Genomic DNA, 72,089 nt, shown 5'->3' with positions numbered 1-72,089 from the left:
GCATACCACGGTTTTTGGCTTGTTCAAACAAATGACAAGAGAAGGTATTGAACCAAACTTGGTTACGTTTACGGTTCTTCTAAATGCATGTTGTTTCGCGGGTCTAATTGATGAAGGCCAAACTTACTTTGAGACTATGTCTACAAGCTATGGCATTGTTCCAACTTTACAACATCACGCATGCATGGTCAATCTATTGGGCCGTGTTGGGCATTTTGACGAAGCGATGGCCCTTATCAAGAAAATGCCATCTTTTGATCATCTTCCCACATGGTACGCATTGTTGGGTTCTTGTAGAGCATCGGGAAATATAAGGCTGGGTAGATTTGCCTTTGAAAATGCAATAAAGTTGGATGAGAGATCAGCGGGGGCATATGTATGTATAAGTGATATTTATGCTGCCATGATGTGATATATTAATACGAAGAGTGCCCTATTGCTAACGATATGTGGAAAAATGCTTGTCGAGCTCTCTAAGCCTACACTGACTAAGCTAACTCTCAAGAGGAACTATACTTAAAGTATCCAACCTCCATCGTGATAATTATACTTAATGACACTATAACTAAAGTACACCCTTAATCAACTTGAACACCATACAAAATTGCGAAACACATGCATGAAAATCTGCGGTTAGTTGCCAACTCATAATAGTGATTTGTACAAAATTAAGTGGAGCACTTTCTACTAAACCATGAGGAGAGAGAAAGAAAGGACTCAAGGTTCAGAGAATTATGAGGAACCTTAAAAGGAACAAAATAAATATCTTTATAGTTTTCAACAATGTTTTAACCTGTTCCACAATAAAGTAGCCATAAGGCCATATATTCTAGGAGATTGGTGCATTGGCAAGGATGCATGTTGGAGTCTTTGAATGTTGGAGTGAGGGGGTTAGTTGGATGTCTCGCATGAGTTTGGTCCCCTTGAAAGATTTAAAGTTTAGTCACCTTGCATGAGTGGTCATATTGACAAAAGCATGGATGCTCAAATGGTGGTTCCTTTGCCAAGAGTTGGAGCAATGTGAATATGTTAACATTAAGTGCCCCCTTGTGTGTAACATGATTCATGAAGACATCGACACCAACGTAGGCATTGAGCTCAATGGAATACCAAAGGAAAACGGAGATGGAACAAAGTTGCCCTCAAAGCTTTAGGCCAAATGGCCACCCTAATGTGAAAGAGACCAAATCTCTTTATAAAAAGCTATAAAAGTCACTTTTGGTTATTTTTGGAACTATTCTTCTGTCTTGAGTTTTCTCTCCCCTTATAATGTAAGGTAGAACTCACTCCTCTTTTTTCTTAAGTGAGTACATTGATTCAGGTTAAGCGCTAATTTGCTACACCCTAATCGCTCCTCTTCTATTTGTGTTGTATGCTTTTATTATAGAGTTGGGTTTGGCATTAATACATGTATTGGTTACCTTTAAATGTATGCTTAACTTTCAAACTCTTCCTATGATTTGTCTAGTTTCTTAATTAAGAGTTGACGTGAGAGTGTGTGAGTGATAGTTCGTGAGGTTAGGGTTGTGAAAATAGAGGCTCAAGAGTGATTGACAACCACTCTTGCTTGGTTCACTATCAATACGGATACAACGGTGCGCATCCATCACCTATCGGTGTGGAGGGAAAACTTCACTAATCGATAAACTTGCTTCCAGGTTGACAAAGTCCACCAAACTGAATAAGGTGAGACACACCCTTTTAGCTATTTACTACAATGCCAATATTGGGAAAAGGATACAAGATCATGCTTGTTTAGATGATGGATGGATGGGTTGTAAACCATTGACTAAACTATTTACTTGTGTGAATATTGTCGAAGAATTAAAGGTGTCGTAGGGGTTGCGCACCATGGATTCATGAGGGGATATATCTCAACATGGATTATCTAGAGGGTTGGGTATAGGATTAGGTTGGGATTCAATTGAACTAAGATTCATTTGTAGAAAAAATACAATCAATTGAGAAGGGGAAAATCATATTGGTTAAAATGTTGTAGGATCAAGACCACAACTTGGTCGTGTAGTTAAAGGATAGGTTGGTCATTCACTGAGTCCTCCCCAATTTGTCTTCAATAGCATGATTGAGGTAGAAGAGTTCGAAGAAGTCCTCAAAAAATTTGGCAGCGTCAAACTATTTTTGAATTGTGGTCATCCATAGTTTGGTGGGGACAACATGTAATGACATCTATTGATGGAGCACCTAATGCACTTGAATGCTCATGACTTTAAAAAACCATAAAAAACCACACAAATTAGCTTGAGGTTTTTAGCTATATCTTTTAACATCAATTACTCTTATAAACACTCATCCATCAATAACTTCTATAAACACTAGACTAGGGAACTTATTCAAGAAGATTTTGTGTCAAAGGAAATTCTCAATCCATAAAATAAGAGTTCACTCTTGATTCTAAAATATTGAAGGCAAGTACTAAATGAAACCTAGATATACTAAGCTGAATTTGTACATTGTTAACTCAATCCAATGAAATGGAATCAATGTTAGGAATTGTATCTATATATCTTGGAATTTCCAACCAATGGCTCTGGTTTTGGCTGAACTTTTTTTTTTTTCCAAAAAATTGGCTGAACTTATTAATTTAACATCGTGAAACTTTCAAACTAGTGTTGCATATTGGGCTACTTAATCTATTTAAACAAGAACTAATCAAAGAAGTGGAAACAATATTATCATAGACACTTGTTTGGTTCACTTCACATCTTGGTCTATGTGGACAATTCATCTCAATGTGTCGTAGACCACGATAATATAAATATAAATGCTTTGCTCCATATTGTTGCTTTTAAGAATTGGATAACGGTCCTTGATTAGATGTTTCCTCCATCTCCATTGGAGTGGGGTTATTGGTTAAAACTAGATTTGGTGTTTGTGCAAGCCTTGAAGTTGGTGCTACTAGAGGTTAACATGACCAAAATTTAGCCCCAAATGACTATCTAGATTTAACATTGATTTGGGAACAATTTGTGCCTTTATTATGGTGCATCTAATAACATGTTTGTTTGTATTGAGAAAGGGGTAGAGAAGATCAGGTTGGCCTTTATGGCTCATGAAACCTTGTTTGGGAACAAAAAAATTGAACTACAATTGGAACTTCACAGTTGGGCATCACATGCCATTATCAATGATAAGGGTTATGTTCAATGACACTACCTACACCTTTCATGATTGTCATTGTGGAATTTCATTGTTGTGACATTGTACATTGTATTCACTATAGTACACTATGTGATAACCATGCATGGTAGCCAACTTGTGGCAACTATACATCATAGCCAAGTGGCAAGGATGTGGTGTCATGATGTGGTGTGTTCACTAGAGGAAAAATGTCAAAAACCAAGTTTATGAAAGATTAAAGGTTGGTTGATGGGATGAAGCTAAAACCAACAAAAATATATAATTCAATTGGCAAGAGCTTACTCTTGGAATGACAAGGTCATGGGTTCAATTTGTTGCGAATCGACGCTCCGATTCACCTTCACCGTTCGGCCACAACCGAGAAATCACGAATCAAATGCAGTAGAAAATAGGAAACACAGAGAAAGACATGATAACACAGGGATTAACGTGGAAAACCCTAAACGGGAAAAACCACGGGAGTACAAGACTCCAAACCAACACTATACAGAGAAGTATACAATGGCGAGCTGCAAGGCGACGACCTTGAGCTCGCTGTCCTCGCCACAGGCGGCGGTAATACACAGAGGCAACGACCTCCTCGTTTCTCTCTCCCTCTCTCTCTCTCTCTCGGCTGCTCTCACTTCGCTCCCTCTAAGTGAAAACAGAAAATGAGCAGCCACATAAAACTGTTTGCCCTAAGTCATATTTATACACATATGACTTTCCGGCTATTTACAAATATAGCCACAAGGGCCCTTGGCAAACATATTCACAAATATGTCCCCGCATCCGGATCTCTCTCCGGGTACATACATCATCCGGCTCCGTAGCCGGATCTTCAACATCATCCGGCTCCGTAGCCGAGTACTCTTCATCCGGCTTCATGCCGGGTCTTCAACATCCGGCTCCGTAGCCGGGTCTTACATCATCCGGCTCCGTAGCCGGGTACTCTTCATCCTCCTATTCCGTAACCGCAACCGGGCTTGCCGTCATTCATCTCCGGACATCCCATCCGGAGGGACCGTAAATCCCAACAAACTCCCCCTTCACTTCGGCATGGGATGTCTCTCCAATCCGATCCTCTTCCGGCATGCTTCCAGCTTGTCGGGTGTAAGTACCTTAGTCAGCATATCCGACCCGTTCTCGTCCGTGTGGATCTTCGTCAGCACGAACTCCTTGTCTTCTATCCTTTCCCGGATCCAGTGATATCTTCGCTGGATGTGTTTCGTCCGGGAATGGTAGGCCGCGTTCTTCGCAAGGTGGATGGCACTCTGACTGTCGCAGTAGAGTCGGTATTCCTCCTGCCGGACACCGAGCTCTCTAATGAAGTCCTTCATCCATATTATTTCCTTGCCGGCTTCAACAGCCGCCATGTACTCCGCCTCCGTGGTTGACAGTGCAACCGTCTTCTGCAGCCTCGACTGCCATGAAACAGCTCCCCCTGCATACGTCATCACATACCCTGATGTGGACCGGCTGGTATCTGCATCAGCCGACATATCCGAATCGGTAAATCCATCGAGTTCGGGCTTACCGGAGCCGAATCGGAGGCACATGTTTGCCGTGCCCTTCAGGTATCGGAGTATCCATTTGACCGCGTTCCAATGCTCTTTGCCGGGATTGCTCATGTACCGGCTCACCACTCCGACTGCATATCCTATGTCCGGTCGGGTACACACCATCGCGTACATCAAGCTCCCGACGGCAGAGGCATATGGTACTTTCATCATGTCCTCCTTCTCAGCCTTTGTCTTGGGGCTTTGCTTGCTGGACAGCTTGCAGTTTGCCGGGAGTGTTGACCCCACCGGTCTTGCTTCCGACATGTTGAACCGGTGAAGCACCTTTGTCACGTACTTCTCTTGTGACAACCACAACTGCTTCTTCTTCCGGTCCCGAATGATGTGCATCCCTAGTATTTGCCTCGCCGGACCCAGGTCCTTCATTGAGAAGGTTCGGTGAAGTGCTTTCTTTAGCATCCGTATCTTGCCCTGGTCCCGTCCCACGATCAACATGTCGTCCACGTATAGGAGGAGTATTAGAAAGTCTCCTCCTTCGAACTTCTTCACAAATACGCAGTGATCAGTCTGCGTTTTGTGGTACCCTTCGTCTGTCATGAAGGAGTCGAACTTCCGGTACCATTGCCGGGGAGCCTGCTTCAGACCGTAGAGGCTCTTCTTCAACCGGCATACCAGGTGCTCCTTTCCTTTCTTCTCGAATCCTTCCGGTTGCTGCATGTAGATCTCTTCTTCGAGGTCACCGTGAAGGAATGCCGTCTTCACGTCCATCTGTTCTACCTCGAGGTCCATGCTTGCCGCTATGCTCAGCACCGTCCGGATGGAGGTCATCTTCACTACCGGGGCAAATATCTCGTCGAAGTCGACGCCCTTCTTCTGCTGAAACCCCTTCACCACGATCCTGGCTTTGTATCTCGGGGGGTTTCCAGCATCTCCCGGTTTCAGCTTGAACACCCACTTGTTTCGAAGTGCCCGCTTTCCTTTCGGCAACTCCACAAGTTCATATGTGTGGTTCTCATGCAGGGAATCCATCTCCTCCTGCATGGCACTTAACCACCTGCGGCTATGTGTGTCAAGCTCTGCTTCTTCAAAATTCTCCGGCTCCCCCTCGTCGGTTAGCAGCACGTGCTCTGGTTCCGGAAATCTCCGGGGGGCCCTTCTCTCTCTTAGAGGATATCTCCGTTCCGGAGCTTCGGTAACCGGTTCTTCCGATTCTTCTTCATCCGAATCCATTTCGGGATCGGGGCCGGTTCCGGTATCATTTTCATCTTCTTCGGCCGGTTCTGTTTCTTCACCGTCTTCGGCCGGATCCTCGAGTGCTAACCGGTCTCTTGCCGGTCGGGACTGCTCCTTGTAGAGTTGATCCTCACCGGTCGACTTGGAGCTCTTCATCTTCTTCTCTGACTCCCAGTCGGCGAGTGTCTTGTCCTCCATGAAGATGATATCTCGACTCCTGAATATCTTCTTGTCGACCGGGTCCCATACTCGGTAGCCGAACTCGTCGTTGCCGTAACCGAGGAATATGCATGGCCGGGTCTTTGGATCTAGCTTTCCTCTCCGGTCCTTTGCCACATGCACATATGCGAGACACCCGAACACCTTCAGATGCCGGTAGGATACTTCCCTACCGGTCCACACTCTCTGCGGCGTGTCTCCATCCAAAGGTACTGAGGGTGATCTGTTTATCACGTATGTCGCCGTCGACATTGCCTCAGCCCAAAACCCCTTGGGTAATTTCGCATGCGCCAGCATACTCCGGACCCTCTCCATTATGGTCCGGTTCATCCTCTCGGCCAGCCCGTTCAGTTCCGGCGTCTTCGGCACGGTAAACTCGAGCCGGATTCCCATCGAACGGCAATACTCCTCAAATTGCCCTCGGTATTCTCCTCCGTTATCCGCTCGTATCGCTTTCAGTTTCTTGCCGGATTCTCTTTCCACTCTCGCGTGGAGTTCTTTGAAGACGGACAATACTTGGTCCTTTGTCTTCAACGGTGCCGTCCACAGCTTCCGGCTGTGGTCATCAATGAATGTCACGAAGTACTGGGCTCCACCATGTGACTTCGTTTCTACTTGACACACGTCAGTGTGCACCAGCTCCAATGGTGCGCTACGTCTCGTCGGTGGCCTTGAGTGGAAGGAGGTCCGGTTTTGCTTACCGGCCAGACAGTCGGTGCACTTCTCCAGGTGCACATGCTTCACTGGAATAAGGTTGTCTTCTGCAAGCCTCTTCATCCCCTTGTCACTCATGTGGCACAGTCTCTTGTGCCATAGCTCACCGGCAGTGTCAGCTGCTACATTCAGCTCCTCCGGACATAGCCGGGAATTCATCAGGTACAGTGTGTTGACCTTCCGGGCCCGAGCTACTATCAAGCTCCCCTTGCTGAACTTCATGACACCGTTCCGGATGCTACCCGTGTAGCCTTCATCGTCTAGCCTCCCGGCCGAAATCAGGTTCAATCGAACCTCCGGAACGTGTCGAACATCCTTCAGCAGCATCTTGCATCCGGTTGATGTCATCAGCCACACGTCTCCTATGCCGGCAATCCGGCATGTACCTTCATTTCCCATCCGGACACAGCCGTGCTCACCGGCTATGTAGGATGAGAAGTATTTCTTCTCCGGGGTCAGGTGGAACGACGCTCCGGAATCGACCACCCAGGTCATCTCTTCACCGGCAAGGTTCAGCTCCCTCTCTTCGGTAATGAGCATTATCTCTTCTTCACTTGCCGCGAGTGCCGTCGTTCCTTTCCGGTCCTGCCCTCGCCGATCCGGACCTCTCCGGTCCGTGGCTCCCTGGTATGCACCGTTTCTCTCCGGTGACTTCTTCGAATCGGTGTCGTCGGCTCCGTTATCCTTTCGGTAATGCCGACAATTCTTCCGGAAGTGCCCCGGCTTCCCACAGTGGAAGCATGTGGGTCTTCCTCTTGACTGCGACCGGGTCCCCGACTTCTCCCGTCTTTGCGGACTCCGGTTCCATTGTCTTCCCCGTTCCGATTCGGTAAGCAGCGCCTTCGAGTCGGAGGCCGGTTCTTTATCTCTCCGACGCGCTTCTTCGTTCAAAATACTTGTCTTTACCGTTTGTAGAGACAAGTTATCTTCGGTGCAGGAGGTGCTGAGAGTCACCACCAAGTTCTCCCAGCTTTCCGGCAATGTACACATCAGAATGATGGCTTGCATTGCGTCCTCCAGCGGGAACTTGATTGCCGCAAGCTGGTTCACGAATCCCATGAACGTGCTTACGTGTTCCACCATGCTCTCGCCGTCCCGGTACTTGAGGTTCACTATCTTCCTCATCAGGGAGGTCCGGTTCAACGCATTCTTCCTCTCGTAGAGGCCCGACAGCTTCCGCCACATCTCGTATGCGTTGGTGTCGTTCGCCACGTGTTGTAGAACGCTCACGTCGACGTATTGCCGGATGGTTGCAACGGCTTTCCGGTTCAGAAGCCTCCATTCCGTCTCAAGTACCCCCTTCGGTATTTCCGACCTGTCAATCGGTTCGTACAGGTCCCGAACAATCAGAAGATCCTCCATCTTGATCTTCCAGTCGGCGTAGTTCTGCGCATTCAGCACCATCATCCCCGGCTGCCCGCTGCTGCCGCCTTCCATTTTCTGCACTGCCGTCGCTCTGATACCACTTTGTTGCGAATCGACGCTCCGATTCACCTTCACCGTTCGGCCACAACCGAGAAATCACGAATCAAATGCAGTAGAAAATAGGAAACACAGAGAAAGACATGATAACACAGGGATTAACGTGGAAAACCCTAAACGGGAAAAACCACGGGAGTACAAGACTCCAAACCAACACTATACAGAGAAGTATACAATGGCGAGCTGCAAGGCGACGACCTTGAGCTCGCTGTCCTCGCCACAGGCGGCGGTAATACACAGAGGCAACGACCTCCTCGTTTCTCTCTCCCTCTCTCTCTCTCTCTCGGCTGCTCTCACTTCGCTCCCTCTAAGTGAAAACAGAAAATGAGCAGCCACATAAAACTGTTTGCCCTAAGTCATATTTATACACATATGACTTTCCGGCTATTTACAAATATAGCCACAAGGGCCCTTGGCAAACATATTCACAAATATGTCCCCGCATCCGGATCTCTCTCCGGGTACATACATCATCCGGCTCCGTAGCCGGATCTTCAACATCATCCGGCTCCGTAGCCGAGTACTCTTCATCCGGCTTCATGCCGGGTCTTCAACATCCGGCTCCGTAGCCGGGTCTTACATCATCCGGCTCCGTAGCCGGGTACTCTTCATCCTCCTGTTCCGTAACCGCAACCGGGCTTGCCGTCATTCATCTCCGGACATCCCATCCGGAGGGACCGTAAATCCCAACACAATTTTGAAGAGATAAGTGGACTCCAATGGATGGATATGACAAAGTACATTTTGCTATGTGAATGGATGGCACATGACAAAGTACATTTTGCTCATTCTCGGCACCTTGGGAACATAAGGATAAGGTCATGTAAAATGGAAAATAAGTGGCAAGGATGCATTGTCATGATGTGGTGTGTTCATAGGAGGGAAACCGTCAACTCCAAGTTTATGAACGAGTAGCAATGAAGTATCCACTCAATTGGAAAACCAAGCTTGTGCCAAACCTTAGGACGGTGTAGAAGGATGGGCACATTGGGAAGATAAGGATAAGGTCATGTAAAATGGAAAATAAGTGGCAAGGATGCATTGTCATGATGTGGTGGTGTGTTCATTAGAGGGAAACCGTCAACTCTAAGTTTATGAAAGAGTAGCAATGAAGTATCCACTCAATGGGAAAACCAAGCTTGTGCCAAATTAGGAGGGTGTAGAAGGAAGTGATGCCATGATGTTGTGCGTTCATTGGAGGGAAACGATCAAACTCCAAGTTTATGAAAGAGTAGCACGGAAGTACCCACTCAATGGGAAAACCAAGCTTGTACCAAACCTTAAGAGGGTGTATATGAGCTTGATATGCCTGAAGTTGAATGCCGCCTCTAATTCAGAACCGTACATGAATTTGATTTTCATATGGCTCCCCATCGACTCGTTCGATCCTTCTTTTGTACCGTGAAATACAGAACTATATAAGATTTCCCTATCAATGAGATTCCGTTTGCTAGAAAGTGATTGCTTCTAAATCTATCTCTACCTTACCAATTCTTAATATTAGTTTCTTAATTGCACCAAACCTTTTTGGTTCGTCGTAAGATAAGTACAGTTTTTGTACATCGCACATAATCAATGGATAATGGAATGGATAATAGTGAGCGAATCAAGAGAAAGAATTTGGATATATTACTAAAAGTGCTAACTTGAATACTTTCAGGAAAAACCGGAAAAGACTTTACCTCCCACTGGTACAAAAGAAGAATGGTTACGAAGTTGTTATTGAAGAATTATCCAAGAGTCGTGAAATTAAGGGCTGGTAAGGTTTTCCGCGTTGTATCGAATTAAACCACATGCTCCACCGCTTGTGCAGGCTCCCGTCGATTCCTTTGAGTTTCAGTCTTGCGACCATACTCCCTAGGCAAAGTGTTTAACGCGTTAGCTGGGGGCCCGATCCGCGGACCAAGGACGAACACTCATCGTTTACGGCATGGACTACTAGGGTATCTAATCCTATTTGCTGAGGATGAAGCCTTACAAAAGTTTGAGTTGGTTGCAAAAGCCTAGAAATTTTCTTATGTCCACTCTAGTATCTCCAACAAGTTTATTTTTGGCTTTAATAAGTTGTTGGAAGGATCAAGATTTTACACCATGTACATGGTGGTTGCTTAGACAAGCTCATGAAAACTACTACTTTCAAATTGTAATTTTTATGTATAAACCATAACTTCGTTGATGTCAATAACAAGGGTTGTAGGTTTTGACATAATTATAAGGTAAGTAGATCAAACTATCATGATTACCACACATGATGATGTGGGGACGAGGAAACTATCGCAATTGCAAATGAGGATGAGAGAGAGAGAGAGAGTGTGTGTGTGTGTGTGTTATTAATGTCTCCTAGAGGCCATAATTTTCCTATGAGACAAATTATAATTGAATATATGGGTAATTCCATGCTATCCATACTAGAAAACAAATTCAAAGGTCTACATTTCTTAAAGTTCCATGATCATGATCTTAATGCATGTGTTGAAATGATTTTGGAATGTTTTATGAGAATGAACTGCATAATTAATATGCATGACGTGATTCTACTGTTGGGAATATGTCCCTCCAGTGGGTGGATGATCCGACAGTTCGGAGCGGAGTTGATGAGGGACTCGGCTGAGGCCGAAACCGGAATCGTGTAAATAGCCAACTCGGGAGACTATATTTGTAAATAGTCTAAGTGTGCGCCCCATGAGGGCTACGTATGTAAATAACCAGAAAGTTGCATAAGTACATATGCAACTAGGGCAAACTTTTAGTTATGTGATGAACAGAGTTAGAACTGTAGAAATAGAACGACTAAGAGAGAGAGAGAGAGAGAGAAGTGAGAGTCGCGCCATAGTTGTGTGTGTAACAACAAACGCGAAGAGCCCTGTGCGGCTGATACACTGGACAAAGTGTTGTATTCTTCTCTGTATTGTATATCCACTATACTATAGTGAAGAATCTATTCACCCGTGGTTTTTCCCCGTTTTAGGGTTTCCACGTAAATCTCTGTGTATAGTCGTTTATCTTGTCTTTCTCGCATTTTGGGTGTGATTCGTATTTCAGCTTCATCTAATTATTGTGATTAATTTCCGCAATGATTTCTCAACAAACTGGTATCAGAGCTTGAGGTGCACGCATGGAAGGAGGCGTGAGCGGATTCCCAGGTATGATAGTTCTAAACTCTCATAACTATGCAAACTGGAAGATAAAGATGGAAGACCTTCTCATAGTAAAAGACCTGTACGAGCCAGTCGATAGGGCAGAAATACCTAGGGGGGTATTGGAGTCGGACTGGAAGCTCCTAAACAGAAAGGCCGTGGCCACAATTTGACAATGTGTCGATGTAAGTGTCCTTCAGCATGTGGCGAACGACACGAATGCCCACGAGATGTGGCAGAAGCTATTGGGTCTTTATGAGAGGAAGAACGCGCTCAATAGAACCTTGCTAATGAGAAAGATCGTACGGCTGAAATCAGAGACGGTGAGAGCATCATCGAACACATCAACACATTCATGGGGTATGTAAATCAACTTGCTACGACCAAGTTTCCCCTGGATGATGCAATGCAGGCCATCCTACTGATGTGCACACTACCGGAAAGTTGGGAGAACCTGGTGGTTACTCTCAACACCTCCTGTCATGAAGAGAACTTGTCTTTACAGACGATGAAGACAAGCATCCTAAACAAGGAGGCAAGGAGGAAAGACAAAGGAGTCTTGTCCCAAACAGAGTCGAATCTAACTCAACACATGGACAGAGGAAGGGACCGGCGAAGAAGAAGTCCGTAGCGAACAAACAAATCCCACGCCAGATCGAAGTCCAGAGGTAAGCCTGTGTGCTTCTATTGCGGAAAACCCGGACACTTCCATAAGGACTGCCGACACATGAAGAAAGATAAGTCTATCAGAAATAATGTCGAACCCCGGATGAAAAGAACACTTCGGCCATTGCTACAAGCAATGAGGAACTTCTGTTCATCTGTGAACAGACAAGTGCAAATCTTGCAAGTGAAGAGTGCACTTCGGTGATCGACTCCGGCGCATCCTTTCACATTACTCCGTCGAGAGAGTACTTCTCGACTTACATAGTTGGGGATCATGGCTATGTAAAGATGGGTGATAGTGGAGAGTGCAAGATAACCGGAGTCGGAAGTGTGTGCTTAACGACGTCGACAGGGTGTCGACTAACGTTGAAGGATGTTCAACATATCCCTAATATTAGATTGAATCTGATATTGACTGGAAGGCTTGATGACGAAGGCTACAGTGGTAGCCAATTCGGGAGACTATATTTGTAAATAGTCTAAGTGTGCATCCCATGAGGGCTACGTACGTAAATAACCAGAAAGTTGCGTAAGTACATATGCAACTAGGGAAAACTTTTAGTTATGTGATGAACAGAGTTAGAACTGTAGAAACTGAATGACTAAGAGAGAGAGAGAGAGAAGTGAGAGCCGCGCCATAGTTGTGTGTGTAACAACAGACGCGAAGAGCCCTGTGCGGCTGATACACTGGACAAAGTGTTGTATTCTTCTCTGTATTGTATATCCACTATACTATAGTGAAGAATCTGTTCACTCGTGGTTTTTCCCCGTTTTAGGGTTTCCACGTAAATCTCTGTGTATAGTCGTTTATCTTGTCTTTCTCGCATTGTGGGTGTGATTCGTATTTCAGCTTCGTCTAATTATTGTGATTAATTTCCGCAATGATTTCTCAACATCTACATCATATTCAAGGTTGGTTGATGAAGTGAAATGAGGTTATGATGCAACTCAACAAGGCATTTGGGTTTCCTCATGTGGATCCATGATCTGGTGATGGTATAACCAATGTGCCTTATGTTCTGACACTCACAATCTACGCCATCTTCAGAATTTCCCCTCTTAGCCTATGTTGAATCCTTGTTACATTCATTGTCAATGAGTGTGTGGAGCTATGGATAAAAAACAAGTGTGTGATTTTTGTTGCATCTTGCATTATTGTGAAAATGCATGTATGTGTATGAAACTATGACATAACCATAGGGGTTCTGAACCAAGAGAGACATTTTTGTAAGAATATTAAATAACTTTAGTAGAACTAATGAGAAAATAAGGAAGAAAGGACATAAATCCACCCAACCACCCCCTAGCGAAAGTGAGATAGATCCAAGTTCCCCCTTGGAGTTCCATACCACCAAGAACAAACATGGATCATACCTTGGGTTTGAAGAAGAAGGGTGCAAACTTGTATAACTTTAGAGCTTTGCCACACTATTAGAGTCTCTATAAAAAATAATAAAGATCATCCCGTTCATATTAAGGTAGCAACATGCTTAAACCCTATGCCAAGTGATGAAACAATCTAAAGTTATCTCCATCATGGGGTTGAGATAATTCAATCATCACCCTTCGTTCCTTATGAATTAGTCCCCATCTAACCCTAAGGTCAGAGAATTATGGTTATGATCATGCTCGTACCATGTTTGGTGTCTGGTAGTTCACATTCATTCCTAGACTTCTTGACACATGTTCCCCTTTTGCTCCTAACTTTCTTTGCCATCTTTATTAGAGGATTCTCATATCATGGCTAGGAACTAATATGTAACTCTCTTCCCTACTATCCTCTTGTTTCATTGTGAGAAGCACATTCACAATTGGGCACTCTTTTCACTCCTAACTCCCTTCACCATTAAACTCTCATTTCATTATGAGTTCTCTTCATTTTTAGACTCTCATTTCATTGATAAGCACTCTCTTTAGTCCTAACTATCTTCACCACTAGAATCTCATTTCATTGTTCGTTGTGTTCATTACTAGTCACTGTCTTCATAAGTAGCACCAGTTTAGTCATACACTTCAACTAGTTGAACTAGTTCTTCATGATAGACATACATTTCTTATGATCATGTTCTAGGATTTTTTTACTACCCATGACTCGATCTTGTCTAGAAAATGTTGAGTTGGAATCTAGCCTTTTGATGTGTTTAGCTCAAACGATTAAGGAAGCCTAAATAAGGGGGAGAAATGCTTATAAGGAATGTAAGAATCTACATGAAAATGAAGAACCCCATTTAGTTAGCCCTATTTGATGGATATTCTCCCAAACAATTTGGTGAGTTGTAAATCAACTAACACCATTTTGACACTTGGCATGCATGAAATGAGCTACATAACAAATGTTTGCACTAGAATAATATATAGACGACAATGTGGAATGTGTATGTATCCTCCTGATGTGAATTTTCTTATTATTATTGTATTTAGCCTAAACTAATAATAACTTTATCGGACTAATAAAAGCTAGATCTTGTTAGTGACCTCTTGTCCCTCCACTTTACTACTTGGGGTGTGAAGTCTCTTTGTGATGAAGTGATACTTAAGTTGTTTAAATATGATTAGGTCATAGAGTAAGGTTAGAGCTTCCTAGTTAGTTGCTCAAGAGTGGTTGACATTGTCGCCAACAAAAGGGTAGTTTCATTAGGTATTTGGATGTGTTGCATCTAGAGGCTCATACTACATGTATTGCACCAAACTACAAAACCATATTTCTTCGTTGAATGGAGAAAACACACAAATTAATATCTATTAGATCTTATATTGTTGTTTGCGATCTGAACCATGCTTCCATACAACTTAACTCACCGTTGTTTACGATGGGGCATGCCCCAAAAGTAACGAGAGAAATCGACTGAAAACATTTTGCCCGGAACAAGTTTAGGAGTCTGAGTATCACACATTCACACAATGCTCTACCTTTGATCACATCTGACTATTGCTTTCCACACATCTTCGACCAAACCCAACTCCTTACACGAATTTCTCTCATAGCCACAAGCGTGCGCTCTTGATTTGAAACATTCATTAGCAAAGCTCTCGCACATCGAGAGCAGCTACTGACTTTCACATGTATTACACAAAGAAAATGCAAGTGGTTTTGGGTTGATAGGTCATATTTGACGTCCGAAGATGATAACACAATCTATGTCATCTATCTAAATGTCTGTTTGTCTATCTACTCTATCGATCAATCTATATGTTGTATGTTCGCAATCCAACCTATCCAATCTATCTATCAGTCAGTCTATCTAATCTAATCTATCTATCTGTCTAATCTATCTATCTATCTATCTAATCTAATCTATTGATCGATCAATATGTTGCATGTTTGCAATCCAAGCAATCCAATCTATCTATCTATCAATCAGTCTATCTAATCTAATATATCTTTCTGTCTAATCTATCTATCTAATCTAATATATCGATCGATCAATCTATATGTTGCATGTTTGCAATCCAAGCTATCCAATTTATCTATGTATCAGTCAGTCTATCTAATCTAATCTATCTATGTATAGTCAGTCTATCTAATCTAATCTAATCTAATCTAATCTATCTATCTATCTAATCTAACCTATCCATCTATCGATTACTCTATCAATCTATGGATCGATGTCGTGCATGCTCGTGCATGTGTGTATACATATTGTACACACATTCATTCACAAGGAAGCACTCTCTATATTATGTACATAATTGAACCAAAACAAAAGCTTTTATATCATTGACTAGTAAAACACCAAACACAAAAGCAAGAAGAAGAAGAAGAAGAAGAAGAAGAGACCACACACACACACACACACACAGAGCCCATCAAAGCAGAGTGAAAACACAGAAGAAGTAAAGAACGCTTTTGCTTTTGCTTTTGCTTCTTCCTTCTTCCTTCTTCTTCCTCCTCCTCCTCCTTCTGATCTCTCGAGAAGGACCAAATTTCCCAGCCTTGCGCCTTCTCCCCCTCTTTGTTCTTTTGTTTTGACGATTCTTATCGATACCCCCCATCCAATCGCCGCTTCCCTCCCTGGTGTACGGAAGATCGCAAACAGACAAACACACAGGTATGATCTCTTAGATCCGACTTTCCATCCTGTAGATGGTTTCTTTATCTGATGTTTGAAAATCCTCAATATGTATGTGTGCAACTGGATTTTCTTGGGCGTTGTTGACACATTTGTGAGTTGAATGAAAGTTCATAGTTTTCTCTCATGTTTTGTGCACCCGACCAATTAGTTTGTTCGATGAATAATAATAATCAGTATTGATGCCTCAGATGAGTGTTTCTTTGATGTTACGTTGTTCCTTAGATGATCCATGAACAAAATAAATTCACTATTTATGTCATTGATCTAAGTCCATTCCATATTTCGATGTGCCCAGATTATGAAATTGATGAACAAAAATTCTTACATTTTATACCTCAAGTCCATGGTTCTTTAATGTTTCTCAATATTTATGCATCAAATCGACGTTTCTTTGAGGTTTTGATGTGTCCAAGGTGGGCTTATTTGTCCATGCTTATCTCACAATAGCCCTTTTAAATACTTGGATTTGTTAGGTGGGTCTTTAGTTGTGGGTCCATTCCATATTTTGATGTGCCCAGATTATGAAATTGACCAACAAAAATTCTTAGATTTTATGCCTCAAGTCCATGGTTCTTTAATGTTTCTCAATATTTATGCATCAAATCGACGTTCCTTTGATGTTTTGATGTGTCCAAGGTGGGCTTATTTGTCCATGCTTATCTCACAATAGCCCTTTTAAATACTTGGATTTGTTAGGTGGGTCTTTAGTTGTGGGCTTATCTTGTTTATGATTGGATAAAGGGGAACCTATATATAATGGTACAATTCTATTTCCCTTTTATGAGTGTTAATATATTGTAGGGCTCTAGGATGTTCTAATAAAGGAATTGAATTTAACTTAGTTTAATTATCCAAATAGAAGGCTTGAGACTATTACTCCACCTAACCAATCCCCAACACAAAATGTGTAATGCATCTCATAATATTATTAAAATACATACTGCAGTAGAATTATGTACATAAATGTATCTCAGGAGCCACCTAGCAAACATCTTTGTGGAGAATCATTTACGTATAAGTAGACTGAAGGACAAACAAACTATGCATGCCCTGACACGATGGCAAAGGTATAAGCTCAGTATAGGGTTTCTGCATAGCCATAATGTTGATCAATGTGTTGAAAGGCTCAATCATGGTGGTCCAAGAGGCGTCTCTCATTGGGAAAGTGTGGTTGCATGATTGAAAATTAGTAAGCTCATAGCTAGAGCTATCCACATGTCCCCAATATTGCTAAAATCTAACTTTTTGTTTTGTTGTTTTATTAGTTGAGATTCTCAAGTTACTTGAAAACTTGGGTTTCATCTAGTTTTCTGTAGAATTCATTCTAAAGTACATTCATATTGGTTTCTTCAAATAACTGAGAAATGATTGATGATTGTAGTAACTCGTGATGGAGGATATCTGTGCTGTTTGTGCTGAACCTCTCGAATGGGTTGGGTATGGTCAGTGTGGACACCAGGATGTCTGCTCAAAATGTATAGCCAGACTTCGGTTTGTACTAGGTGACAAGCAATGCTGCATTTGTAAACAAGAGTGTCCGTCAGTGTTTGTTACCAAGGTAAGATGATGCTCTAAATAATTCTTTAATACTTACTGCAACTTCTGTAAATTTAATGGAAAACATGTGTATATTTTCAAAATATTACCAGAATAACCTCTATAGCATTAAATTTTGTACTACAGAAGAAGGGATGTTCTAGAACTTTCTGAAAAATTAGGGTTGTTTTGTTGAATATCCAAAATGGTAGTGGTGTTGTTCCCCCTATTTATGATTATTATTACATTTGAATTTCTTTCATTTCTTTCAGTTGGTGATTTTATGGTTTTATTCGTTCTTGAATATCTTGAATAGAAATTTTGATCTATTATCCTATGAATAGGCTCTGGGAGATTTCACAAAATCTGTTGAAAACTTTGAAGCCTTGGCCAAACGGAGAGACTTGTGGTATGAGAGCAATATTCAAGCTTACTGTGATGATGAAGAGCAGTACAACATGTTAAAGGCTATGTTTAGGCTGTCTTGTACCATATGTGATCAAGCAGAAAGTCTTGGTAAGGACTTTGTGAAGAAAGGGTATGTTTTCAAAAATTTGGACATGATGCGTCGGCACCTTTCCAATGTTCACAAGGTTCAGATGTGTGGGCTTTGCTTGGAAGGACGGAAGGTAGGCGTGCCTTTGACCATCTCTCATTAGCTTCTGGTGACTGAGGCTATCCTCTTTACCAAGTTTTTATGTGTTTCAATCTATCTCTGCTATATAGGTTTTCATTTGTGAGCAAAAGCTATATACAAAGAAGCAATTAGATCGCCATTTGATGAACGGAGATCTGGAAATTGATGGTGGGGGTTTTAATGGGCATCCACCCTGCAGTTTCTGTCGCACAAGATTCTATGGTGATAATGAACTGTATCACCATATGTCCACTGATCATTACACTTGCCATATTTGTCAACGGTAATACTTGTTTATCCCTTAGTAAGTAAAGTATGCTTTAGTAGTTTTGTCATTATTGATTTGTGGTGTATGTTATGCTTCAACAATTCTATTTTAATAGTTATACTTATAACTTATATCCTCTAAGATTTATATTACTCAATTTTATGTTTGGTTGTGCCAAATTTGTATGGAATCACTTTCCTAGATCGTGTGTTGTACTGAAATGTACATATTTTTCAAGTAAAATAAACCGAAATATAGGATGGAAGAAAAAACAGGAATTTGTCTTTATTAGATATGGCAGCTATTCAAAGCCTGCTATTGATGAGGGGGTTCAGGAATACTGTAAAAATCAACTCTGAATGTTGGATTCAATGTAAGGCAAGAAGGCCTATTGGTCGTATTCAACATTATCTCATTATTAACATGAGTATTAATTCTCGTAGAGCCCTGACACTCTTTCGCACTCTATCACGTAAGCTAGGTATTGAAGTTGCATTATGGGATCAAAATCCGTCAAATATAAAGGCATGTAAGATATGCAAGAAAGGGGTAGTAGTGGATGAGTATCACTTGCTTTTTACATGCTCCACGTATAGTGCGATTTGTGAAAGTTATGATGACATATTAAAAGGGGGTGATGACTTGAGTGTCACTCTAAAGAGAACACCTAGAAGGTTGAGCTCATATGTGTATGCCTTATTCACACATTTAGACTTTGTGCTTTGAAGTATAAATATCCCTTCTTAGGAAGGAGACACACATCAATAAAACTTGTGTATTGAGGTCCCATGGGTTAATATTGGCTTCTCTATAGACACTAAAGAAGATCTAATTTAATCTAACCATGCTGCAGGTTTGAACTTAACTTTCCAGACCTGGACAGGTTGAAAGTATGTTTGGAGGATTACTAAGAACACTTTCAAGGGTTTGTTAGAGGCGATGGCTAGTTCAATCGGAGTGAAGACAGGTTGAAAGTATGTTTGGAGGATTACTAAGAACACTTTCAAGGGTTTGTTAGAGGCGATGGCTAGTTCAATCGGAGTGAAGCAAGGATGCCCACTATCGCCCACTCTCTTCGGTCTCTATAGAGATGAGGTATCACATTACATAGAGAGATTCAGGGGTTGGGCTGCATATCCACGAGAAAGTTGGGCACCAGCCGTCTCCTGTAAGGATAACCTAGGCCTTGTAAATGTTACTCCTAGGTATGTGAAGGAGCGTGTGTATTCCACCTTTTCCTCTCCCAAGAAAAATTCCGGTTCTGATCTTGTTACCCATGCTTGAGTGGTGTTAAACACCATCACTTTAGTTTTATCTAGTTTATCGACAAACCTTTGTCTGTACAAAATAGATTTAAGGCATTTAGATGTCTTTGTAGTCCCTCCGGAGAGTCAGAAATCAGCACAATATCATCAGCATATAGTAATATTTGTATAGCTATACCTGCTAGGCATGGACAATGTGCACATTTGCAGTTCCAAGAGCCATGGACTAAGTTGTGGTTATTTGATACACTTGTCACACCAACTCCTCTATGGAGGTGAAACGTAGGGACCGAGTCTTAACAAGGCAAATCATTGGAAAGATTTTGAGAGATCTTTAGTGTCAATCATTGCTTGCATGATAAGGAGCAAAGCATCGGTGACCCATGATATAATCTGGGCAGAAATGGGAGTAGCCCCTATAATCACCGAGGCATTGTTCCGATCAGTGACCTTTATCCAACGTCTCCCTAAACGAAGGTACCCAAGGTTGGTACTTATGTCATCAAGACATTTGGCTGAAAATGGGGAAATTCATTGTTGGTATGCTGAAATGCAGCAATGGTTTAAGTCACATGGCATAAGCATAAATGCACTACCCCCGTTCCAATATAGCTTGAACTGTCTCCATCTAAATATGACCAAAGTGGAAAAGAGTGATCCGAACTGATATTATTGACTTTGAAAAGAGGATAACATGGATCAGCCCCAAAATATCACTTGGTATGAGGATGGACCCACTACAAGACTTACTTTTTACACACATTGGAGGATGGATTCATCATTAGGCCACCTTATATGGACATACATCTATCCTATGCATTGTACAGTGTGATAGGGCAGTTGTGGACTTCATCACATCAATTAGAGATTGAGGTAGGCAGATATACACGAATACCCCTAGAAGAAATAATTTGCCAATTGTGTCATCAAGGAGTGGAATCCAAAGAACACTATGTTTGTTATTATAGTATCTTTTGTGCTTTTATGAAATAAGAGGGAGATACCAATGCCTCTTTAAACAAGGCTTTGGCCCATTGCGCGTGGGATGTTTCTTGTTAGAACTCAAGAGACATAGGGAAAAGTTGTTGAATGACAATAGTACAACCATGCAAAGAACAATCACAACTTTCTTTAGCTCCATCATTCCTACTAATGCTACAAGTTAATCAAGGAATACATAATTGGGCTCCTGACCAGGACATAACAAAGGGGCTAACAATAGATCGGGCAATAGCAATTTGTCGTGCATGTAGGCCCCGACCCCACGGACCATGACCTCAACACCGTTATCATTGACAGATAAAGACCATTATCTCCCTTCATCGCAGGTGCTTCCCTCACTTCGGAGACCTCTCCATTCTGGATTGACCTATGCTAGAGATCTTTCGAAGACAAAAATTATAATACATATATAACTTGAGAATCTCCTATGTGTCGAAAACCAGATTCTTTAATCTCTTTTTAGCTTATTTATTTTTATATTTACTTAGTAATATTTATTTTATTTTGATTTGTTGTTCTCGAAGACGAGACAACACTTAAGATACAATCTCTTGTTTGGTCTTATAGGCCATTTGGCCTCTTAAAAGACTTTAATATATCTTTCTTTCTTTCTCTTAGCAATAGCAATTTGTCATGCACGTAGGCCCCGGTCCCATGGACCACGACCTCAACACCCTTGTAATTGACAGATAAAGGCCATTATCTCCTGCCATCGCAGGTGCGTCCCTCTCTTCGGAGACCTCTCCATTCTGGATCGACCTATGCTAGAGATCTTTTAAAGACAAAAGTTATAATATATATCTAACTTGAGAATCTCACATGTGCCGAAAACCAGATCCTTCCGTCTCTTTTTATCTTATTTACTTTTATATTTATTTTATTTTGATTTGTTGCTCTCAAAGACAGGAGGACACTTAAGATGTAATCTCTTGTTTGGTCTTATAGGCCATTTTGGCCCCTTTGAAGACATGAATATATCTTTTTTCCTTTTTTTCTTTCTTTCATAGGATTATATTATCACACTTCGCTATATACAGACTTGCACTAATGTACCCTTCACAATGAATGATTCCTTCCTCCTTGTTCTGTATTCATTCTATGCTGAAGATTCTAGAACCAGGGCGCCTGTACATTCCTCTTTTCATACATGTTGCTGTTCAAATCTTCATATTCTGAAAAGTTTCAGGCCTGGCTAAACTTGAAGATATGCCTGTTTATTGTAGATTCTGCTGTGCAAATGTTGTATTTTCTTGGTCTTGGTGATGCTTTTTATTCATAGATCTTGGCTTCAATTTTGTTCTGGCAGATTGCGTCCAGGGCAATTTGAATATTATCGCAGTTATGATGATTTAGAGGTTATATACACTATAAATACTTTTCTTTTCTACCCCTTTACTCTTTGACTGCTTGATTGAAATACTTGACATGACCGCAGGCCCATTTTCGACATGGACATGCACTGTGTGAGCATCCAGATTGCCTTGCCCAGAAATTTATCGTTTTCAATTCTGATGCTGAGTTGAAGGTAGGTATTAAGAAGACATGGATGATCATGGTGGGTGTGGATATTATTGTTAATAAATGATTTCTTTAATATTCTCCCCACCAATTTGCAGAGGCACAATGCTTTGGTTCACGGTGGGAACATGTCTCGTTCACAAAGGAATGCAGCTTTGCAAGTAAGGTTAAAAAGTTTCATACTTGGTTAAGTTTTTTTTAACATAGCATCAAAGCCATAAAATTGAGAACCCAAGTTTGATCCTTGCCATGGGCTCAGCTCTGTCCTATTGATTGTGATCAGTCCCCTCAGACGTTAAAAATATAATTCTACATCAGTGAGAAACACGCACTGTACACATGAAACATGCATATCAAGAGGTTGCATACGTGATGCGTGAATATAGATTCATTTAACTACTTTCTTTTATCATCAGATTCCTGTCAGTTTTCAGTACCGTAGCCAAAATCAGAGGGGAGGACGAGTATCCCGTCAACGTGAAGGCCATACCGTAGTTGGGCAGGAAGGGCCCCAAACAAGCATCATGTCATCATCAGAACAATCACTCCAAGAATCATCTTCATCATTACAAGTCAATAATACTGTTGACTTCCCCCATATTCAAAATAATGAGACAAATCTTGTATTGAACTCTGGAGAAACAAGTGGGGGAGAAGACGCTTCTGGTATGACGATAATGGAGCCATCTCGATATCGTGCAGCTGTGAGTCGTGCTGGTCCCTCGTCTTATTTTAGAGAATCAGCATTCCCACCACTTCCTGGATCAGAAAGTACACCTCAGAAAGCAAGTGGAAGTTCTGCATATTCGATGGTTTCTTTGATTGGGGGAAGAGGAGGAAGAAGACCACGTGGTCATCATATCAATTATGAGGTTTCAATGAACCCCACTCATGTTGGAGAAACTACAAGGAATAGAACCTCTCAATCGGTTGCATCATCAGATGAATGGCCTCAAGTTTCAGCACGGCCTCAAGTTTTGGTTCCACCACAAAGCGATATAGAGGTGGTGAGAGAGTCTAGTACATTGACGCAAACTTGGGTAGAATCTTCAGAATCTAGAGAAGCAGCTTCATCTACATCTCTGAGTGAAGTAGATAATGAGTCTTCTTCTTCCATTCCATTCAATATGGAGGAGCTACGAGTAGCTAACAAGGCGTTGATTGAAAAGATAAAAATTGATTTACATGGTGACGAAGAGAGTTTCCATAAATTCAAGATAATTTCTGGCCGTTTCAGAAGCGAGGACACAGATGCTGACCAATATCTTCACCATATAAGAGGTTTTGGGCTACTTCATATTGTCCCAGAGTTGGCAAGGTTATGTCCAGACGTTAAGAAGAAGAATGATTTGCTGAATGCACTCCAGAAGATTAAGGATAATAACCAAATGGAGAAGAATGTTTTGGATGCATTTCAGAGAGTTAAGGGCAATAATGATATGGAATATGGTTTGCATGAATCTTTCCCTAGTTTGATGGAAAGTGTTTCTAAAGCTGAAAGTAGCCAAAATGGAATCCGAAAGGGTGGTAAAATGAAGTCTCAGGGCAAAAGCTTGGAAGACGGGATGAAAAAAATAGTTATGGATGAGATGGGTGACCTTAGACTTAATATTAATCGTAGAAATGGAGACTTTAGAGAAGATCAGGAAGTGGAAGTGCTTTCTAAAGATGGATATAGAGATCAAAGAGGAACTTCTAGACCATCTATTTCTAGCAATTCTTTTGCTCAAAATGGGAGCAGCATTCAAGCAAATAAAGGGCCCAAAGTACTTGTCAAGGCAATGAAATCGTTGACTCAAGTTGAAGGGTCTTCTTCTTCAATTATGTTGAAGGAAGAGCAAGAGGAAACTCGTCATGAACCTTATATTCCATCTTCACATACAGGTGAAGGGTCTCCTTCTTCAACTTGGAAGGAAGAACAAGAGAATGATAAATCGATAAAGAAGAAGAAGAAGAAGCAAATGCCTGTGAAAATACGCCTTGGCGATGGATCAGTAGCTTTACACTTGGATTCTAAAAGAAAAACATGGGGTGGTGAACAATGACACCAGACAGATCCAATATTTTTGTTCTAATGTGTGCTTGGTTGTATCTAGAATACTATTTTCTATTTGAAGGCAATTCGTGCAATAACATACATGGAGAGAGATTTGAAATGGGTTTCAAACAACGCCTCTTGGTAAGAGCATTTGAGTGCTTATACTAAAGAAATTTCAACCGGAAAGTGAGATTGCTGAGCTCTTGGTTAAATTTGATTGCTTGTACTCAGAAAATTGAAGTGTAAGCAATATTTGATATCTCGGTTAAAATTCAATGTAAGTTATAAAACCTATATTCCATGGATATCACTGAAAAAGTAGATGATAATTTCATAGATATCATTTCATTGAGATCAATACTGGGTTTCAAATAAACCCTCTGGTAAGAGCATTTGAATCTTTGCACTTGAGAAATTTCAATTTGAAAGTGATATTACTAAGATCTTGGTTAAGATCTGATGTTTGCATTGGTATAATTTGCAATGGGTTTCAAAATAACCTCACATTGATTGTGAAGCCCACGCGACATAACTTTGAAGACAACGAAAATTATATATAAAGATGGAGAGGATATAATATAGGAAGTATTGAAGTCATTTTTTCGTTTTCATTGATTGGCAATGTAATTGAGTTGTTTGCTTGTTATCTCAAGGATACAAGTCATCTTTAAATTTCTGTTATGATTATTAAATATTTATGCTCCAAAGTTGACAAATTGAGTTAGAGTGCCCTATTTTTCGGGTTTTCCGTGATTGGCATTGTAAGTGAGCTGTTTGCTGTTATCTCAAGGATTTAAATCATCTCTAAATTTCTGTTATGATTATTAAATATCTATGCTCCAAAGTTGACACATTGAGTTAGAGTGCCCTATTTTTCGTACAATCAATGAAAGTGGGGGAGGTGTACATGTCATCTCGTCATACATAGTATATTTTCTATTTTAACTACATAAAACTCCGTTGTATACCATCTTGGTATGTCAAACATAACTTGACAATAATTGGAGTTTCATGATTGTAGGTCATACTAGCATTTGAGTTTCATATTTCTTCATTGAAATTTGTGCTATCCTATCCTAAGCCGTCAAATTCAATGAGAATACAATCTTGATGAATAAGCAACCTTACACATTGGGTGAAGCAAGTATACAACCTAGGTTGACATGCTACATACACCATAGTTGAATTTTGATGGATATACAACCTCAATCAATAATTTTATGGAATTGACAACACACTTTCATCAAGTTTTCTCCTCTTGGGAGGAATCCTGTGTTAAAGGGAATATTATGCTGATGAATTAAACTAACTACGCTTTCCTATATTGAGTCTATGCTACAAGGATGAATTCGAAAGTTAATATTCATGTTACCTTCATTGATAGCCAAAGGATTTGTGCAATGTAGTCCATGTGTTCATGTTGGTAACTACTACTTCCTTGAGAACCACCTCAAGGTAAGGCATGCGAAGAGTTGATGTCAACCACTATTGAGTATTAAACAATAAACTAACTATTTAAACAAACTCTAATCTTATACTATTTAATCACACTCACACTAATAAATGGGCACTTAATTATATGAGACTTTATCATAATCCAAGCACCCACTCAGGAGTGAAAAGATGAGAAATCACCAACACAGTTGGGAACTCCTTTCAGAGATGGAGGAATAAAAGAGCAAAATTAAGACATAGAGTGCGTATGCTTGATCAATTGTGATAGAATATGATAGCTTAGTCCTAAGACTTTGCTTGATCTCCTTGAGATCAACTTGTGTAAGGATCCCCTTTTATACACTCATGACCATGCATTGTCATTCTATACATCATACATTTGGCAATAATCTACAACTTTGTTATGCCAAACAGTGGATAGTCCTTCCATAAGACTATATATAAGAATTAACGATGCATCTTCTTTGAATCTAGGATTTCTTCAACCTTGTACTCATTTCAATTTATGAGAGTTCCAAAGGGGTGTTGTGTAGGTTATTGATGAGGAATCATGGGTGCATAGTATGACTTCATGAGCAACGTTGTGCCAATGTTGCATATGGGAAGGGAGAAAAGTGACTAAGAGTCAAGTTTTGCAAAAGCTCAATAATGAAAGTTAGCTCACTTGGTAAGAGTTAAACATTTTAATAGTAAGGTTGAACCCCGTTAGGGGCGATATATACACAAACATCCTATATAAAAAGATTATCTATCAAAAAAAATTATCTTATATAGAAGGATTATCTATTGTAAAATTTCGGCATTAATCTTAATTGTATCCATCTTCTTGGATTTGATGTAGGTGTGAAAAATATATTAACCATTTTATTAATTTCAATCACTTTCATATATTGTAAATTTCGGTGTTGATCGTGATTTGAACCTTCTTCTCGAATTTGATGTACCGTCATAATCCCTGGCAACGATGCCAAATAGATGGGTAGGATCCATGCACTTGACGAAAACACCTCTATAGATCAATGGAGTTTTGCCTCCTATCGATGTCATCTGCGGAGTCCGAACCGATGTATCCCCTCTTGGTGGCGAACTGGGCGAGGTAGTTGTCAAGTACCCTCAAGCCTCACACTCACTTAATGATTACACACGATTAACGTTTATACATATCTCTCTCACTCCCACACACTCACTCTCTTAGGCAAATAGAAACAAAGAATATGTTTATGAAACCCTCCTGCTAAGAGGTCTAGCACCAACAAGGAAGAGAGATTAGTGTTTTTCTACTAACACTATCGCTAATCTTTCTTAAGCTTATGATTAGAAGAAAGAGGAGAGGAAGCTTTTAAAGCTCTTAATCACAGAGATCTTACGAACGGAGGAACCCTTACAAAGACACCATTGTGTGGTTTATATAGGTTTTACATTGTGGGTGTGACCATTTCACACTTGACTGCCCGTTGGCTTGCCATTCCCTCTATTGGTTCTTGCTACTTCCTTTTCATGTGTCTTTTTGTTGCTCAGTATCCTCGTTGATGCGCGCTTCTTCCAATTGCTTAACTAATATGTGACATCGAGGATGTTCGGGTTTGCCTCATGCCATTGGTCAATAAGTCCTTATGTTTTGCTTAATTAATTAGTTGGACAATAACACATACAAAATGACCCAACAATGATTATTGCTTTGACTCCTTGATAACATAGCCTTTTTCCTATTCATCAATCAAAACTTTTCTAGCTTCTTTGAGTTTTCTTTAATCAAAGCTTATTAGTTTGAGAACATGATTCCTTCAACAAAACAATCATTGGCTCATTCATGGTATCACCCAATGGCAAGGATGCACCAACCAATTTGACACTTGATCATGGAATGACAATTCTATCCCAAAAGGTCAAGTGATGCTAAGGACCCAACAACCCTATTATTGAAGAACAAGTTTTCTTTTTAAGCCTCATCCAAAAAATGCTAGAGGATTGAAACACCCAACAACTTTTTCATAAAAATGAAAACGTCATTTCTAATGCTAATGATGAAAACACTCAAATAAATAGGGATTATACCATCATCCGTCCAGCAACACCTTATAAGTATGACTTCACCCAATGAAGATAGGTGATCACAAGAACCCAAGTCAATAAGCCTAAGCTATTAGTTGCAATCGAATGAGGTGATCCCATGCACATTGCAATGTTTTGTAAGGATGTTTTATAAAGAACACATGAATAAAGCTAAATGATTCCTAGGGCAAAAAACACTTTTTAAGCCAATTAGCCAAGAATTCAACGTCACCTTTTTGCATTATTTCACCACTATCCACAAACAAGTGGTCATATGGACCGAAGATTCTTCGTTTAGCCTTATTCCAAAAACTATATGATTAAAGGACCCAATGACAATTTCAATGAATGCCCAGTGAGAAAGCAAAGAGATCCAATAGATTTATTGTTATGGACTTCATCCCAACAAAGTTGCACGATCCTAGAAATCCAATGGCACTTTCTTATGGATGGCTACCTTGAACTCAAAAAATAAAGGTTCATTTGTCAAGAACAAGTGTTTTCTTCATTGTATCCTAACAAAGCTTGGTAATCCCAAGGACCGAGCTTGTTGTTGGGACTGAATATTCTTTGTTCAACCTTATCTCAAAAAAACTATGTGATCAGTGACCACAAGGACCCAACAAAAGATCCTTTAAGAATGAGTGTTCTCGCTTTTCCTTCTCTAAGAAAGGCATGTGATGATCCTAGGGTCCCAATCACACATTGTAAAGCTCGGTTAGATCCCCAACAACAATCGAAGAGCAAATGGACCCAAAGAATTTGAACAAAGATGGGTCGATTATCCAATGTCCCAAAGGGACCTAACAACGTTGTCGAATGTAAATTGATCATCATCCAACGACAAAGCTCGTAATGGCACATGATCTCATCTTAAATGAATGATCTTGTCGATTGGTCAGGCCCTCAAATCCAACAACGAAAAATTCTCCAAACATCGATCCTCAGAGATAACACTCGATGATCACATGGACCCAACAAAAGGGTCTTCATTGAGGCTTATTCGAACGATTAACTGGTTGGGCTGATGATTGATGTCGCAAAGGGACCCGACAATCTTACATTCACTGCAATTCGATCATCATCCATCAGGCAATTGTGATCTCATCGGGGAAGGGATGATCTTGCTGATCGATTGATCGATCAATGGGACTCACATATATCCATCGACAAAATAATTCTCTAGACATTGAAATCTGAAAAGCCATGTCCAATATGATTGATGATTGACTAGGACCCAACAAGTCTTGTTCCCAGGATTAAGTCAAACATTAGAATTTAGTAGAGTGATTGTGTGTGTATTGTATTATGTATATAATATATAATATATATGCTCTGTTTTACTCAGAGCTAAGCTAAGCTATGGCTATGGAGTCACCTGCAAAGCGTACAAAGATCGATGAAGAGCTCAGCAAAGTAGATGGAAATGGGTCTCCTCTGAAAAGATCCAATGGGCTCGAATCGGAAGAGAGAGAGACAGAAACAGGAACAGGAACAGAGAAAGGTCCAGATCTTAGGGTTATAAGTAGTGAAATAAGTCAAAGGGAAGAGAGAGAAAGAGGCATAGTTGAGATTGAAGCTGAGGCTGCAGAAGATAGAGGATTAAGACAAACTATGGAAGATGCTTGGGTGGTTCTCCCTCGTGATGATGCTTGTGGCCATGGAAAACTAAGGTAAGGAACCCTAATCCTAACCGAATCCTAAAACCATGAAACTGTATGAATTTTTTACTAAATTCCTATGAGCTTTTTATTTAAAAAATCCTACTACATTTCAGCTGTAAAACTGAAGTCAGAAACTTTACCCTAATCTTAGAACCTATTCATCTGTATAGAATTTATTCTAAATTCCTATGAGTTTGTGGTATAGTTTTAATATTCCATGCTACATTCCTTTTGGGGAAACTCAGGTAAGAAACTTAAACCTATCTTTAATCCGATAAGTTGGTATGCATTTAGCACTAATCTCATATGAATCATAGCATTTCCTAATATTTCCTAATATTCCAGACCACATTCCTACTGGAAAACAGAGATAAGAAACTTAACCATGATGGTAATGCTAACCCTATGAAGAAATGTTTAGCTGAAAGATGGTAAAATTTAGCCAGAGCTTTGATGCTTCGAACACCATACAAATAGTTCTTTGAGGTGGCATGGTTGTAATCCAGTTGATGAGATTCATTGTCTGAACCACTTCATCACCTATGAGATTCATTGCCTTTGATGTTGAAATAATTCTTTGAGGTGGCATGGTTCGGATCCGGTTGGTCCTACCATGTTGGGTTGTGCGGTCAATTCAGCTCTGATGATCATGTGTGGGTGGAGGCTTTTCTACATATCATCCATGTCTAATGGATGCTCTATGTTTCACAAACAGGAAATTTAAGAATCTAAATTTTCCTGTGTGTCTCCAATTAATAGCAAACATATATACAAAGCCATAAGGGCTCTCTTTGGAGATGCATAATGTAGTATCTAAAAGCCACTTCACTTTAGAGACTTTCTAGGAACACATACTATGGCTTCTTGTGTTGTAAAGTTATTTTGGGTTAATTTACAATTTGTTTCTAGAAACTTCTTTCTACCAGCAAGTTAGAAACACATAATCCGCAATTACTATGACTCGTTTGTGTAGACAATTTTATATGAATTTTCTTTGGTTTCATCAGGTGTGCTCACTTTGCAATTTATGATGGACATGGTGGTAGACAAGCTGCTGATTTTGCACGTGCCCATCTACATTCCAATATAGTTTCATCTGGATTACCTCGTGAGTTGGTAATCTCTTCAGGAAAGGTTTTGATCTTTAGCGTTTGTATATATTAAATGAGTTTTTCGTTAAAAAAGTGTTCTGTCTTGTATTAAACATTTGTTTGGCATGCACCAACGTTTACTGCAGGTAAATATCAAGGCAGCAAAAAAAGCTATTGTAGACGGTATTTGCTTCTTTTCATGAAAGGAAATATTATGCTTTACTTAAGTTGGAGACGGTTTCCATTGTAAGATTACACAATCATTAAAACGAGAATGTATGTTTTCTGCCTCTTTCCAGGGTTCAAGCGTACCGATGAAGCCCTTTTGCGAGAGAGTCTTTCAGGTAAACTTTTTTTTAACTGGAAAAAGAAACTAATTGCTTTGTAATATTGCTGCACATTATGCTGTTTAAAGTGGTTGAATTTGATAACTTTGGCCCAGATATTGTCATTTAAAAAAAATTGATTATACATATTTTCATTAGTGATTTTCTTTTTCCCTGCAAATAGGAACCAATCTAGGTTATTTATTCTGGTTGATGATGAATCTATAACTGCTCTTTTGGCTCAGCATTGCATTTACCTCCTCTGTATGTTCTTGTATGTCCTTTACGTTAATGAATTGTCTCTAAACAGGCCAATGGGATCAAAGAAATGTTATAATCATGGGAAATGTAGAAAATGGCATACTTCCAATGGTGTGTGCTTTTCGGTGGGGTCTCCTCAGAAGATATAACAATGACAGGTTTCATCATCGTCTGGTAGCTTGGCATGTATTTACATACTGATCCCACTATTTGGTCATTCCTAACCGGAGTGTCTTTGTCTCCATTTTAAATGGATTTGTTGCACAAGTGAAGAATTTGATACCATTCTTGAGAGTATAACTGTCTTTGATTTCTGGCAAACTAGGGGTTGTAGCATAATTGATGAAAGTAAAAATGAGTTCAATTTCTATGCACAACATGGTAATTATTGGCCTCTTTTAAGTCACATCTTGTTACCTGTGTGACAAATCCATTGTTTTTGGTTTTGTTTTTGCTTGATGGTTCGTGAAGAACCTGCAGTGGTCATGGGGCCATGTAGTTTTGAGTATAATCTTGTATTGAATAATACAATACCTTTTATTATGAGGAAAGGAAAAAGAGACTCTGTGTGCTGTGTAATTCAATACTTCTACAATAGAAAGAAGATGGAGATGTGTGTGTTTTAGGTGGATGGCAAGATGGAGCAACGGCTGTTTGTGTATGGATTCTTGGCAATACGGTAGGATTTTTAATTTTTCTAAATTCCTCTCCTTGGAGAAGCTTTTGTAGACATTCTCATTGATTTGACATGCTTGATTTTTCTTCATCAATATAAAGGTTTTCGTTGCCAACATTGGCGATGCAAAAGCTGTTTTAGGAAGAATCTCAAATCCCACTAGCACAAGTGATGCGAAACCTCAAGGTGATTTAGGAAGAGATGAGGCGAAAAATCAAGGTTTGCCTTTGAAAGGTGTGACTGTAACAAGGGAACATAAAGCTATTTTTCCATTGGAGAGAGCTCGGATAGAGAAGGTAGCCATTATGGTAGTTATTTAGCCATTATTGCTCTTATGTTTTTCTAAAATTGAAGGAAGCATCATGAGTTTTCAATTGCATGTTGATGTGAGGATGGATTAGGCGGGAGGATATGTCGGAGAAAATGGGCGTTTGCTCGGTCGACTAGAGGTGTCAAGAGCCTTTGGTGACCGCCAGTTCAAGAAGGTTTTTAAATTATTGTTATTGTATGTCACTACATTTCATTTTTATTTTGTCTTTTTTCGCTAACTAGGGGGGTGTGGGCCTGGGAATTATATAGAGAAGAATTTAGGAAATACCGAAAATGGTCCATATATTTTGGGTAGTTAAGTAATTGGCCATTTTATAATTATATTTTATTATTGATTGTTTTTTCTCACTCACTGGGGGGGAGTGAGCATGGGATTTGAACTCTTGGTCTATGGATTATATATAGTTCTCAAGGGCCTGAGCCACTAGGCCAACTTTCTCTCACACTTTGAAGTAAAGCTTGTTTATTTATTGATGTTTTAAACCAGAGATTCCCCTTGCGATGCATTGACTCTCTTTTTATTTTTACTCTTGTAGGTGGGGGTGAGTGCAGTGCCAGATGTGAGTAGCTTTGAGCTAACGGAAAAGGAGCGATTTATGATATTGGGTTGTGATGGACTTTGGGGGGTAACAAGAAGATCATAACTTTTTAAGCACTTCGAAATGGGTGTTTTTTTTTTTGTTTTGAGGCATAAATGTGCATTTCAACTAATGCGCTTTGGATGGATCTTCTTCTTGATTCTCACATGATATCCTCCTAGGTTTTCGGTCCAAGCGATGCTGTCGAGTTCATAGATTCACAATTAAAAGTGAGTAAAACAAACTCATCGATTATCTACATCTTCAATTTATGTTTGTTAATAAGGTGTGTCCATTTTGTGATTCTTGGTAGTTAAAAAGACTCATTACTTACGGATCTTAGGACAAGTACCAATGCAGTAGGCTCATGATCTCTATAGATCTCATTCTGGGACAGGTTTATGTGAGAACTAATCTGGTTTTTCCAGGAAGGAGTTTCAGTTGGGGTGGCTTGTCGTAGGCTCGTGAAAGAAGCAGTTCGAGAACGTAAATGCAAGGATAATTGCACAGCTGTGCTTATATTGTTTAAACATGTTTTAAGTGCTTGATTGTCTCCTGATATATGCCACGAGTTTTTTTTTTTAAAGTGGTTTCAAAAATCCAGGAGAATTGTATGCAAATTCTTATTGTAAAAACTTTTGCGGCGGAATATGAAAAACCGAGTTTAGGGATAGTTATGTTGTCATCAATTATTATGTTTAAACATGTCTTTAAGTGCCGCGCACACACCTATACACATCATTCTTGAGTGATTCGAAATTATTTGGGCAAAGTTTGTTTTGTATTTCACATCAAAAAGCTCCTTTTTGAGATTGATTTGTTAACCTAGGGATATAAAAGGCCAAGCAATGGAAATGAGTGCTTGAGGTTTGATTTCGGACTTTCTATGTGGATAAACAAATACATCATTAAGTTTACCTCGTGTTTAGGGTTTAGTGTGTTAGGTACCCATACCCATACATAGGAAATAAGGATACTAGAATTAGATCCTTCTTGGAGATGATACTATAAACATCTTGTTGTTCATATTTCAATAAATTTACGTAGTGTTAATTGTTTAGTTCAATAGCAATAGCATTACCCATACCCATGCATGTGTGTCATAAGCATTAGCTATAATGTACATTATCAAAGAAAGAGCTGTTTGTACACCTTAATCTTCTTTCCTATTGTGATATACTCGTTTATAATGAAGCCTATAAAATATAAGCAATGAAGTATCCTAAACTTAGGTTTTGGTTTCTTAAACAATAACCTTTTAATATGCATGTTAAGGCATATCACATTTTTAAGACTTTGAACTTAGTCATAGTATATGAGTACAATGCTCAGCTATTAATCTCACTTTCTAGATAAATTGTGTAACTCTAAATCCTAACTAAAGTAATCTTTCATTAGCTATTAATTCATCAACTTATCTTCACAGATCCTAATTTATTATCATATTAAACCCACATATTCATTAGTTTGCATATATTTTGAGTAAACATTTTTGTTCAAGCAAACAATTTGTTATCCTTATTATGTTCTCTGGTGAAGCGATACTTGGGTCTACACACTTTGTTATATCCATCAGCATAGGGTTCATTGGAAAAAATGCATGAGGTTTTGTCACAAAATGTCTTTAATGTTGGTGTTTCTACAAAACTTGAGTTTTCATCATAATGCCTCTTTCCATTGTTCTTCTGTATCAATTGTATGCATTCTAGGTTTTGTACGGGATAAGAGTTACATACACTTTTGTTTCATTGGTTCTTCAAGTAACATCTACGCTTATCATAATAAAAGATAAGGCAACAATAGCTCTAATTTTGGGATTCAACTTCCCTTTGCCAAACAAAGTATGCAATTGAATTCTTGGACTAAAGACTTACTTCACAAATTAGACCAAACTAATTTGAAAAATTGACAATTAAGTCATATCCAACTATACATCTTTCGTTTCCCAATTATCTCCATTTCAAACATTAACACCATTTTCTTTGCTTTTCCATTGGAGGCATTGCTCTTCTATGGAGGCCTTTCCGGATACGGTAGTGATATCACAACATTTGCATGTTCGGAAGAACAAGCGCACCAAAAGAGCATTGAAATTAGTACCAATGATTAATAGAACAAATCAATATGCTTCTTGGTCTTGGAGGGACTATCATACAAAGGAAGCCTTCATGACACATTTAGTCGTCCAATGCCGAAGGTCAAACGATCGAATATTCTCTAGAGACCAAGCATATACCATTAATGTGATCATATCAGCCACCACTCAGTTCCATTGCTTTCAAAATTATCCATTGCACAATATGGATTGAAGAGAGTTTATTGCTTGCATCGAAAAGCTTCAACTTGGTGTCTCAAGAAACATTAGAATCAAAGTAACTTGGTGTCTCAAGAAACCTTGAATAAAATTACATACGTCATAAATACATACATACATACATACAAACATACAAACATACATTAGAATTAACAAATTAGAATATGCACCATACATTACATCCAACTGACCCATACCATACTATCCAGTTGTCGTTAATATCCAACCATCTATAAACTCAGTGACATCTATGAACAAAGCCATAATCCTGTCTGTCACCATGTGAAATCAATCGTGGTTTCCCATCTCTGTGCTGCGACACTAAACCTACAGACAAGGCCATAACAACGTACGAAACAATTTGGGAAAGAACAAAAAAAAAATTTAGAATTGCTTTGTTACTGCATACAAAACATTTATATAAATGCTGAACGATTTTTTTTTTTCATTTTCATTTTCTTTTCAACAAAACTGTCGCAAAACACCTTCTGTTTTGCGACAAAATCCCGATATTTCTCAAGTCAATTTCTGAAATGAGAGTAAATTAACTCCTTTTGTATGCAGAGGCATACCTTTTCCCTAATGATCATGGCATTGTTTTGCGACAAAATTCCGATATTTCTCAAATCAATTTCTGAAATGAGAGAGTATATTAACTCCTTTTGTATGCAGGCATACCTTTTCCCTAATGATCATGGGATGACCAAGGTCATCATAACTCGAAGAAAGAAAGAAAACAAAGAAAAAAAATGCCGAAACCCCAAAAGAGTGAAAAAAAATCAACAGTTTTACGAATCACAATGACTCGAATGCTTGATGAACGACTTTAACTCGAGAAAGAAAGGGCTTTCACTTGGGTCTCTCGTCCCATCACTCACATCCTTGAACTCGATCATCAACTTATCCCACTTCTCTCTACATTGGTTTCCATCTTTTTGAATGCCTTTGGCACCCAGAATCTCAGATATTTCATCCCACAACGGACCTCTCCTCATTGGCATTGTGAACCTGCTATCCATCTCTACCCTCAACTTAATCAATTGCAACACTTCCGATCTCTTCCAATTCCTCGACCTTTTCTTAATTCCTTGCTCATCAAGTAAGGTATTATCACACGAATCCCCGATAGGAATCGGCTGCCCTCCATCGTCTCTCTCTTCACCAATCAGCCTTTGTATGAGCATAACCATGGCATTATTGAATACCTTCCTTTGCTCTAGCTCCTCGGTTCTCCACCTATCCTCTCTCTCTTGTCTTAGTTTCTCCTTGACCTCATCTCTCTTCTCCATTGTATTGAGAAGATCAGCAAAGAACTCTTGTTGCTTTGCGAGCAAAGTGTCCATAAGCTTGTGGATGGCTGGGATATCGGCCACAGATACATACTCTATGCTTGCCTTTTTGCTCCTTTGAATGTGATGTTGGTCACTCATGGTGTGCTCGGAATGAATATCTGTGAAGGCATTATGAATGTGAGGAGAATCTTCTTCTTGGAACCCAAACTCTCCACTAAGATCGAGATCTGATTCTTCAATTGGACCAGCCATTCCCTGTTTATCCTTGTTAGCCTCAAAGCTCGTCTCCCTTTCTCTTTCTCTCTTCTTAGATCTACCTGACAGTATAGAATGAATCTCATCATGGTAAATGAAGTCTTCTTTCTCTCTTGTACCCTCCCCTACTTCCTTATAGCCAGCACATAGCTTCTCCCACTTATCCTTGCATTGCTGGGCATCTCGAGAGAATCCATCGCATCGGAGAGCCTCCGCAATTTGGTCCCAGAGCTCTGATTTCCTTCCAGTGCGCGAGAACTTGGAGTCGATGCTGCTTCTGACACTGATGAGTTTTAGAGTTTCGGGCCGCGTCCAGTTCTTGGATCGTTTCCTCTGTCGTTCTTCAGGTGGTTTCCGAGAGTCTTCTTCATCACGAGAGCTCACCCCTTCATAATCGATACCAAGCTCAGACTCCGGCTCTGGCTCCGGCTCCGGCACTGGAACTGGCACAGGTACAGGTGCTGTGTTAGGTATAACTATCGGGACATAGTGTGAAACGGATGCCCCTGTGGGTGGCATGAATGAGGTTGAAACAATATTCGATCCTGGGTCCGTAAGGGTGCTTGTATATGAGCCGAAACACGAGAACTCCCGGAGCTCGGGGCTCAACAGTTCATTTCGGTGGTGGTTTTCAGTCGAGATCTCGGTGGAAGAAAGGTCCGGGTGATATGGGCTGTACTCATCATTGAGTAGCTCACCATTGATTCCACCTCTTCTTTGAGGGAATACTGGTGTTCTACTGTCAGTATCTATACTGTTGCTTGTGTCTATATTGGTCGATGGACGAGGTATGTATACCGGGAAAGGCCGTGATAATGGGAGCGTGTATCTCTCAGAGCCATACATTGCTTTCTTCTTCTTCTTCTCTTTTCTCTTTCTCTGTCTCTTTCTTTTTCCTTTCTAAAAGGAGATGGATGATCCTCCCCTGATCCCTTGTTCTGATTTTCTGTGTGTTCCCTTCCTTAATCAAGAAACCCAAAATCTTTCTTTACAGTGCTTTGCTCTGTTTTTCTTGTTGATTTTTACTTCCTTAAACCCCTAATACAAGGGTTTTGTTCGCTTTTTTCTTCATATCATGCATCTATCATAGAAAAAGAAGAGAACAAGTCAGAAGAAAGAAGCCTAAGATTATCTAAGTGATGAAAAGCAAAGCAAAACAATTCATGGAAACCACAAAAAAAAAAAAACTTAAATTCAAGAAGATGACTGCGAAAAGAAAACCCTAAATTCTTTGCAAAAACATCCAAGCATATCTCGTAGAAAGAAAACCATAGCACAGCTTATGCAAATGATCAAGAAAAAGAAAAAAGAAGAGGAAATTAGGAGAGTGTAGATGAGGAGGAAATATGCAGAAAAAAAAAGCAATCGATTACAAAAGCAGAAAGCTAAACCCTAAAAAAAGAACAAACCCTATTCAACCTCTTGTGACTGGAAACAGAAGACCCTAAAACTCTAGAGTCCATATTCAACCTTGTGTGCTGGAAACAGACACTAAAACCCTCCAACACATCCCCTACATGAGAACCCAGGAAGGAAAAAGCAAAAAAGCACCGTCGGAAAGAAAATTATGTAAAAGAAACGGGGCATTTTAACATGAAGCTACTTTCATGGAAATTCAGAGAGCAGAAAAAAGAAGAAGGAAGCATCAGAAAGCCGAAATGCACATGAAACTTGCGTCATGGAAAGACCCATTTACATTAAACCTAAATAAATAGATAAATAAATAGCCAGAAAAGAGAAGAAAAAACTTCATGAAGGTAAACAAAAGCTCTAAGGTAAGAAGAATTTCACACAGAAAGAAGAAGAAGAAGAAGAAGAAGGAAGCTTCAGAAATTAAAAAAACAGAACTGAGAGTTATGTCTACCACTTACCATTAATCTGAAGCTCCCATGAACCCCTACCCCTGCCATAATCTTTTTATCTGATGAAGGAAAAGGAAAGAAACTATGGTTTTTGACGGTTACCCAATTTGGGCAATAAAGATTTCGGTGGAGGGGCCTTGCTTTTATCGGCTTTCCTGTCTCTTTCTGTATGTTTCCTGAGTTCTGGTGATGGCGATGGCGATGGTGATGATGATGGAAGGAAGGATTCAAGGAAATATAGTGTATATATACATATACACTATTTTTACTGATTTGTGGTGTGGCATGGATTTGAACCCTGCACCTACTCACTACTAATACACACACAAAAAAAGCTCACTCTCATACACTTAGTTTGGTTCTCTCTCTTTTGTGTCTAATGATGATGCATTCTAGGTTATATGTATACATAAGGAGGGGGGGAGAAAAGGTGTTTCTCTTCATCTACTTTGGCCCAAATGCCTTGAATATACGATGTGTGTGAGAGCCAGCAGCAGCAGGTCATATGGAAGCAATCGTGTAGATATCATATCGGTAGCCACAAGACACATTGTGATGAGCTCTAGCAGTTTTTTCCCATTTTGACAAGATGGGTGATATAATAAGAAGGATGGATGGACAAGAATGGGCTCTATAAGAAGGATGGTCTTTTAGTTTGGCATTCTCAAGTCATATGGAAGCACTCGTGCAGATATCATATTGGTAGACACAAGACACATGTGATGGGCTCTAGCAATTTTTCCCATTTCAACAAGATGGGGTGATATAATGAGAAGGATGGATGGACGAGAATGGGCTCTACAAGAAGGGTGGTCTTTTGGTTTGGCATTCTCAGGTTGTTGGGGACCGACTCACACAGGTCATATGAAAGTAGTCGTGCAAATATTGGTAGATACAAGACACACTGTGATGGGCTCCCAACAGTTTTTCCCATTTCGACAAGATGGGTGATACATTAAGAAGGATGGATGGACAAGAATGGGCTCTACAATAAGGGTGGTCTTTTAGTTTGGCATTCTCATGTGGAGAGTGATAATTGGGGAGCCCTTCATTTAGGCTCAACACTCAATCGGAGAGGGTTGTGTCGGGCATATGTTTCTTTTTGTAATGTTCAATTGGAAAACAATGTACATTCCTATTCATTCAATGCGCTATTGCACATGCTATTTCAAAATACTTATCCGAAATATGGCAAGGTTTATCTTCTTGTTATTTGATGCCTAGACAATGAGTCTTTATGCACTATGTGCAAAATGGACCCATGGATGAGATGGAAATCATATTCCAATCTTAAGATATTGTGGGTTGCAACATAATTAGAAAATGTACATTCATGTTTGATGTTGCACATTGAGTAAATGTACCCACCGGAAAGTTGAAAGGCATACATACTTATGTGGGAATTGTTTCATCATGTGTTTACTCAACTTTTTTTCATGGCACTCCGGAATGTCCCTCTCCCTATGTAGAGAGGGAGGGCAACAATGGAATGGTGGTTTCTACATACATTTAATTTAATTATGTGGTTTACAAGGACCGGGAGACAGATAAAGAGAAAAGTTCTAGCGTATGTCTTACAAGTGATGAGCAAGAGACAAAAAGGCACAAAAATGGCCTTTTTAGTCTTTAACATGGGCTTAGCCTTTTGGATCCTAGGAATAAAGTTACGACATGCAAGGCGATTACTTTAGAGTACATGGCTATGATGGAAGTCAATGTCATGTTGCCAACTTTGACACAAAAAATGAAACATACCCCCAACCAAGGTTGTCAGTCAACATACTTCTAATATTAAGAAAAGGGCATTTCAAGTCGTATTCAAGTTCAATTCAAGCTAACATGAAGTTCTGCCATTGATTATGCAGCATGCCATATTAACGTAGAAGGTGATCTCTAGGGAAATTTTACTTATACATTCATTTCCAACTAAGGTAGAAGCATGAACCTTTTGACGATTCTACTCACATTAGTTAGTAAAATAATTGATAAAAATGCACATCCAACATTAAGAATGGACTCCATGCAATAATGAAGCAACCTTGGTGTGTTACAAAAGGATTCTTTCTAAAGATGCATCACTTTTTTTACTTTTGCATGGCAATATGTACTCAATACACACACACACATATACACACTTTTTATTTACTCATCAACGTATTGCTTTGAGTTATTGTTTGGAATTTGTAACAACCCATGTCATTGTTGAAGAATAAAATGTTCCCTTCAAGGTGTTGCTTGAAATATTCCATTCCATTTTATATTTTTTAGAACGTTACCCATCATTTTCTCATCCAAGGAAAACAAACACCAAAACACCCCTATATCTTCTCAAAATTGCCATGTACTTTTACTTTTTAAATTTATGCCAATAACCCAATGTTCTATAAAACTATAGATAGGATTTGGTCAACACCAAGGTAACACTTGACAATCTTGTTGATTTAATAATGATACAATAATTTGAGTCATGATCTTTTAACACTAATTAATTTGTTTTTTAAACATAGTTGAGATTAGTTGGGCCTTAACCATAGAAGAAGATGATACCACATGAATTAGATTAGTGTTAAACGGAACAAATTGGAGTAGTGTTATTTCGAAGAAGGGTTGGTATTAGTAACTTTGAATGAAGCCTAGTCAAAAGACAGGCATTTTTGTAAAAGAAAAACAAAGCATGTAGTTTATGTTAAATAATAAATAGGTAGTTAAAGAGCAAATGCATATTTCTTATTCCCTCAATTATTTGTCTCCAAGATCATTTTGTTTATACCTAATCCAAAACTAGGATACCTACCTACATATTTTTGAGTTTTTCAACACCGTAGGTTGTTTGTGCACAATTAAGACTTAAAACACATGCGACATCACATAGGTTAAGGCCCACCAACTCGTGGTTGTTCATGCACAATTAAGACTTAAAACACATCACATAGGATAATGCCCAATAACTCTATGGCTAGCTCAAATGATACATCTGTCCATTAAGTTGTGGCTAGTTCAAGTGGTACATGCGTCCCATACGTGTGTAGGTGCAACAATAATGTTTAAAAGCTTTGTAAATCATTATGAAAGGGAAGGGGGGGGATCAAATTGCCCCTCAACAACAAACATCACCAAAATACGCCTTGTGATTTCCCAATGCATACAAAATAGTCTTAAAACATAGGGGTGTTCATGTACAAATCCAACAAGTCTTTAAAAAGAATCCGTCAACGGGTTTCTTCACGAGATTTCACAGAGCTAACCTTGAGAGCAAACAATCAGAGTAAAAAACTCCTTTATAGAGTACGCAATGTAAAGATAAACATGGAAGTAAAATGTGTTTAGGTTATAGTTAAATGAAGATTAGATCAATCGAACAAATAATCTTATATATCATATAATTGATCAAATACAATCTGGCACTATCCAGGAACAAACAAAATTTTCACTTTGGAAAAAATATGGAAACAAAATTCACAATTTTGCTTCATGAAATAGACAAAACCATATGACTTAATTCACAAGGCCAAAGGACTAAATATCACCCATGAAGAGATAAGAACATTGGTGAAACAGAGTAATGAGGTAGTGTGAATAGAGAGACCGAAAGACAGAGAATAGACTAATGAAAAAGCAAAACTATCTGGAGAGATGGGAGTAGAGGAAGAAAAACCTCATGTCCATGAACTAGTGATGTATAACACTTGATTCTTCTTCTAGTTCTAATGGAGTTGCGCTTGACCATAATGACGATGATGATCAGCATTTAAACATCCAATATCTTCGGCATTCTTAGGTTTTGAGAAAGCTTGTGATGAGTAAGCCATCCTGTGTAACAAAATACCAAGAGTGATCAACCTCTTCTAATTAGCAACTTTTAATTACTAGTAACTCAACATTTTGACCCCATTTAAGGTCTAATAACACGAAGTAGCATTCATTGCTCTTCAAAGACTACAAAAAGCTTTTGACCAAAAATATGTCAAAACAGATTTGGAACCTCAACTTTGACCAAAGCATAGAAACATAATTTGTCGCAAATAAGCAAGCACGCATATATATGTTTATGTATGAGCAAATATTCGAATTGCTCATACATAAACATATATATGAGTAATTTCCGCAAACTCAAACCCAAACCCAGAATTACAATTCTAGAATGTGCTTACACATCCAGCTTTTTATTTACCTTTCCACTATCTGGATTCAAACAACATTGCACAACGGTCACTTGTTGTAAAAGCCTCTCCAAAGAAGTATAACTTGGCAGTTTATGATAAGCTGACAAAAGCATATGGAATTAGTTGATATTGTCATTTTGTTAGTTAAGATATTGTCCAGTGGGAAACTCCGAAATACTCAAGTTTTTCTTTATTTTCACAAATACCCCTGAGTCTTCATTGCTCACCTAAATGCCTTAGTTCAAGAGCATTTTATGTATGTGCTGTTTGAGCACTTACATGGTCATCTCATCCCCAATTTACTCTGTTTTGGGAGTAAACAAAGAGCATTTTGAGGAATAATAAGAAACTTGGGGGGCCTTTGAAGAAGTAAGAAAAAAACTCATGTATTTCAGAGTCTTTCCCTATTATCTAAATCTTAATCAAGCTAAACTCCAAACCTAGAATACTTTGGTTTAAACTGTCTGCAACATCTTGTCGATGATCCATGCTAAGAAGTCCAAATACTGGGGACTTCTCTGGTTCCTCATATGCAAGAAGCGTCATGTAATCCTGAACTACGTTTCAGAGAGAAGATTAGTAAATACATGTCTTGTTTAAATGGGCTACATATATATATATATCTATATATATATCTATATATATATATATATGAACACAAAAGAAGATACAACAACAGCAGGGGAGAAAAAATGATAATATGCAATATACATCTGATAAGCTCAAAGAAGATAAAACTTAAATGGCATGTATAATGCTTTAGTTGCAGATTCATCATAGACAGCATTTACATAAATACATTCATAATCCCTTAAGTCATACCCAAGTTGTACCAGAAAAAGGGTATGGAAGATATTGTAATGGCATATCTATTGGAATACAATATCACCCACTTATTGCAAGACAGATTCATTTATAGTGAATATTTGCATGAAGTAAAATTCATTGCTTAGAAGAACCCGAGAAAAAGATATCACAGACAATATGTCTCTGAAAGCATGTTTCAATGTGTCAGTGTAGGCAGTTGAAGTCTATGGTTATCAAGCCATAGCATTCGTTTACATTCTGTAATGGGACCTCCTTGCTCAACACGAAATGGAAAGCAAAACAAATATATATAGTATATTTTTTATCTGGACTAGCAATAAAATATTCCACGTGTTTCACTTTCTCCATTATATATATTGACCTGAGGGAAAGCATGAAGAGAGATTGTCTATGTTTAGACCTAAAACTACCTTGGCCATTACTAACACTTGGATTGAAACAAGTCTATTAATAAAACTTAACACATATTTATACATGTAATATGAAAGTGATAACTGATATGAAGGAGATAGTAGTAGCAGTGGTCGGTATATATAAATATCAGTAGTCACAACATCATCTCCTTAACTAATGACTAACATTGTATGAAGCATCACATCAATATGTAACCATCACAATGTATTGACGGAATTCTATTCATAAAACTGTGTAAATGTATTTATACATGTAATATGAATGCGATAACTAATATGAAAGAGATAGTACTAACAGTAGTCAGTATGTATAAATATCTGCAGTTACAATATCATCTTCTTAACTAATGACTAACATTGTAAGAAGCATCACATAAATACATATGTAAGCATCATGATGTATACATGGCATCTGATTTAAGTTATAAGCATCAGATTAAGATAGTATATGGACGAACGCTCCTTTGTAATTTAAATCAATTAGATGAGTAGCTTTTAAAACATTTGAGTAAAATTCTACAAAGTTTATGGATTTAATTGGTAATACACGGCATCTATATCGATAAGATCATCTTCATAACTAATGACCTGAACTGGATAACGCATCTCATCAATAAGGAAGCATCACAATACATATAGTATCAACATTAGAACTACCTTATGAGAGTATCAAATACCGGAATTATAGTAAATAGGCAATTCATTAAGACAAGGAATTTTTCTGACATTAACAGAAGTAAACTAACCTGCAGTTTTTCAATGAATTTATCTATTTTCCCATAGACTGTCAACTCCCTTTGAGCAAATTCCAACGCATCTATGCTGTTCATGTACACTCTATGTCATCATTCTGATCTGAGGGACCATATCATATAAAAAAGAACAGAGGTAAGGTGAACATCTTTGATTCTTACCAATTCTTTGCTCGAACAAGCTCAACAAAATGTAAAGTTAAAAGATCAAAGAGCACGTCTTTGTTGTCCTGGAATAAATCAGGAGCAAGCTGAAGTGAAAGTTCCATCGCTTTCAAAGGATTTCCCTCCATGACATGGCGGTATATTGCTAGAATAGGACAATTTTATATTAGATACTAATGCTAAACAATGGAAGTTTCCAAGACTCGCTTCTTTTCCCACAAGAAACAAAGCAATAATATATAAGATTCACATGATATAACCTTTGAACGGCTAAATTCTTGAATTTTCCACATGTGAAACAAAGCAATCATATACAAGGTTAGCACTATATTCTCTTCCAAAGACTACCTTCTTTCTTCTAACCCAAATAAAACAAAGAAAAATAAAGAAGGTTAACATGATGATTAAGCTATTCACACGGTATATAAGCTTCCAAAGACTTCTTTACATTTCTTCTCACATATTAATGCAAAGCAATAAGAATATAAGCTTCTCATTACGTTTTTTCCCACTGTTAGGTTTCCAATGACATTTAACTCCTTCATATGTTTTTTCCATATATTAGAACAATATAACCTTCCATAGAAGAGGTTATGTTCTTTATTGTTTCCCCACATTAAAACAAAGCAATATAGAAGCTTGCAACGGCTTAAAACTTCTTTGGATGTTCCAAGATAAAACTGAGCAATAATACAGAAAGCAAAAAGGAACGAAAGATACTCACTTTTCCTCGTATCAAGATTGGCCAAGGAATCTGGATTACATTTCATTCCTGTGGAAGAAACAAAAGCCTCTGCAGTCTCTTTGAAGCAGTTGTGCACAAGATAAGATAGCACTATTTTGCGGACATCAGCATCATTAATTACCTGTAAAATCTCTCTTGGAATTAGCCACTTAAAAACACAGAGGAGCATCAGAGATTAGCAACGTATTTGAAGTATTAGTATAGAAAATAAGCACTTTTAAAAACACATATCTGCAAGCAATTTTTAAGACAGATTAGCAACATCAGAGTTTAGCCTTTCAATGCAGATTAGCATGGGATGTTTGCAGCTTAACACAGATATTGCACAGAAGATTAGCAATTTAATACAGATTTGCATCAGAGATTATCAGATTAATATACATATTAGTATCCAAAGATTCACATCTTGAAGAACACTCTGATTTTCATCAAAGAATTTAGCATTTTACACAGATTATCAGCATCAGAGTTAAAGCATTTTAACACAGATATACAGTATAAATTAGTACCAAATTTGGAAATTCCAGCATGGATTTGCACCAACGAATATCTGGCCTAACATGTATTAGCATTTTGATGCAGATTAGAAGAAAGACCAGAAATTCCAACGTGAATTTGCATCAAAGAATATCGAGTTAAAATGTATTACCACCAAATATTAGCATTATAAAGATATGCAGCAACGTATATTGCCTCAACACATATTTTGATTGAACCTTGGCATTTTGACACAGATTCGCATCAAAGTTTACCATTTTAATACAGATTCGCATCAAAGAATATTGACTTAACACAGGCTATCAATAAGACTGGCATCAAAGATTAGGAATTCAAAAAAGCAACTTGACATAGATTAGCATCAAATGTCAAAACCTTTATACCAATACTCTATAAAAGATCCACAACTTGACACAGATTAGCATCAAAGATTAAAACGTTTATACAGATTAGTAAAAAAGATCCACAGTTCGACACACAGACTAAAACAAAGTTCAGAAATTAATAATCAGATTAGCATCAAAGGCCCAAGCTTAACAGAGATAAGCATCAAAGAACAGCAGCTTAACGCACAGATTAGCATGAAAGGTCCATAACTTAGCAAGAAGATATGCATCAAAGATCCACAGCTTAACAGCGATTGATTTCAAGATCAAAACTTGTACGTAGATTAATATCAATGATCAACAATTCAACAAAGACTAGCAGTCCAATGTAGATAAGCATCAATAAAAACATACAAAGTCTAGCAACAAAACTCAACAAATTTATAAAGATTAACATTTGACGATCGCAGTATGTCACAACACCACAGATGAGAAGAAAAATCAAGTGATGCCATCCTCATATGTCACAACACCACAGATGAGAAGAAAAATCAAGTGATGCCATCCTCATATGTCACAACACCACAGATGAGAAGAAAAATCAAGTGATGCCATGGAGGATGGCATCAACATTATGCAACTTACAAGACTAAAATCAAAGGGAAAAAAATCATACAGATTGGCAGAGAATTAACATAGAAGAAAATCCTGGCAGTTCAACACAGACCGGCATCAAAGATTAACACCGAAGATCAACGGATGTATACATATTAGCAGCACTACATACATACTCTGGCATCATCGAGCTAGCGATTCAGCACAAATTGGCATTAAAGATTAAAACCGAAGATCAGCGGATTTATACATATTAGCAGCAATGCATACATAGTCTGGCATTATAAAACTAGCGATTCAGCACAAATTGGCATCACGTATCCAGATTGGCATCAAGCGTAAACAAATTTATCGAATCACAGATTGGCATCGAAGACCAGTAAACGTACACATATTAGGGATAACCTGGCTTAGATTACTAGAAAATAATTGCGGTTGAACCAAGATTAGCACGTTCCTTCCAGATGAGAGAAATAATGAGAGGAATATATAACCATACCGTGTTTTCGAAATCCTTGGGGTACTCCACTTCCATAGCTCTGAGAATCTAATAGAAGAAAAAAAAAAACGGACAGAGAAAATAAACTCAGGAAGCAGAGGACATCAAAGCTACCAATTCTGCTACGAAGAGTCTTTCTACGTATGGGACGAGGGGCAATTAAAAAGATGCAGGGAAATGGTATAAAAGCTGAGAGAAAAATTAGAGGCTCGGTTTTGAGATTCTCTGTCCTCAATTTGAAGAAACAGAGTTAGAAGGAAGAGGAGAGGAGAGGAGAGGAGAGTACAGAGAGAAAGAGATTAGAATTAGGGTTAGGGTTAGGGTTAGGGTTAGGGTTAGGGTTTTCTTCTGCGAGGGAAGGAGGGAGAGAGGAGTAAAAAAACGCAAGCGGTAGTTAACAGTTTCCAGAAACTACTAAATTAGCCTTTTCCACTATTTATTTTTTATTTCTATTTATTCGGTAGATTATTTTTTTTCTTTCACTTAATTACATTACATTATGTATGTATGTATGTATGTGTATGATTCTATGTATTGTAAATTTGTATGTATGCATGCATTTTATGTATGTATGTATGTATGTTATGTATATCACTTAAATTACATATGTACATATGTATGCATGCATTTATGCATACATATCTATATGTATTGTAAATTTGTATGTATGCATGCATTTTATGTATGTGTATGTGTGTATGTGTGTATGTTATGTATATCACTTAAATTACATATGTACATATGTATGCATGCATTTATGCATACATATCTATGTATTGTAAATTTGTATGTATGCATGCATTTTATGTATGTATGTATGTTATGTATATCACTTAAATTACATATGTATACCAAACAGGTATATGTATGCATGCATTTATTATGTATACAATGGTACTACTCAATATCTCCCATACTCGTTGGACTTCCTTCCGTATTCCTGGCAATTGTAATGACAGCACACTGGTAAATGTATGAACACTTCCAGATTTAGTGTAAAAATCCATGGTCCACAGATTCGATGTCGCAATGTGAACGCATCACGGACAAATGCTGTCCAAACCACCAATGCCCCAAAGTCAAAACCAATGGGGGGAAAATAGTTAGCGAAAATTCTAAGGAGAAGTTGCCATCTCAGTTGAGACTCAAATGCATTCCCATAAACAATATTTTCAAGTTTCCGTTTGTAAACGACATCCAAAAGCTACTCCCATCCTATGCAACCCATGTGCCAACCGGCAAGGCTCGGTGTACAAGTAACCAATGTACATGCAATATATTGGTGTGACTGTTTTCTTGCCCATAGTATAACCTAGAAGTTTGCAAGGAATTGGGGAGTAATACCTTGTTGATTCCAAAATTGAAATGCAACCGGTAACACATCTGGTGTATCTGAAAGCACACGTCTTCCTAACTATACAGAATATTGGAAGAAATTGAACTTGTTACCCGTAAAAGGATCAATCCACTAATAATCAATTGGATCCCAATCTAATCTGAATACTGGTTTTTTAACCAACAACCACAACTTCCAATGTGTCCTTATTTCCTCTATCATTGGAACAATATACCATTTATGGTCGGCACATCCTATGAACCATATCTTGTGTTCCATAGCATAAGGGTAATCTGTCACCATTTCCCCCAACAGTGTCAACTAGTTTGCTTCATCCACCTCAAAAGACCGGTAGGTCTTATCATTTGAATACTCCTTAATAGCCAAGAGTACTTCCAACCTTGAAAAAACCCCAACCCATCCGTGGTTTAAGTTATTGGGTGGTATGGGGAGTCTACTCATAGCTTCTTGAATTTGTTGATACATTATTTGGCCACCATGCATATTACCTAGGATTTCTTTTTGCTCTTCCCATGAATGCGATAAAAATCCTTGCCACGTTTGAACTGTTTTCGCAAGACCTTCTGTCATTTTTCCCCATGATAACCATTGTCTAGAACCCAACACTAAACCATTTGATGTTGTAAACAACGGATTCCAGACTATCCTTTGTCTAAGATACTCAAGATAATGTTTGGGTTTGGGTTTGGGTTTATTGTGAAGCAAACCAGGTAATACTTGTTTCCATGCTGAAAATAATGTCCCAAGAAATTTGTCTTCCCACCTGTTAGCTACAGGTACTCGGAAATTTTCCCGAAATATCCAATTTACATCCTTAGACCAAGGGGCACCTAAGCAAGAAGAGCAATCTGAACAACGGTCAAGCAATAATACTTTCCATATCTCTTGCCCCGACATAAATCCTCTAATGAACAACTTACTTAATAATGCTCTTGATTGCTCTACTGGATCAATAATACCTAGTCCCCCTTTAGAACGAGGTAAGGTAATAACATCCCATTTCACTTTAGACCGAGCATTGCCTTTCGTTTTACCGGACCACAAAAAATTACGAATCAATCTACGTATTTTCAGAATACATGACTTGGAAAATATCCAACGTGACAGAACATATACCATGTTGAAACCAATAAAACCTGATTGGCAACTACAATCCGACCAACAAAAGACAACTTGGTTGAACTCTATAATAACAACTTTTTCCGCAGTGACAATAAGAGGGGAGCCACTTGATTTTCTATTGAAAGATCAATACCTACAGTACATCCTAGTACCGAACTGGGCAATCTGATGGTATCCACCGAAATTGTAGATGTGGATTCCATAAAGGAGGATTTACATCCCCCACCCAAAATGCAAAGGACTTGTTCCAATTAACCAGTGCACCTAAAGCCTTACAGAATGTGGATATGGCCAATTCTATTTTTTGCAGATTTTCCAAATCACCTTTTAAGTATAGGTCAATGTCATCTGGAATTTCAACGTCCCTTCTCTATGTGAGAGTGGGATGCGATCGACAAGCCTAAAAGCGCTACAAAGACACAATTGACAAACTAAGGGCAAGTATCATTACATGGCATTGTTCACCTTGAATTCATTCAAGGTGAACTCAAATATTTATACTAAGTGGCATGCATGCATGTGCCAAGTGTGATACACTAGAGCATGTGCCAAGTGTGAATAAGACAATGGAGCAATTATGCTCATGATGTTAGCTTAAAGTTGCAAGGAACAATTATGCATATGATTGTATATATTGGACATGTTGGTTAATCCATAACACTCGATTATAACACAAGAGGTCATGAGTTCGACGATCTTGACGTGACCGTTGTCATGTCTGTGACATTATCCGCCCTGTTTAGCACCAACTTCCAAGCGGCGCAGGCTTGTGTGGATGATGAAGATGGACATCACGAACTGCCTCAACGGCATTCGTCAAATGGTGGTGAGGTTCCCAAGTAGCTTCACATATCGAGTATCCTTTCCAACGTACCAAATAATACAGTTTTCGACGTAGAAGCTTGGAGTCGAGGATTTCTTTAACTTCATACTCGTTGCCAGACTCCAACTCGATGGGCGGTAGTCGTGCAGGTTGCCACCCGGGACGTACAGAGGGATGGTAAACCTCCAAGAGAGATACATAAAAAACGTCATGGATGCGATAGTGGGGAGGAAGGTCGAGCCGATAGGCCACAAGATTGATACACTCGGAGATGTGGAAGGGGTCGGGGTGAAGGAGTATTGGGGCAGTCATAAAGGCATATTTAAGCGCCATGAATGCAGATTGTTTTGCCAATGTCCAGTAGAAGGGTCGGTCCTTGCAAGTGAGTGCAACCAATGGTTGCACAATTTTGGAGAACCCTTTAATAAACTGACGATAGAAATTTGCAAAGCCAAGGAAGGATTGAAGTCTCTTACCTGGGTGGGAGGTTGCCATTCTTGAATTGCGGCCACTTTCCGTTGATCAATGGAAATACCATCGAGAGAGATGATGTCGTCCATAAATTCTACAGAATACTACTTGAATGAGCATTTCTCATATTTGGCGTACAGACCATGTTCCCGAAGTCTTGACAACACTAGGAGGACATGTTGCTCATGGGTATCGAGATCCGGGGAGTAGATGACGATGTCATCTAGATAGACCACCAAGAATTGGTCGAGATACTCGCAGAAGATATCATTCATCATGTGTTGGAATACGGCAAGGGCATTGGTTAGCCCAAATGGCATGGCACGATACTCGAACAACCCCTATCGGGTTCGGAACGCCGTCTTTCATTCGTCTCCCAGACGGATACGCACTAGGTTGTAAGCTCCTTGTAGATCAATTTTCGAGAACACTCATTTGAGCCAAAGGCGATCCAAAAGCTCTGGAATCAAAGGTAGTGGGGTAGCGATTGTGGATTGTTACCTTGTTAAGTCCTCGGTAATTGACAGATAGACACAAGGAGCCATCTTTTTTCTTGACGAACAGGATTGGTGCCTCGGCCGGAGATTTTGAGTGATGAATGAACCCTTTCACCAAGTTTTCGTTGATGTATGCACGGAGCGCATCCAACTCTGGCTCAGATAACCTGTAGATGGGACCAAAGGGAGGACAAGTACCGTCCTGGATGTCGATTGGACAATCGTATGACCGATGCTCTAGTAGTCAATCTGCATTCCGTTTCTCAAAGACATCAGAGAACTCCCCATATTTTGAAAGAATTGAGGTTGAATGTTTGACTATAGTAGCAGCTTGAGCAGGATGGTCATCCTTAGGCTTCACCTGACCGGTGTTATGATAGGCTCCAAAGGATTTGAACCCATGACCTTGTGTTACAAGGGTTGAGCCCTTACCATTAAACCATGCATTGTAATACGAAATATATTATTTTCATTTATTATTTCACTATAGGAAATTCATGTATATTCCAGATTACTCTGGAACATTCTAGAAACTTTAGGAGTACTCCTGATAGTACTATAAATAGAGGCACATGGCATTATTAAGAACCAATTCGGTTCAACGCCAGTCTTAAGCCTCCTAGTTATTCTAGTATCTTTCTTCATATAATAATATACTTCATGTTGTCATCATTCTCTCTCTCTCTCTCTCTCTCTTCCCCTCTCATGATTCTCACACACTCTTTCCCTTCTTAGTACTAATCCTCATTCTTCTCCTCTATCTTTAGTACTAATTCTCCTTGCCTCTAGTACTATCCCTGGTAGTTTGAACCGAATTGGTCTCATTTTCATATCTCTCATTCCCTTCATACAAATCTTCTTATCCTTCCTTCCTCCAATACTATGGCAACTGTTAGCGCTCAAGAATACCAATCTATCTTCTCGGAGCTGCAGTGCTTGAAAGAGAAGTTTGTAGCGCCAGAACAAGAAAATCAACGGTTGTTGGGGGATCTTCAACAAATCTCTCTAGAGAAGTAGCAAACACAACAACACAGAGAGTTGGCATTATGTGTGCAACAACTTGAAGCAACCATTGTGTCATTGCAACAACAGGGACCAAGTGTCACGGATGAACAATTGGAAGATAAAGAGATGGGGAAGTGGATGACAATGAGTAAGAATATCTATTCCATGACTGGTGTTGATTTCCTTGATGTTAACAAGGGAGATCAACCCTTTTTATACATGTAGTGAAGCATGATAAGCATGCTCATGCCAAGTCTTACATACTATAATATCAACCATACTAATTCTTGCATGCCAAGTCTTCAATCTGAGTCTTATATACCACTCTTTATACAAAGGTTTAAAATCTAAAGTTTGTCTAGGAGAAATATATATATACAAGAACCTAAGGCTAAAATTCAAGTCGATGTTCATGACATTATCCTCCCCTTAAGCGCCAACTTCAAGAAGGTGCGGGTTTGTCAGGATATCAGAGATGAAAATCATGAACCACTTTCGGGGCATTGAGTAAATTTATAGCGGGCTCCCATGTGGCTCAGAGATGGGATATCCTTTCCACAAGACCAGATACTGGAGCTTCCATCGGCTCTTGCGCGAGTCTAGAATGGTCTCGACTTCATACTCATCCCTAGTCGCCAAAGTCACAAGGGGGGGTGGCTCGATGCTTCTTCCTGGAATTGAGGATGGATGATAGAGCTCAAGAAGTGATGCATGGAAGACATTGTGAATTCGGTAGTGTGATGGAAGAGCAAGACGGAAAGCCACAGGTTTGACTTTGTCAATGATGCAGAATAGACCCAAGTTTTTGTAATCGAGTTTGTTGCATGGGCGAGTTGTTGGAATATGCCGCCGTAATAGCCAGACCATGTCAGCAACTTTAAAACTAGGTGCAACCCGTTGATGTCGATCAACCTTCTCTTTGTGTCATTCTTGAGCAATGGAGAGTTCTAGGATAGGTCATGATGCACTTCTTTCATCAGACGAGCTCGTTCTTCAGCGGATGGATTCACAGAACTAGCAAGGATAGCTATCCTAAAGCATGGGTGGAACCCATAATTTGCGAAGAAGGGTGTTACGCTAGTTGATGTGTGGAGAGTATTGTTGTAGGCGAACTCAGCCATTGGAAGAAAATTGATCCAATCATCTTGTTGATAACTTATCATACATCGGAGATATTGCTCGAGGATCTGATTTACTCGTTCCGTTTAGCCGTTTGTCTCAGGATGGAAGGCTGTCGAAAATTTTGTGGAAGTTCCAAGATTCTAGAAGAGGCGTTTCCAGAAATGAGACATAAATTGGGGACCGTGATAAAAAATAATGTCATCCAGTAAACTGTGAAGGTGCACACTATTCGTTAACAGTAGATCTACTGTTTCCATCCCTAAAATTGCTTTAGAACATGGAATAAAATGTGCCATCTTTGTGAACCTATCAACCACCACCAATACTGAATTGAATCCCTCAATGTCGGGAAGGTCAGTGATAAAATCTATCGAGATGGAGGCCCATGGCCTATTTGGAATTGGCAGAGGTTGAAGTAGACCGTAGGGACGATGATGTACTACTTTGGCACGGGCACATGTATCACATGTTTTCACGAATTTTTTAACAAGTTTCCAAGGTTGTGGCCACCAATAACTTCTAGAGATTAACTCCAAAGTTTTTGCAACACCAAAATGTCTAGCTAGGACATCATCATGGCACTCCTTCACGATACAGATACGACAAGGACCATCTGGGACATACATTAAGTTGTTCCGGAAAAGAAAACCATCCCGAAACATAAATTGTTCATGGATATTTCGTACCTCCCTTATGGTTTAGTTGTTGACTTGATTCTCCTTAATCTCTTTTGCAAATTTGTCAATTGGCAGTATCTATTGCTATTGCATTGAGTAATGATTCATCCGCGCCCATATAAGCTGCAAAGAGTTGCATCTGATGTGATTGTAGGAGACAACATGATTGTTGATTGTAGATCGTATCTCCTGGCCGGATTTCGAATTCTGAACGCCGAGATAGGGCATCAGCTTTACCATGTTGGACACTAGGACGAAAAACAATTTCAAAGTCGTAATAAGCCAGGAAGGTCAACCATCGTGCTTGCCTCCGGTTCAAAATGCGAGTAGTGGTGAAGTAGACAAGGTTCTTGTGATTGGTCACCACCTGGACACGGTGTTGGGCGCTTGCCAAGTAAGGATGCCATTCTTCAAAGGCGGCAATAATGGCGGAGAGTTCTTTGTCGTAAACTGGGTAGTTGATCTCAGGGGGTGTGAACTTCCGAGAATAAAAGGCAACAGGATGAAGGATCCCATTGTTATCAGATTGAGAGAGAATGACACAGATGGTGAAGTCAGAGGCATCAGTTTTGATCGTAAATGGTTTGGTCAGATTGTTGGGAATATGTCCCTCCAGTGGGAGGAAGAACCGACTGATCGGAAAGCCGACAATCGATGATAGGGAAGATTCGATTGTTCGGAAAGCCGACAGTCGAAGAGTCGAAAACAGTGAGTCGACTGTTTGAGAATTCGACTATTATTATTATGGTAATAATAATGATGATGTTAGGAAACAAGTCTCTCAGGACGGGGAGAGAAAGGAGCCGAGTTGATGAGGGACTCGGCCGAGGCCGATAGGCCGATGCTGAAACCGAAATCGTGTAAATAGCCAACTTGGGAGACTATAATTGTAAATAGTCTAAGTGTGCGCCCCATGAGGGCTACGTATATAAATAGCCAGAAAGTTGTGTAAGTATATATACAACTAGGGCTAACTTTATGTCTGCAGAATTGTGACAAATAGAGCAAAAACTGTAGTTGTAGTGTGCAGGAGAGAGAGAGAGAGAGAGAGAGAGAGAGAGTGTGTGAGCCGCGCCATAGCTGTGTGAGTAACAACAGACGCGAAGAGCCCTGTGCGGTTGATACACTCGACAGAGTGTTGTATTTTTCTCGGTGCTGTATATCCACTTTGTATAGTGAAGATTCTGTTCACTCATGGTTTTCCCCGTTTTAGGGTTTCCACGTAAATCTCTGTGTATACTTCTATTTATCTTGTCTTTCTGGCATTTTTGTAAATCGTATTTCAGTGCGTAGTTCGTTTATTGTGGTCTATTTCACATCGATTTCGCAACATAGATCTGGGTGTAGAAGTACTGGAGGCGAGGTAAAATCTTTCTTTAGTGTCTTGATTGCCAGTTGGTTTGTAGGAGTCCAGCAAAAAGGAGAATCCTTTCGAGTGAGTGCTATAAGGTGTTGCGCCAATGTAGAGAATCCTTGAATGAATCAATGATAGAAGTTGGCAAAACCCAAAAACGATTGCACATCCTTGACCTTGGTGGGGACTTCCCACTCTTGAACCATTGCGACTTTCTTCTTGTCCATAGTGAGACCATTAGATGAAATAACATACCCGAGGAATTCAATTGAGGTTCGATCAAACTCACACTTCTCAGGTTTTGCATAAAGTCCATGTTCCCGAAGTTTGGATAGCATAAGTCGGACGTGCTTGGTGTGCTCTATGTAGTCCTGTGAGAAGATAAGTATGTCGTCGAGATAGATGACCACAAATTGGTCCAGATATTCTCAGAAGATATCATTCATCATATGTTGAAAAACCGCAGGAGCATTTGTGAGACCAAATGGTATTACCGTGTATTCAAAATGCTCGTACCTAGTTCGAAATGCCGTTTTCCACTCATCTCTAGGCTTGATACACACCAAGTTGTAGGCACCTTTGAGATTGATTTTGGAGAATATACACCCAGCCTGAAGTCGGTTGAGGAGTTCGGGGATTAGAGGTAGTGGATAACGGTTTCGAATAGTGACTCGATTGAGCCCGCGATAGTCGATACATAAGCATAACATTCCATCTTTCTTTTTGACAAATAGGATAGGAGAGCCAGTTGGAGATTTTGAGTGGCGAATGAATCCCTTTGTGAGATTCTCTTCAATGTATATTTTGAGGGCCTTGAGTTCAGGTTCAGATAACCCATAGATAGGGCCAAAAGGAGGACAAGCACCATCTTTCAAGTCAATTGGACAATTGTATGGGTGATGTTCAAGCAGACGATCAACATTTTTCTTCTAAAATACATCAGAGAAGTCATTGTATTTTGATGGAAAAGAGCTAGTACATAGGGCAATGTATGGAGTGGATATGACCGCCATGTCCTTAGAATCAGAAATGGATGCAATCAACACAGTATCACTTACCAGAGCAAGAGTGGAAACTGTTTATGAGGCCGAAGCGGGAGTAACTATCGATGTTGTTTCTATTGGAGTAACCGTTGACATGGTTCTCGCGGAAGAGGAAATGGGAGCAACCACTAACTTGGTCCTCATCGGAGTAGAAATGGGAGTTGCCTCCAAAACATGAGTGGCAGCAACCGTTGACGCAGTCCTCACCGGAGCAGAAACGGGAATCGGAGCGACCACTAACGTGGTCCTCATCGGAGTAGAAATGGGAATCGGAGCAACCGTTGATGTGGTCCTCGCCGGAGTAGGTGTCCAAACAAATGGCGGAGCATTGGCTCGAAGAAGAGTGGAAGCAATCACTTGTGGGCGAGAATTCGAGGTGAAGTTGATGGAGCGAGATTGCCAATCCATGATGTCGCGAAAATACGACGAGGACACGTGAACTTGAGGCAGGACCCCGGGGCCTCCGACCAGAGAATATCAAATTCGTGTGTTTATGTACTAAGAATTAATCGAAATAAGAAAGATTGACAAATTTCATTAACAAATAGAAAGAAAGATTACAATTAATCCCAAGATTGGGATTACAAAAGTTTAGCTTATGGAGATTTCTAGAATAATAGATTAGAAGAAACTAAATATGGATTCAATAGAAATTTAGGGTTTTTGGCTTTGATAAGAGATTTTAGATTTTGAGAGATATGGCTTCCGTAGGGAAAATTAGGGTTTATGGCTTCTGTAAGGAAATTTAGGGTTTATGGCTTCCGTAAGGAAATTTAGGGTTTATGAGAGTTATGGTTTCCATAAGATAAGGGAACCGAGAAGGAAAAGAAAAATAAATGGAGAGAGAATGAGTGTAGGAAAAAAATGGAATATATATGGAGTTCTCCCTTGGTCATAGCCTTCCATGTTACTTTGCATGTCCACTTTTAGTTGCATGGCCTCTACTTTTAGTTGCATCCATTTTTAGTTGCATGACTTTTTCTTTTAGTTGCATGCGACTGTCTAGATGACCTTTACTTTAGCTTTCTTTACTTTACTTTAATTGGCCACATGATCCTATCATGCGTTCGTCGATCACCGCCCATCCAATCCGTCCGGTCCGCATCCAGCCTCGTGCGGTCGCGGGTTTCCGGTTATTGGCTTCGCCCGGTTTCCTACTCCATCTGATTTCCGGTTTCCCTGGTTTCAATTTGATTACCGGCCGATTCCGGTTTGCTTACCGACCAGTTCTGATTTGCTTACCAACCGGTTCAGGTTTGCTTTCCGGCCAGTTCCGATTTGCTTACCGGCCGGTGAGGACATTCCTCTTGCCGAAACTCAAAGAGATAGTTATCGCAGCGCACAACTTGGGAAATAGCCTCATTCAAAGATGTGGCTTAGGAAAGTTAAGCAAAAGATTTTTTATCTCACATGTTAATCCTTGACAGAATTGATCGAGGAGGGCCTGTCCATCCCTCACATGCATAGATTGATGCCGCATGTTCTCCTCGTTGTAATGCATATAATTTGTTTAGTGCAGCTTGTTGTTTGTCGGTCTCCCCGAAAGTTGCTTCGAATTTGGTAAGAAATGCTTGGAAGTCGGTCAAGAGGGGCGAAGAGGTCTCCACCAGAGGGGCAAACCAAGCTTGGGCTTGTCTTGTCAGCAATTGCCGATGAGCCTGACTCGTCGAAAGTCATCAGAATAGCGTCGGGGCTGAAGGCGAATAATAAGGCGGATCTGGTTGATAAAGCGTCTTAACCATGACCTTGTTCCATTGAATTTATTACACAAGCTAACATTGGGTTTTGTCGTAGAAGGGTCAATAATCGGGTGAGGTATGACCGTTGTGGCTGCCTAAAGTTCTTGGACGGAATTTCGCAAGTTGGCATTCTCATGTTGGAGTTGTTGCAAGACTGCCAAAATTTGCTCAAGGTTACTAGATGATTCTGACATGAGAGTGTATTGAAGAAGAAGAAAAGGAAGGAAGGAAATCAATCTGTCACGGATGAACAATTGGAAGATAAAGAGATGGGGAAGTTGTTGAAAACGAGTAAGAATATTTATTCCATGACTGGTGTTGATTTCCTTGATGTTAACAAGGGAGATAAACCATTTTTATACATGTAGTGAAGCATGATAAACATTCTCATGCCAAGTCTTACATACTATAATATCAAGCATACTAATTCTGGCATGCCAAACATACTGAGTCTTACATGCTCAGTCTTATATACCACTCTTTATACAAAGGTTTAAAATCTAAAGTTTGTCTAGGAGAAATATATATATACAAGAACCTAAGGCTAAAATTCAAGTCGATGTTCATGACACCAAGTACTCAAGGAATTCATAAAGAACCCAAGATCGGTCTTCCTACAAAATTTGATGGAATGCGATCACAATTCAGAGGATTGCTTAATTAGGTACGTCTCGTGATTCAAATGCATCCTTCCCAATATCCCACCGATGCATCACGAGTGGGACTAGTAGGCACGTTGCTTAGTGGCAAAATTTTGGCATTGGTCACTCCTTTGTTAGAACAAGGGTCTCCATTGCTAAATAATTTTGAGGATTTTATTAGGGAGTTTAAAGCCTGTTTCGGGGACACAAAAGTATGATCAGATGCTTATAGTATCCTATTCTAGCTAGGGGGACTTCCTCTCTCCTCTGTCTGCTCCCTTCCTTTCATTTCTCCTTTACGTTTTATAGCTTTTCCTTTTCCCGCTTGGCGTGCTTCAGTCTTCCATCGTTTTCGACTGCACGTATTGCAAATGCGTTCATTTGGTTGTATGTTTTTGATTACGGTTACTTCACCTACTTTGTCTACCTCTAGATTCGTTTCACACCTAATATATAAAATTGGCGCACAGACAACACCTGGCACACTCGTGGGACAGTGCCTTCGCATGTCGAACCCACCATTATCGGAAAAAAATTCGCAAAAAATACACTCATTCCTCGGTCAAAATGTCGAGGATGCCTTCGGAGGTTGGGTGCACGATTGGTTCCTCCGTCGTAGCCGCTGGGATAGCAGGTTCCAGCTCATTCTGTGGGGTCTACTCAGTCGAGAAATCAGGCTCGTGGTTGATAGTTGGCCTCGTTGCCGGTGGGGTGGGGGGGCTTCCTCTTCGTGGTTTGGTTGTCATGCCATCTCCATGAAGGCCCATTCGGTTCCTAGCATAAGCAACAATTGGTCGTCGTTGAATTCCTCAAGGAGGCTTTCGATTGTCGTGGTGTGCGTTTTTGCCAAGGCTTGGAAGTCCTTGGTGAGGTCTTCAAGACCATTTGTATACTATTTTTGTCCATTTTGTAGAACCCGCGACCTTCTTTCTTACGATTCTTGGCGTCAGCCCGTAACACCTAGAAAGTGGCAGCTTGAGCCGACCATTCCTTCCAGCCATTAGAGAGAGTTTCTTCGACCTTCCGGTTGACCTTCTGTCATTGTTTAACCACCAGAGCATGGATTCATTCGTCACGAATGTTGTACTTGGCTTGGAGTGCATCCGTCTCTCTTTTAGCTTCTTCCGCCTCCCGTTGCAATTTGCATGTGATGATCTCGCACGATGTGTTGAGGGCGGCGATCCTTGCCCCCGTTTCGACTGTTAATTGGTCGAACCGGCGGAGGAGATGATCTGTGCTGTCGGCGGATTCCTTCAAATACTGCTTGTGTTGTGCTTTGAGTTCCAATGTTGAGTTCATTTGATGTTCATGAAGGGAGTCCACCATTTGGCATCACTCCTGCTCGGTTTGGTCCAATTGTTGCAGGAACTAACTAGAGTGTACTCATCATTCCATGAGCTCCTTGTTTAGAGATGCAACTTGTGCGGCAACGATGTCCTATATAGACTTAATAGATGTTGAGGCTTTGTTTTCGATCTCTTGGAGGTGGTCCGTCTGATCGTGGAGCAGTTTCTGTAGTTCGGCTTCCGACTCCTTGGCTACTGCCTACGCTTCAGGGTGTGGAGCAGTGTCAAGGACACGGAGGTATCCTCCCAAGCCATGCCTGCTGAGCCAAGTGCAGAGTTTGGTGGATACTTCGATCGTCATGGTTGTGTCCGAAAAGCAAGAAGGTGAGCAAGGATGGGGGTGAGGAGACAGAGATTGCGAAAGCGCTTGGGTGTACGGAGTCTGGGAGCAAGAGGGAGTTTGAGCAGAAGATGAGAGAGCTTGGGCTTCTTTGTGAAAATGATAGCTCTTTCTGTGTGTGCCCCTCTTATACCTGTGCCTTCATTCTTGAGTCGTGGCCCTATGCCCTAGATTTAGAATCTTCCTTGCCATACTGGGAGTTAAGGACGACACATCGTGTGAACCATTAGTACTTGCTTTTTTCGTATGGCATGCATGGCCTTTAAATAGTGAGTGGGTCTTTTTTTTTTTCATAACGAAGTAGGTACGACTTTACCGTGATTGGGTCATGTTGCCCCCGACCTTCTTAGTTTCACCTACCACTGGCTGGTCCTGACCGTGCTCGTCTTTGCCAAAGGGGTTCGGTGGTGTGTGCCCGCGGTACGGTTTCAACCGAAATCCGTTGACCCAATTCTTCAATGTCTCCCTGGCCAGTGTGCCGAGCTGGAACGTGTCGTTGAAAGTGTCAATAATCCAAAATGGTCTCGTCCACCGGAACCGAAGTTTTCTCGGAATTGCACCTAGTCATGTTTGGAACACTAGGATTGGTTGGTCGATTTCGAAAGATTTTTCGGGATCACGGCGATGTTGATCTACAAAAGCTTTCCATCTCCATTGGCCGTGTTCCAATTGGGCGAAACTAGCGATGCGTTCTTCCCCAAGTTCGAGTAGTTGTTTCATTCATTGTCGTTCTGACTCGGATTTGGACAATCTTTCGGTTATTTGCACCCAAAGACTCGGAACTTGGAACTCAATTGACATCACGACTTCCAATTCAAAAGCTAGTCAAAACGGTGTGGACCTAATGCTGGTCTTGAACACAGTAGGTAAGCCTACAATGCGATGTGTAATTTGTCGTCCCAATCCGTTCGATGCTCGAATCGGATGGTAAACAGGGAAACCGTTTCATTGGGTCCCTGGGCAATGGTATAGAACTGGCGGAGCAGTTCATGCTTAGGAATCTCCTAGTGGAATAACTCTAGAAATTGTGTGTGGACATCTTGGAATGTGGTAAACTCCCCCAGATCGTGGCGAAAATACCACCATGTAGTGGGACTGTCTATTGAAAGGGTAAATTCCGCGATTTTGGAGGCGTCTATCTCCTTAGCGGTGAGCCACGTCGTAGAATGGTTGGCTTGCCACGTGGAGAGAAAAAAGCGGATGTGAGATTCCGTGTTACGACCATCCGTGTAGTGGGTATAGGAGTGGTACGACATTGTGTCGAGATTTGGGTCATCTGGTAGGGTCGGGAAGGGGTTGAACTCGGATTGTTGAGAGACTGCCGGCGGACTCGGAGGAGTTGTGAGTTCAGGGCCGGTATGTGATTGTGTGTCGGGGCTGACTGGTGAGGGGTGCGATTCTGGGGTTTTGGGTGATGATTGTTGAGTGATCGCAAAGTTCACGGTATCCTTGTCTGGCTCGGCGTGGTGGGATGTGAGCCAAGCGTGGGTAAGACGGGATGGGCATCGTAATGGCGATTGGGGGTGTCCATCGACGTTTGTTCGCTATGATGAACAATGTGAATGGGGCGTGCCAAATTGTGTTGTCCCCTTCTTCAGAAGCAACACCATCGATTGTCCTTTCGGAAATCGGATCAAGGGGTTGTGGTACGTGGTGGAAAAACAGAAAGTGCACGAGATTGGCTCTGCAATCAGTGCCCTGTAACGAAATGATCGGTGTCACTTAGCCGTAGAACACGATCTTAATTCAAGAATAAACTTCTTAGCGTTGTCATGTTGTTCCGCTTTCGCGTAGGAAATAAGGCAGGACCGCTGGGGCCCTGAACCGAGGAGCAAGAGAGAGAAGAAAGCGGATCGGGAGAAGAGTGCAAGCGTAGGACCAGTTAGGCCCGTTTGCAACAGACAACGCTTGCCGGCTGAATGAACCACTAATGTGTATCTGAACAAGATGCATACCCGCGTAAAAGAGAGACTCATAGAAACACAAAGACAGAAACAAGAGATCCAATTCCAATAACAGTAAAGGTTACAATGTTAGCAAGATTACAGCTAGATAGCTGGCGACAGACCCAACCCGGACAATCACACACCCACACACACACAGAGTAGAGCCTTTGCCGGCAAGCACACGGGTTTCCTCGAAGCAGAGGCAACCAACTCACAACGATAGAGGAGGAGAGAGATCGGTTCCCAGTCCGACAACACCTCGTCCTCGCCAAAACGCGATATTTTTTCGGCCGTCTCCCCTTCCCTTTTATAGGCCGTTGAGGAAGGACCGTTACATCTGGGTCACATCACTTTTACTCTCTGTCCCTTCGGACAGAGATCCGTTTCGATTTACTAGCCTATTAAATCTATACTACCTAGTATATTTGCATCAGCCGGCCTATTCCTAGTTATGTACACCTTATCAATACTTGTGCCCGCGTGTAAGGGCCGGTTCATACACCTTTTTCACCGATTTCGCCTAAAGCCGGGTTTCTCCATGACATCCACCCCCACCAAACCACGCATCTTCCGGCATGCGCTAGAGAGGGACAAGTGTTGGAGAAACCCGGTTCGTATTCACCCGTCGCTCTCCGAAACTTCACCTGCTCCGAACCGGTTGTCATCGTCGTCCTCGCTTCCCAAGCCCGACTTGTCTTCATGCCGCTCCTTGAAAGCCTTGATCCTCTTCCTGGCTACCGGACCCACTATACGCATCCCGTCGAGCACCGCAAGGTGGTAAGTACCATTGTCGTTTGCGCTCGTTACAGTGTAGGGCCCGAACCACCTCCTCGCAAACTTCTGCGTCGCCTTGTGTTGATTGTCGAGGCTGCTATCATAAACTAGCACCTAGTCACCTTCCTCGATCTTCTTCGGCTGTAGCCGGTGCGTTCGGTCGAACCGGCCCTTGTTCCTCATCCTCGTCGTGTGCAACTTTGCCTTAGCCTGTTCCACGTCCTCCGGTCTTCGCTCGAGTTGTCGAATCTGTGTTGCCAACAGCTCCTGTCGGCTAATCTCATCTTTCCAGTCCACCGTGGCCCAAGAAGAAATCGTCTGTTCCATCAACATGATCGGCTTCTGCCCGTACATCAGCTCCGCCGGCATGAACCCGGTCACTGAACTGTGCATAGTTCGGTCCCCCCGTAGTGCGTAAGGTAGGAGCCTCGGCCAACTCTCAACTTGACCTTCACACGCGTGTACTAACACCTTCATGATCGGCTTGTGCCTGCGCTCTACCTTCTCGTTAGCCTCCGGGTTGTACGCCGTAGTGAGGGAGAGCTTAACCTCTAATCGGTCGAACAACTCTTCGCCTTCCTGCGCATCCAGCTCTCCCTGGTCAACTACTATATTTCCTATGCACCCGTACCGGCATACCACCTCTTCGATTAGGAACCAACATACGGTTGTAGTTGTCTTGTTCGGCAATGCGCGGCCCTCCACCTGATTCGTCAAGTCCTCTCACGCAAGTACTAGGTACTGCATCTGCCCTACCCCCATTGGCATCGTCACTAAGTCTACCATCCACTTGAAATGAACGGTCGGCGGGTAGGTTGGGTGCAACTCGTCTCGATGTCGGATCGCGGAGTGCATCTGACAGTTTTCGCATGTTGTTACGAATCGGTGCACATCCTGGTAAAACCCCGACCACCAATACTTCTCCTTCAACTTCTCGAACGTGCCCCATGTCCCACGATGTCCGGCCCAGGCACTCTTGTGGTACGCTGTTAGCAACCCCATTCGCTCTGCCTTTCCTGCCACTATGTGGAGTGGGACGCCGCCTCGCTTCTTCGGGTGCCTCCATATGCTGCCGTCCCGCAGGAAGAAACGGTACGCCTTCTTCCGCACCCGGCTAGCCTCTTCCCTTGTCCATGTCGCGTCTAGCGCCATTGTTTTCAGGAACCTACCGATCTAGAGCGACTCCTCATAGTACTCCCCCTCGTGAACTCGTTAAGCAGCGGAGTGCTCCCTGCCCTTGTCGTCACGTACGCCGACTCGACAAAGTCTACCCCGACTTCTTCGTCCTTCGAAACCATGCCGTCCTTGTCGTCGAACTGTCCTCTAGAAAGCATGTCGGCCATGGCATTGTCTTTACTGGAGATGTGCCATATGTCAGAACCAAGGATAAAAGATAGAGTGATGGAAGAAGGATAGAGAAGAATGGATGTATAAGATAGAGAAAGAAAGAGAATGGATACAAGATATGTAATGAGAGCTAAAGACTGGTGTTGATTCGAATTGATTTGAGAATACATGTATGCGCTTATTTATAGGTTCCTATAGAATAGCTTAGAGATTTCTAGAATGTTCTAGAATGTTCTAGACCTAGAATGCTCTAGGACATTCTAGAACATTCTAGAATAATCTAGAGTTTTTACAATAATCAATGTAATACAAGAAGTAGCTTTTATTGTTTCATATAACAATAAGCTATCTTAATGGTTGAGGTTTTCAAGTATGAATTACAAGGTTCGAGGTTCAAGTCCGGGTGACGCTATAATGGGCATGTGTTCATGACACTATCCCACCTTCGAGAACGCCGAGTGGAAGTCGGCGTTAACATTGTTGGGCCGGGCTTGTTTGGATAGTGACGATGGAAGTCGTTGACCAGAGCTTCAACATTACAAACGTTATCGATGGGTTCCCAAGTGCGATCACTCGGAGGATAACCAAGCCAATCAACTAGATAATAAAGCTTATTGCGCACAATCTTAGAATCAAGAATAGCAGCTACCTCGTATTCGGGGCCGTCCACAAGTTGTACAGAAGGTGGTGGTGGCACGACACGATCAGGAATTAAAGAGGTGTGGCAAGGTTCCAAAAGAGAGCTATGAAAGACAGGGTGAAGCCGCATATGTGCAGGAAGGTTAAGACGAAATGTTGCATCATTAATCTGCGCCGTGATGACAAAAGGACCTAAGCGTTGATAGTCAAGCTTAGCACACGGTCGGGTAGTCTTGATGTGACGACGAAGCAACCATACACGGTCACCAACCTTAAACGGAGACTTAAGACAATGTCGATCGGCATTGGTCTTATGGTGTGCTTGCGCTTTCTGAAGATGTGACGATAACTCTAACTGGATTTGTTGTAGTCGGTGTTGGTAGACAGGTCCCTCCGGATGGGAAGGAAGAAGAATAGTGCCGACGAACAAACTCGGCCGAGGCCGACAGGCCTCGGCCGAAACGGTATGAACCGAATGGGGAGAACCCGACTTCGGAGAGTCGGATGGTGTAGGCCCGGTATGAACCGGATGAGGAGTACCCGACTTCGGAGAGTCGGATGGTGTAGGCCCGGTATGAACCGGATGAGGAGTACCCGACTACGGAGAGCCGGATGGAGCCCATCGAGGCTACATTTGTAAATAGCCGAAAAGTCATATTAGTATAAATATGACTTAGGGCAAACTCTTAGTTTGGCGTGTGTGTTGTCATTCTTGTGTATTATCATTCTTCCTTGTTGGTGCAAGAAGAAATTAGAGCGCGTAACTGTACAGAGAGAGAGAGAGAGAGACGAGGTCGTTGCCTCTTTGTAACCGCCGCCCGTGGCGAAGATCTGAGAGCACGAGGTCGTTGCCTCAGTGATCTCACTGTTGTATATTTCTGCATAGTGACAGTTTGCAGCTTGTGGGCTGCCATGGTTTTTTCCCCTAGTTTGGGGTTTTCCACGTATACCTCCTGTGTACCATTTCTCCTCTTTTGTGTCGCGTTTTCATTACCTGTTTTTCTGTGTATGAAAAGAATCTTGGTTGAGGCCGAGCGTCGGACATAAGGAAAGTCTAGTTCTCAACAGTCGGTGGAGGTGATGCGCCGCACTAGGGTTTCGTGACACCTCGGGAAGATCCAGTATACACCATCGAGGGTGGTTGCCGGTGTAGGCAAAGAAAGGTGTAACTTTGGTAGAAGAGTGGACCGTGTTGTTGTATGCAAACTCAGCAAGATGTAAAATTTTACTCCAATCATCTTGTTGATAACTAATGAAACATCGAAGATATTGCTCGAGCGTTTGATTTGTGCGCTCTGTTTGTCCGTCAGTTTGTGGATGATAAGCCGAAGAGAGTTTGCAAGAGATTTTGAGGCCTGCCCATAGGTGCTTCCAAAAGTGTGAGATAAATTGAGGACCTCGATCGCTAATAATATCATTCGGGAGACCATGATGGCGAAACACTTCACGCATAATGAGATCTGCAGTTTCTTCACTATTGATGGTCTTTACACATGGTACAAAATGTGCCATCTTGGTGAACCGATCCACTACTGTTAAAATAGTATCAAAGCCTTTGGAAGGTGGCAGATCCGTAATGAAATCCATAGAAATAGACTGCCATGGCTTGTTGGGAGGGGGTAATGGTTGTAGTAAGCCATAAGGGTGATGCCGGGGTATTTTGGCGCGACAGCAGGTGTCACAAGTGCGAACATAATCTTCGACAAATTTTTGCAAGTGAGGCCACCAAAACGAACGTTTCACCAGCTCAATGGTCTTGGAAATACCAAAATGTCTAGCCATGGGGGCATCATGACAATGTTCCAACACTTGAAGTCGGGGTGATCCGTCGGGGACGTAAAGGAGATTCTTGTAGAAGAGTAAACCATCTTGCCACTTGAAGTCCTTATAATGTTGAGATGACCCTGGCAATGTGGAGCAAGATGGACGACTTGAACCACAGTGGGCTAAGACATCCTTAGCAAAATCATCCGAATGAAGTTGTTGCCGAATAGTGTCAAGAAGGAGAATCAAGTGGTGTGGCATAAATTGTTGTTACTTGTAGCTTTGATGGCCCGAGGAGAGTTTGCTTTTGATTGTCAAAGGCCGGATCTCCAGGTCGAAGTGCTAGATACGAACGCCGAGACAGAGCATCTGCTTTCCCTTGTTGTTTTCCAGGGCGAAAAATGATCTTGAAATCGAAACGCGTTAGAAATTGGGCCCACCGAGCTTGTCGTCTATTTAATACTCGAGCTGTTTGAAAATATGTGAGATTTTTGTGATCACTATAAATGATAATATGATGAGGTGATCCTTCTAGAAAAATGACGCCATTGCTCGAATGAGTCGACCACAGCTAGTAACTCCTTGTCATGCACCTCATAGTTTATCTCCGAAACAATAAACTTTCTCGAGTGAAACGCGACTGGATGTATCTGCCCGTCCTCGCCTGGTTGCGATAGGATACTCCCCAATGCAAAGTCTGATGCATCCGCCTCAATAGTAAATGGCTTTTCAGGATCAATATGTGCTAGGATGGGTGCTGATGTGAATGCCTCTTTTAGCTGCGTAAAAGCCTTGTCCACTTCGATACTCCAAAAAAATGCTTGATTTTTCTTGGTGAGTTGAGTAAGGGGCAACACAATGCTTGAATAATTATGTATGAATTTGCGATAGAAGTTCGCAAATCCGAGGAAACACTGGACATCCCGAACTGAGCATGGGGGTTTCCATTCCAATATTGTTTGGACTTTTGCCAGGTCCATGAAAACACCCTGGGATGAAATAGTGTATCCCAAAAATTCGACTTGTTTGCAATCAAAACTGCATTTCTCAAGTTTGGCGTAAAGACCATACTTCCTTAGGCGTTCAAGTACTTGCCACACATGTATATCATGCTCCCCCTGTGTTTTAGAGTAAATCAATAGATCATCTAGGTAGATGATTAGAAAAATATCCAAGAAATCCCGGAAGATGTCATTTGCCATATGTTGGAATACGGCAGGTGCATTTGTGAGCCCGAAAGGCATGACTGTATACTCGAAATGACCATACCGAGTACGAAATGTTGTTTTCCACTCATCTCCTGGCCGAATTCGAACAAGATTATATGCACCCCTTAGATCAATTTTGGTAAAATGCTTTGCCCCACCAATGCGTTCTAAGAGATTGGAGATTAAAGGTAAAGCATACCTATTCCTTATGGTGACTTTATTTAAGCCTCGATAGTCCACAACCAAATGAAGGGAGCCATCCTTTTTCTTCACAAAAAAGATAGGAGCACCAGCTGGAGACTTTGAATGTCGAATAAACCCATGTGCAAGATTTTCCTCGATGTATTCTCGAAGAACCTCAAGCTCAGTGGGTGATAAATTGTAAATCGAACCCCACGGAGGCTCTTTTCCTGGTTGGAGATCAATAGGACAGTCGTACGACCGATGCTTTGGAAGAACACTAGCTTTGACTTTGTCGAAAACATCAGCATAGTCTTGATATTTTTTGGGAATTTGGATGTCTGAATTCCCTTGAGTGACACTAGAAGGTGTCACTGATACTGCAAATAAGAAAAGGTCCTCCTTGCCTCCCACTTGGTGCAATTGTTGCAATGTGATGGCTGAAATTTGATGAGAAGGATATGGTGCATCGGTAGAACTATATACTTTGGGAGGATAATCCCGAGTTCGATCCTTGACAATGATATTTTCTGCTAAAGGGCACCTAATTTCTCGCTTCCTCCAATCGATTCTAGGGTTATGTAGCTCGAACCATGGCAAACCGAGGACAATTGGATGCTGAGGACTACGGATTATGTTAAAGGAAACTACACATCCTAAATCACCCAAGAGTATGTGTATTGGTTCAGACTCTTCAAATATCTTCCCGGAAGCTATGGGGCATCCATCAATCACTACTACGGAAACTGGACAAGGAAGTGTATGCAAGGATATTTGGTGTTTTTGGGCAAAATCTCTATCCATGAAACAAGAATTGGCTCCAGTATCTAAGAGGGCTTGGACTTGAAGTTGACAACTGGGTGTCCTAACTTGTACTAGGGCTGAGAAGACTCTACTAACATGCTTGGAAGAAATGGAACCCACACTAGGTTGTACATATCTAGGGTTGTCCAACCAAATGGCTCCTATTTTGGCCGGACTTATTCGTTTGACTCCTCTTCTAATTGGCTTAGGACTTCAAATTTATTGGACAAGGGTGGATTATTCATAAGATTAGATTCACTAACTACTTCTAAAATGTTGGACTCATTTTTATTGTCATAGTGAATTTGATTTACCTGACGTCTCGGCCTACGGGAGCAATGAATGGCTATATGTCCTGGACCTCCACAATATAAGTACAGATGGTTTGCTCGACGACGTTGCTTCTCTTCGTCTGACAACGGTCCTCGTCGTTGAGTCATATCGATCTCCATGGGTGTAGGACTATCCATTGGGACTGGACTACATGTTTGCCTTGGAGTTGGAGCAGGGCTATACATTTGCCTTGGGGATGATTGCGCCGTTACTGATGCATAAGTTGGTGTGAATCTAGATCTTGTTATTTGTTGTTGTCGCTCACATCGACGCTCAAAAAGGCGATTATCACACCGTATTGCTCGACTAATAGCTTCTGTAAGTGACCTTGGATCCTCGGGGAAGGTAAGAAGTAAGTCTTTGACATCACTACGAAGGCCTGAACGGAATTGCTCCATTAGGGCTTGTTCATCCCAAGGAATATCGCTTGTGATGAGACGGAAATTGGCAGCATATGTTGAAGCTGGTTGATCACCTTGACGAAGTGTACGAATCTTGTTGATAGCTGTTCTCGCCCCATCAGTATCTCCGAAACAAGCCTTAAATTCCTTGATAAATTCCTCGAAATTATTCAGTAGAGGAGAATTGGTCTCTAGCAATGGAGCAAACCACGACAACGCTATGCTAGTCAATAAAGTGCCCACTAGCCCGACTCGTGATGCATCTGTTGGATAACGTGCGGGATGCATTTGAATCACCAACCGTACTTGATTCAAAAAACCTCGGAAATGCGCCCTTGACCCATCAAATTTAGCTGGGAGGCTAATTTTGGGCTCCTTGATAAGTCCTTGACCTTCAACCCTTTGTTGTTGTAACACGACGATTGTCGACTCTAACTGTTGCACTCGTCGCGTGAACTCCTCTTGTTGTTGTTGCTTCTCTATAGTAACCTTTTGTAGATCCCCAAGTAGACGTTGATTCTCTACTTCAAGAGATGCGAACTTGGATTTAAGGTTCTCCATTTTTGTAACAAGGGTGAGATATTCTTCTGAGTTAATGGCAGCCATGGTTTCAGGATGGTTACAAAGGAGGATAAGAGAGAGAGAGAGAGAGAGAGAGAGAGAGAGAGAGAGAGAGAGAGAGAGAGAGAGAGAGAGAGAGAGAGAGAGAATTCGAATCAAACTGTCAGAACCAAGGATAAAAGATAGAGTGATGGAAGAAGGATAGAGAAGAATGGATGTATAAGATAGAGAAAGAAAGAGAATGGATACAAGATATGTAATGAGAGCTAAAGATTGGTGTTGATTCGAATTGATTTGAGAATACATGTATGCGCTTATTTATAGGTTCCTATAGAATAGCTTAGAGATTTCTAGAATGTTCTAGAATGTTCTAGACCTAGAATGCTCTAGGACATTCTAGAACATTCTAGAATAATCTAGAGTTTTTACAATAATCAATGTAATACAAGAAGTAGTTTTTATTGTTTCATATAACAATAAGCTATCTTAATGGTTGAGGTTTTCAAGTATGAATTACAAGGTTCGAGGTTCAAGTCCAGGTGACGCCATAATGGTCATGTGTTCATGACACCATATCTCCGGGTTCAGAGACTTAATGTACGCGATCCACTTGAGCATTGCGAGGTTCGGCGTCGCACATCCGAAAACCATACCAAGGATCGGTAGGCAGTCCGTCTCGATTATCACCTCTGTCCTGACCAAGTAGTCTTTATCGTCCTTGACTGCCGAAACGACACCCCAGAGTTTGCATTTAACTTGGGCGTATCCTCGCTGTCACTCACTCAGCACCTGCGCTCCGAACCGGATGGGGAACTTCGGGCCGGTTTCATTCTCCTGGTTGACCACCCACCCTATCCCGGTCGGGCTTGTGTCTACCGTAATGTAAATTGGGACATCCTTGCCGTAAACCGCTTTCCGGAGTGCTGGTACTACGGTCAGTGCCTCCTTCAGTCTTCGAACCAACTCTGCTTGCTCGTCGCCCCACTCAA

At 40.8% G+C, this 72,089-nt stretch overlaps 5 protein-coding genes across 10 annotated transcripts in view; 3 read left to right on the top strand and 2 right to left on the bottom strand.

Moving 5' to 3' along the window:
• LOC147857254 (pentatricopeptide repeat-containing protein At2g03380, mitochondrial-like) overlaps positions 1–412 on the top strand; it is a 1,437-nt gene extending 1,025 nt beyond the window's left edge. The window contains exon 1 of the mRNA XM_087328146.1: positions 1–412. This exon is cut by the window's left edge and continues 1,025 nt beyond it. Within this exon, the coding sequence (XP_087184272.1) occupies positions 1–412 (412 nt within the window).
• A 17,145-nt stretch (positions 413–17,557) lies between these two features.
• LOC147857253 (uncharacterized) lies at positions 17,558–24,775 on the top strand. Its single transcript, XM_087328247.1, has 7 exons — positions 17,558–17,740; positions 18,063–18,347; positions 18,445–18,638; positions 22,197–22,245; positions 22,326–22,415; positions 22,507–22,569; positions 22,825–24,775. The coding sequence occupies exons 1-7, from the start codon at positions 17,573–17,575 to the stop codon at positions 24,451–24,453; spliced, it is 2,478 nt and encodes an 825-aa protein (XP_087184373.1). The 5' UTR covers positions 17,558–17,572; the 3' UTR covers positions 24,454–24,775.
• A 4,481-nt stretch (positions 24,776–29,256) lies between these two features.
• LOC147857252 (Protein phosphatase 2C family protein) lies at positions 29,257–33,561 on the top strand. Of its 6 annotated transcripts, none has more exons than XM_087328679.1 (10): positions 29,257–29,626; positions 30,625–30,733; positions 30,855–30,891; positions 31,008–31,052; positions 31,922–31,974; positions 32,073–32,267; positions 32,373–32,456; positions 32,838–32,927; positions 33,062–33,109; positions 33,308–33,561. In XM_087328679.1, exons 1-10 carry the CDS (start codon positions 29,316–29,318, stop codon positions 33,425–33,427), a joined length of 1,092 nt encoding a protein of 363 aa, XP_087184805.1. In that variant the 5' UTR covers positions 29,257–29,315; the 3' UTR covers positions 33,428–33,561. The 6 variants fall into 6 exon arrangements, 4 of the variants coding, with proteins under 4 accessions (XP_087184805.1, XP_087184808.1, XP_087184806.1 ...); XM_087328678.1 differs by having other exon boundaries at positions 29,258–29,626; positions 30,625–30,751; XM_087328682.1 differs by lacking the exon at positions 32,838–32,927 and having other exon boundaries at positions 30,625–30,751; positions 32,373–32,476.
• Positions 33,562–35,769: 2,208 nt separating this feature from the next.
• LOC147857251 (trihelix transcription factor PTL-like) lies at positions 35,770–37,807 on the bottom strand. The gene has a single exon (XM_087328929.1). It carries the CDS (start codon positions 37,584–37,586, stop codon positions 35,982–35,984), a length of 1,605 nt encoding a protein of 534 aa, XP_087185055.1. The 5' UTR covers positions 37,587–37,807; the 3' UTR covers positions 35,770–35,981.
• A 4,145-nt stretch (positions 37,808–41,952) lies between these two features.
• Positions 41,953–47,837, bottom strand: LOC147857250 (LisH and RanBPM domains containing protein). Its single transcript, XM_087328968.1, has 7 exons — positions 47,607–47,837; positions 45,648–45,789; positions 44,921–45,068; positions 44,753–44,828; positions 43,206–43,317; positions 42,774–42,865; positions 41,953–42,412 (listed from the first exon to the last, which is right to left on the bottom strand). Exons 1-7 carry the CDS (start codon positions 47,640–47,642, stop codon positions 42,377–42,379), a joined length of 642 nt encoding a protein of 213 aa, XP_087185094.1. The 5' UTR covers positions 47,643–47,837; the 3' UTR covers positions 41,953–42,376.
• Positions 47,838–72,089: the final 24,252 nt, after the last annotated feature.

The sequence above is a fragment of the Azolla caroliniana genome, unplaced genomic scaffold, assembly GCF_043228905.1.
Source record: "Azolla caroliniana isolate FFs.n. ecotype wild unplaced genomic scaffold, voAzoCaro1.0.p SCAF_12, whole genome shotgun sequence".
NCBI lineage: Eukaryota > Viridiplantae > Streptophyta > Polypodiopsida > Salviniales > Salviniaceae > Azolla > Azolla caroliniana.
This window is presented reverse-complemented; position numbering and strand designations above follow the sequence as displayed.

Excerpts from the sequence above, each read along its gene's own strand:
- LOC147857252 (XM_087328678.1), top strand. The coding sequence starts at position 29,316 with ATGGCTATGGAGTCACCTGCAAAGCGTACAAAGATCGATGAAGAGCTC. Across the intron at positions 29,627-30,624 it reads TGTGGCCATGGAAAACTAAG|GTGTGCTCACTTTGCAATTT; the intron begins GTAAGGAACCCT and ends TGGTTTCATCAG. Across the intron at positions 32,457-32,837 it reads GTGACCGCCAGTTCAAGAAG|GTGGGGGTGAGTGCAGTGCC; the intron begins GTTTTTAAATTA and ends TTACTCTTGTAG.
- LOC147857253 (XM_087328247.1), top strand. The coding sequence starts at position 17,573 with ATGGAGGATATCTGTGCTGTTTGTGCTGAACCTCTCGAATGGGTTGGG. Across the intron at positions 17,741-18,062 it reads CGTCAGTGTTTGTTACCAAG|GCTCTGGGAGATTTCACAAA; the intron begins GTAAGATGATGC and ends TCCTATGAATAG. Across the intron at positions 18,639-22,196 it reads ACTTGCCATATTTGTCAACG|ATTGCGTCCAGGGCAATTTG; the intron begins GTAATACTTGTT and ends TTGTTCTGGCAG.
- LOC147857251 (XM_087328929.1), bottom strand. The coding sequence starts at position 37,586 with ATGTATGGCTCTGAGAGATACACGCTCCCATTATCACGGCCTTTCCCG.
- LOC147857250 (XM_087328968.1), bottom strand. The coding sequence starts at position 47,642 with ATGGAAGTGGAGTACCCCAAGGATTTCGAAAACACG. Across the intron at positions 45,790-47,606 it reads CCAAGGATTTCGAAAACACG|GTAATTAATGATGCTGATGT; the intron begins GTATGGTTATAT and ends GAGATTTTACAG. Across the intron at positions 44,829-44,920 it reads CTTGTTCGAGCAAAGAATTG|CATAGATGCGTTGGAATTTG; the intron begins GTAAGAATCAAA and ends GTACATGAACAG.